We start from the raw sequence: 61788 nt of genomic DNA, 5'->3' as shown, positions 1-61788 counted from the left end.
CTCTGAGTCTACTTCCTCATCTGCAAAACGGGATAGATAATGCTTATTTCACAAGATCTTTTTCAAATTTTAAAATTAAGTAAGATTTCACATATAAAAACCAACTGGCACAGTGCTTGATCCATGGTTAGCATTCAACAAAGGTTATCTATCTGTTTTTTCTCTTTCGCACCCTATATTACTCTGTTTCTGTCCCTTATAACAAAATACTGGAACTGGATACTTTATAGGAAAATGAAATTTATTGCTTATAGCTTCAGACACTGGGAAGTCGAAGGTCCAGGGAATACATCTGGTAAGAGTTTTCTTTGGTAATGAGGTCAGTGATACAGGATATCACATTATGAAATGGTAGAGCAGAGGCTCTCACGTGCTCTCCTTTTAAAACCCTCAGAACCATGCCCCTGACCACTATGATTAATCCATTCACTATGGCACGGTCCTAGAATCTAATTACCTCTTCAAGGCTCCATCTTTCAATTACCATGATAGGATTTCTCACCCTCAACAGTTACAGTGGGGATTTAAGCTTCAATGAGGTCAGGGGGTGGGGATCCAATCTACAGCACACCCTATGGAGGGTACAAGGATTATCGGTTCCTTATTTAGCAAACCTAGCTGGACCTCAGGCATACAGACATTATTAATTTATTGTTCACTTCCTGCACAGGACTGCGTTTGTTTGATTTAGGAGAAACAATTTCTTGTAATGTATTTCCTGGAAGTTTCTTCAGGTCAGATTTTGACTATTTTGGAAATAGTGTTCAATATCTTTACATCGGTCTGTAACCAGATATTACTAGTTATAGTTCTAAGTAGTTCTTAAAAAGCTCGTGCTGATCTCCATTTACTTGGGAGCTATAAAATAACAGCCCATCGTTATAATACAGTGATCTTACCAAAAAGGGAAAGAGAGAAAATTACTTTAAGGCCTGTGTTTCTTTAGGATAGCTGTAAAACAGACAGATGGACTGTTCATCTGTCCATCCATTCATTCACTCACCCACTCAAACCACCCACCCTGTTCCAGGTTTTGGGGTTTTTTTTTTTTTTTGGTCTTATTTTCCCAACAGTATTACAAAACTCTTTGGGGAAGAAGCTTAACATATCCTACAGGTGCCTACAAAAGCCATTTACACTGTAGATGCAACCTGTAAAATAAAAACTGGAAAGCAAATAAAAATTGGCACAGACACCAGAAACTAAACTTGTAAAATGTAAACACACCTATGAAATGCAAGTGTAGTTTTCTTTACTAATTATCTCCAATGACCTTTAAACAAAACGTTAGTCAAATACCTGTTGCAAAGAAACAATGACCTGTTCATTTGAAATATCAAAGGAGTTATTTCAAGACTTTTCGAATTATGCTTCTTTATTATGAAAGTGCTTTTCAGCTCTGCTGCCCCTTAGCCAAAACACAACCGAACACCTTATGTTACACGGCAATATCTCATAGTTATTGGGAATTTTTATTTTACATGGAATGTCTCATTTAACCCCAACAGTTTTACAGGATAAATATTATTATCCCTTCACTTTAAAAGGAGGAAACTGAAATTTAGAGAGATTAAATAACTTGCTAAAGGTCATGCAGCTAGTATACGATGGACAGAAATTAAACTCTGGTCTGTGTTGACTCCGAAGTCGGAATGTGATCTTTGTACCCTATGCTATGTGAGTCCTGGGCTGGGATCAGTTTTCCTGGGCCCTTGGCCTGCTCTGCTACTTACTGACTGTAATATTGCATAGGTTGCCAGATCTCTGGGCCCCGTAATCTCATTTCTGTCCCTTCTTCAAAGAACTCTAAGCACCCATTCGGCTCTGATTATGATTTTGCCTTTGAATCAAAGCCAAGGATGTATCAATGTGCAGGCTGTCTCACTGCATATTGCATGCTCAAGGTCCATGTGGATAGTGCATGTGTCCTTGCCGATGCCACCATTGAAGGAGTGACATCAATCACATCACTTCAGAGCATCCTTGCTGTACTTCTTCTTTGGAACAAGGAATTTGAGAAAAATGAGGAGAATGATGTACACAGAAAAAAAAAAATAACAAGAGTGCCATTTAGATTGTGTTAAAATGATACCAGACCTTTTTGATGGTGGTCTGAATCATCTTAAGTCTGTAAAGAGAAAGGAACTGATAATATAAAGCATTTTATATGATTTTATATAATTCTCTTATATGGCCGAATTTGGAAATTGTTATTTAGTTAGGATTGCTTTCAGCTGCAAGTAAAAAATAGACACGTAACAATAGCAGCTTATAATCTATTTATCATACGGGACGCAAGATATCTGAAGTGAAGCAGTTCCAGGGTTCATCTCATGACTCAGTGATGTTAGAACACTGAGTTTATGTCTCTGAATTTCTTGACCTTTTCCGTGTGGTTATAAGTTGGCTGCCATAACCAACATGTTTTCACAAGCAGCATCTTCAGCAGCAGGAAGGGGGCGGGTGGGTGGGAAATGAGCATTCTCTTTGTTACCTTCCACTTCAGGGAGGAAAATTTTTCCTCTTGCATCTAATTGGGTTGGTCATATGTCACCTCAAGATCAGTCATTGGACAAGAAGAAATGAGATTATCATTGGCTTGTACTAATCATGATTCTTTTCCCTGTCATCTGGACAAAATTGGGGTTCTGTTAGCCTGGGAGGGGAAGAACGGCTGTTGTAGCTGTCATTATCAGGCCCTTGCCTCCCTCTCCAAGATCATCTCTGAGAACTCCCACTCTTGGTCTCTGCACTCTAGGCACCTCGACCTTCATATGTGCCGTTCCCTCTCTCTGGCTCACTCTTCCCCCATCTCTTCATCTGGCTGTTACTCATCCTTCGGATCTCATGCAAACATCGCTTCTCAGTCACCTCATCTCTCCCCCAGACAAGGCTAGATTCTCTTATGACACATTCAGAACACATTTTGCCACCTGTAATTTTATATGCATCTGTCCGATTATTTGATTAATGTCTGTCTCTTCCTCTACAAGACTGTATAGTTTATTAGGATTAGTACTATGTCTGTTTCTGCTGATCATTGTGTCTCCAGTAGCTAGCTTAAATGCCTACCCCAGTCTTTATTTATTTATGGTGTGCCTACTACGTGCCAGGTGTTATATTATGAATAAATAGATAAATGAAAAGATGAATGTCTTTTGAGAGCTCATCATTTGGCCAGGGAGACCCAGAGACAAATAAGTCTACTACTCCAGCAGCAATCACTACTTCACTTTCATACCCCACTCCACAGCCACAGTCACTGTTGGCTTGTACTTACCCACCCCTTTGTGAACTTTGGTAACTTTAATTCTGATTTCCCACCTCCCAACTGCAACCTCCCTTCCCTCTACCCTTTCCATTTCCTCACGTCAGCCTCTCTAAGACCTCAAGATTCTTGACTCTTTCTCATTCTGTTAACAAGCCTGCTGTGCTCAGTGATCTTTTTCTAGCCCAAACTGCCACTCCCTCAACCCCCTGCAAAAGGAGATGAGCTGGGCTGGCCTTTGCACAAGGATAACCACTGATGGGACCAGCATGAGCACCTGACACTAGGACTGCCCCTCCATTGGCTACTGACCTTAGGGTTCCAGACACAAAGAACTTTGCTCAAAAGAGGCAATGACAATTAGCCAAGCCCTGCTGAAATACTCTCCTCCCTTGTCTTCCAAGTTACTCTTCTCATTTGGCTCTCTTCTGCACTGTCTCCTTTCTTTGTCATTTGCTTGCTGCTCTGCCCGCATGCAGTCCTTACATTTCTGAATCCCCAGAGTCCCTTCTTTAGATATCACCTTACTCTGCAAGTATTTCTCAATGCTGGAAATATTGTGGGTCCATGGAGGTTGGTGACCATGAATCTGGCAAGGTTCCTATCTGCCTGGTGTGTGATTCTCTCTAGTGGCATTCAGCTGTTCAGGAGCAGACATGGGGGAGCCAGGTGGTAGAGTTCATTTTGGGTCAGCATTTTTGCTAGGGAGACACTACAGAAGATCAAAGGAGCAAGGGAGTTTAAGATACTTGCAAAAGAGAGCTCAAAATGATGAACCATGGAACCAGAAGGGCAGAGGAGGGAACAGACAAGCAGGAGATAAAGAGATAAAGGTGATAGGAGGGGGTTCCTGGGGAGGGTGTCCTGGTGAGATCAAAGAAGGATGGTACAAGCTGGCTGGAAGGGTAGGAGGTTGTGCCTGGAGAGAACATGTTTGGATGATCTTAGAAGTAGAGCAAGTGCAGGGAGCAGGGGGCTGAGCTATGCAGTGTGGAGGAAGGTTGATAAGGAGGTCAAGGAACTGAGAGGCAAAGGTGTTTGGTCATCCATGTGGATGTCCAGTTTACAAAACAAAATTCTTTTGAAGTTCTCAAAATGTTTTTGAAACATGAGAAACAGGGTAAATGTAACCATCTCTGCCTGCCTCCCCCAATACACATACACCACAGTGTCCATTTCTGCACTTGGATTTGTTTGTAAAAGCAAAAGCAGACATAGATCCCAAAGGAAGACCCTAAGATCCACAGAAGATTGAAGTCAGAATCCTCTTTACTTCAAAAGAACAGTTGGGTCCGGTTTCTGAGGATCAGGCAATGTGTGTAGGTGATAGAAAATGGTCCAAAGGTGTGGGCTGGGGAGACGGGGGACAAGACCACCACTGGGCCGGGGAGGGATGACGGGGCCTTCTTCTTTATTCCCTTCCTTTCTCTTGTTGCCTGAGTCTTGACATTGCCAGCCTGGATGGCACTGGGCCAGTGGGGTCAGGGTTGGTAGGGAAGGTGTGACAGTGCAGTTGACAGTAGTGAAGAGAGAAGGAAAAGGGGAGCAGGAAGGAGACCCCCAAGTCAGGGACCCCATAGGGTAGCCTCTTTCCCACAAGCCCATTGCATCTGTAGGGCAGCTATTGGCACCTTGTGTTTTCCAGATTCCCTGTTGATCAGTGATGGGGCTTTCCTGATGCTCTGGATCTCAGAGAGGCTCAACTGATTTGTACGGCAACTTCTATCACAACAGAAGTAACCATCTTTCATTTCTGGGGTGTGGAGAAGAAACCTTCCATATACATTTTGTATGAATCGTGAATTTGAGGAATCAGGCAAAGCCCATAACATCAGATTACCTATGGCATTTATTATCATTTTTTATTCTTCTGCTTTTTTGCCTGGGAGATGTATATGTTTTTTTAAAATGTTTTCATCCCTTTCACCTCCTATTTAAGTTGAAGACAGTTAAAAAGAAAGAATATTTTGTTTTAGCATTTATTGGTACCAATCGCATAACAAACACTGTTGGGATTAAAAAAAGCAAAACAAATGAAACACAGACCTTGCTCTTACTGACCTTAGAAGCTAGTATGGGAGATAAATCATACACAGAAATAATCAGTGTGTCAGGCAGGGTCTTAGGAGGAAGCAGCGCACTCAAAGGATTTATGGAAGAGAGTTATTACAGAGGTGCAGGCCAGGCTGAAGCCCCCAAGGTCGAGCAGTCGTGGGGAGACTTTACACCTCTAGGCCTCCTGGGACCACAGGCGGGAGAAGCGGTACCAGAGTCTGGTGGGAGCTGCAGCCGTGGGAGAAGCACACACCATGGGGCAGTGGCTGTTGGAAGGGTGCATGGTCACTGTGCAAACCACAGTCCAGCATGGAGAGGGCAGGCGTGGCCGGGGGGGTGAAGGGTGGGGAGACGCCAGCAGAGGAGACAAGAAGAAGCGGTTGGAGGAGCACGTGGAAAACCCAGAGTGTGGAGCAGGGAGAGGCCTGCCAGGGCACGTGCTGCCAAGGGGGTGAGCGAGGTGAGCACTGAGCATGGGGTTTGGCAGGACGGAGGTCATCATGGCTTTGGCAGCAACTGTGCTGCTGGAGTGGTGTGGAGAGGAAAGTCTGAGTGTACTGTACTGTGTTTCCAAGAAAAAGCTTCCACCTGTGGAGGACCCTCTGGGCAGAGAAGGGTAGAGGACGGGGGAAGGGCAAAAGGAGGTGACCCGGGAGGAGTGTCGTATGGGAAACGGCTGGTGTAAGTGCAGTCAGAGCAATGCAGAGCACGAGGAGGGGAATTCAGAGGACAGAGCTGCTCTCCTGAATGGGGCAGGGGAGGAGTCCGAGGAGGTCCCATGCAGGAGGATGGCGGGGACCACCGTGTCCATTTACCTCCCCCCACCACACTTTCCACTTCCCAGTTGTCCCTGGGACCCACGTGGCTCTTGAAGAGGAACACCCTTAACTCGTGCGTCAGCCACAGCCACCAGGTCCGAGGCAGAGGTAATTTCAGGACTTGTGCCTGGGGTGCTGGGGCAAAGGTTCCCTCTTCCTCAGGCAGTGTCGTGTATGGATGGGACAGTATTTTGCTCCCGTGCAGGAAGCCAGCCTGATAACGAAGATGACACATGGACAGGGTAAAGCTGAAAGAATCACAGAGATACAGAGTAGCAGTCTTGATAGCCTGGCTAACTTTGGACCAAACTGTGTTTCAATTCCATCCTTCCTCTGGACTGGCCCTTTATGAGAAATGAAATTCTCTTGACTGTCTAAGTCAGTTTTCACTAAATCGTTTGTTTTGTGCAATGGAAAGCATCTTGATTCCATGCTGTTGTGATTTGAACATTAGGAAATTGGCCCAGGGGTGGGAATGAGCCAAGGAAGTTTGGAAGGAGAGAAAGGACGAAAGAAGGAAGGCAACTCACGATAGCAGAGTATTCACTAGACTGGAGTCAGACTTCCTGGGTTCATTGTGATGCTGTGTGATCCTGAGGATGTCACTTAACCTCTCTATGCCTCAGTTTCTTCATCTTTAAAATGGGAATGATGACAGTACCCACCTGATACAGTTGTTATGAGCATTAAATGAGCTGATATTTGTAAGGAACTTAGAACAGTGCTTGGTGTGCAGTAAAGCACATTGTGTTGATCTAATAAATAAAGGGCATTATGTCTGTGATTTACAACAGACACGGTGCATGAGCCCCACCTCTAAAGAGAGAAGCCAGGCTCCCCTCAGAGTCTGAAGATGCTCCAAAATACTTTATGTGGTGACAATGTGGCTGTCAGGTCATACTTTCCATGATTGACATGAATAAATAGAGATCCAGGAGGACCAAACTTGTCTAAGAGAGAATCTGATAATAATGATGGAGTTGAAACCCAGCAGACCAAGATTCAGGGCACTGAGTTTATGCTTCTGCTCCGCTTCAACTCGAGGAGACCTCAGGCCTGTCCCCTCTCTCCCTCTTGGGGGCTGGAGTGGTGGTGACCAGACGACCTTCAGATACCTGACAGTCCTAATAGTCTACGAGTCTCATAATAACACCACCTTAACTGATTCTGAAGTTTACCATTTACAAAGCATTTGCACAGAATCTCCTTCTTGCACAAAAACCTTGTTAGGAAGGCAGTTTGGCTCTTTTCCCTGTTTTACAACTAAGAGGGAAGCCAGCCAATAAAAGGATTGATATCAGGTAAGTTACCACTGAGGATAACAGGAGCTGAATCCCACTGGGAAACTCTGGGAGCTGGTGTAAAACACCTGCCTCAGGTTTACTCCATCCAGGAGATGAGGGAGCTAAGGTCTTTATACACCAACTCCTGCCAATCAGCTGGGGGATATTAATTTATTGCCACTTCTAGCCTCTCATACAGGTAGCAAAATTTGCTCAGGCAAACACACATGGGTGCTGGCAGTTGAGAGTAGTCCAGGGCCCTGATGTAATTAGCACGAGGGGATATAGGTGGCCATCACCAGCGTCTGCTACAGTTTCCTTGGGCAAGGCGATCTTGTTACCTTTACCTACAAATAGGCCTGTGAAAAGTAGTTTTTCAGTCGTGCACATTACCATTCTGAATTCAATCAGGATTTTGAGAGTAAGGATATAGGGATATGTGGTAAGCTAAATAAAATAATGACTACCCCTCTCTCCCAGACGTCTAAATCCTAATCTCTGGAACTTGTGAATGTGTTTCCTCACATGGCAAAAGGGACTTTGCCGATGTGGGTAAGTCAAGGATCTTGAGATGGGGAGATGATCCTGGTGTATCCAGGTGGGCCTGATAGAACCACAGAGGTCCTTATATGGGGGACATAGGAAGTCGGAGAAGAGACAAGATGCTAGCCTGATGGCTCTGAAGATGAAGGAAGGAGCCAGGAGCCAAGGAATGCGGGCAGCCCCTAGAAACTGGAAAAAAAAGGAAATGCATTTTTCTTTAGCGCCTACAGAAGAACCCAGCCCTGCTGACGCCTTGAGTTTAAACTTCTGACTTCCATAAGTTAAAGAGAATAAATGTGTGTTGTTTTAAGCCGCTAAATTTGTAATATTTTTATTTGTTATAATTGCAACTGGAAACTAATACAGGGAGAGTGAAGAGTGGGTGGGTTAACAGAAGAGTGTACTACAGATACCGAATAGGTATCTCAAACAACTTGCGTAAAACAGAAATCTTGATTTTCACCATTCTTAGCCCTCCCACCAAACCTCTTCCCAATCTCAGGAAACAGTACCATTTCATCCACCTGCTTAGGCCATAAACCTAGGAATCATTCAGGAATTCTAATTTTTTTTTACATTCCCACTTCCATTCTGTCAGGAAATCCTGCAGGCCCTACCTTCAAGATAAAGCCCAAATCTTGATGGTGGTTGTAGGGAAAATATAGGAAAATGGTCAGGGCCCCTGAGATGTTCAGAATCTTGCCGAGCATTTGATGTAAATATGCACGTGCACCCAGGTGTTCCTTGGCTATTGTCTGATGTAGATGCGCATGTGCTCCCAGGTGTCCTGGGTTATGGACTTAAGTATAAAGGATGAGTGGCTCTGATCCACACAGCCCCCCACCCCGAGGATGCCCCCAGGGGGGCAGTGGGGAGGCTACTACTGCTGCTAGAGGCTGTTCCTACAAGCTGTTGCTGCCAGGCCCCCCCGGGACCCTCCAGGAGGCCACCCCACTGCTGCTGGAGGATGCTGGAGGCCGCTACTGCTGCTACTGTTGCTGCTGAGGACTGAGCTTGTGTCATCTGCCAATGGCTCTGGGTATCTTTCCCAATTACTTAGCATGGACCTGCATGTGAGGGGTCTGGTGACCCAGCCTGGCATGTGAAGGGTCTGGTGACCTAGTCTGTACAATGGGTTTGAAGGGTCTGAGCCCTAGCTCTGACAATACAAATGGAAACTTAGTATAACTAAGGTAATGAAACATTTTGGCTTTAATTATGAATTGCCTAGCCCTAGTTTCATGTGTAGCAGGGTAGCTTTATAACTGGTGGAGCTTTACAGTGGTGATGGTTTCACAGATGGTGTAAACTTATCCCCAGACTTATTGAGTTGTATACATTAAAAATGTACAGGTTTTAACATGTCAATCATAACTCAAAAACATAGTTTTAAAAAATATATAAAGCCCAAATCTGATGACTTCTCACAACCCCCCTTCACAACCCCCCAAAGTGGGCCACTTCAACTTGCCATCATCTCTTAACTAGGCCACTCCTGGAACAACCTCCCACCTGAGTGTCCTGCTTCCATTCTTTTGTTAATCCATTCTCCAGAGCATCTTTTACAATGGTACATTGGATTCCTTTCACTCCCCTGCTCAAATCCCTCCAGCAGTTTCCCGTGTCATTAGGGTGAAATCCAATGTGCTCAACATGGTTGAAAGCCTTGCATGATCTGGCCCTGCCTGTTTCACCCTTGTTTCCAGCACCCCACTGTGCAGTGCTGGCTTTCTGGATGTTTCTCAAACAGGCCCAAGTGGTAGCTGCTTCAGGGCCTTTGCACTTGCTGCTTGCTCTGCCTAGAATCCTCCTCTTTCCATATCCATGCAGCCCGCTCCCTCGCTCACTCAGGTTTCAGCTCAAATGTAGTCTTCTCAGAGAGGCCTTTCCCAGCCATTCTACCTTACTTAGCTGCCTCTCTCACACCTCAGTTTCTGAGCTCCTTATCCTACGTTATTGTAGTGGGTTGATTTACATCCCCCAAAACTCACTGAAGCTTGAATTGTGTCCTCCAAGTTTCATGTGTTAGAATCTTGGCCTCCACTGTGACTGTTAAGAGGGTGGGAAATCCTACTGTGGTCATTGAAAGGTGGGGCCTTGAGAGGTGATTGGATTGCAGGACCATGCAGTAGTGAATGGATTAAAAATGGTGGTCAGGGGTATGGTTCTGAGGGCTTTAAATGGAGAGTGAATGAGGAGGTTCATCTCTCTCTCTCTGCTCCACCATCTTCTGCCATGTGAGCCTCTTGTGGTACTGTCACCACAAAGGCCTTCACCATCTGTGTTCCCTGGACTTTGGACTTCCCAGCCTCTGGAACTGTAAGCAATACATTTTGTTTTCTTTATAAAATAACCAGTTCCATGTATTTTGTTATAAGCAACAGAAACAGACTAATAGTTATTTTTCTTCATAACACTTCTCACTATATGAAATTACACTAATTATCCATCTTCCTCACTAGAATATAAATTCTACGAGGACTAAGACTATCCCCAATGCCAGGAACAGTGCTTGGGGCTTAGATCAATAAATACTTGTTGATTGAAAAAATATATATAAAAAAGGCTATTTCCTTTTAGGTATCATGGGTAGTTAAGGACAAGTGGTGACTTCCCTGTAGCTATGGTTTACTCAGAACAAGCATTAGCGCATTTTCATATAACCACCTACACTTACCATGTAGTGCATTACATGGATTAGTGCATTTCACATGACCACCTACACTTTCCATGTCTTCATATCTGAAAGAGAAGTTGGTCCTCAGCTCCCACAAGTCCTGTCAAGCTAGAAGAGAAATTGTGAGCTGTGATTTCATTGCAAGTACAAATCCTCCAACACAGCCCCTTTCAATCACAAATGGATCTCTTTGTGCTCTCAAATAAGAGGGACCACTGATCCCATTGGGTGTGTGGCTGTTAGGTGCCAGGTGATTAATTTTAACAAATTCTTACCTGGTATTCTAACCTAGCCCACTATTTCTAGCTCATACCCAAATCTCTTGGTTTTTAAAATGGCCATGCTCTTTGACCTTTGTCCTTATGTTTTTTTAAAGTGTTTTAAAATGTGAGCTTTTAAAAAGCTAATCAAATGTAGCTATTATTACAAATGAACTTCTCCCTTGCCTTCTTTCCCTTTCTTCTTCTTACACCCAGTCTCACTAAAGGGTACAGCTACCCCTTAGGACCCTCCTCAGACTCCAGAGTTTCTAAACTGCTCAACTCACCCTTTCCCAGATATTCTAACACTTGTTTATAAGCTTGGCTGCAAATTGAAGTCACCAAGAGAGGTTTAACAACACTGCCTGACTTGGTTGGTTTGGAGTGCTGCCTGGGCACTGGGATTGGAAAAGCTCTCCAGCTGCTTCTCAGGTGTCACTATGGTTGAGAGTCATCACATGTAGTCCTTCTGTCACTAGGGTCTTTAGAATCCCTCTGACAAAGAACTCCCCAGATACCTTGAAATTTTCTATATAGCTCCTTAAATTCACAAAGATTCTGCTTCTGCTTTGATGACTCAAAGTTCTCATAATGTTACCCACCGATGGAAACATCTCCTTAATTTTACGGTCCTTTGGACTTTGCAAGCCTGTTGTATGTGTCATTTCTCTGTTCCCAACATCCCTGTGAGGGGCATTCAGGGCTAAGATGAGGCAGTGGAGCTAGAGCAATGGCCTACGGAGTGAAGGCTAGGGCCACCAGGTTTAGCAGTACACACACACACACACACACACACACACACACACACACACACACACCCAAAATAACCCTACCACAAGAGGTTACCCAGTTAAATTGGAATTTCAGATAAACAATGAATAATTCTTAGTATAAGTATGTTCCATGCAATATCTGGGCACCTTATACGAAAAAAAAAAAGTTTTATCTAAAATCCAAGTTTAACTGGGCATTTTGGATTTTATGTGGCAATTCCACACTCAGTGCCAATTCCTCTTCTGAAGGTCACCATTCTCTCACCTTCCCGTGATCTCCCAACAACTTGACCTCAGCTCTCAGCCCACATTTTTCCTGTCCTCTACATGGCTAGCCATTATCCTCAGCAAGAGCCTCTTTTGTATATTAGAATCTATTTGCGTCTCCTTTCTTTTTCACTCCTAATTGCCTTTCTGAGGCCTAAATTATTTATAAGGTCGGGTTGGTTTAAAAAGCACAGCCCAGCATTTCCTGTGTACTCTCTGTGTGCCAGGCACTGCATTCAGCTCGTCGTGCTCGCTATTCCAATTATGCTTCTTATGATCCCTGGAGGTAGGTACCATTTCCTAGGTACCTACATAGAACCATTTCTTTTTTAAGATAGAAAAACAGAGGTTTGGAGAGATTAAAGGACTCCTCAAGGTCATGCAACTTGAAAGTGCCAAAGTTGAGATTTGAACCTGGGGCTGATCCTTTCTTCATAACTAGCATTCTAGAAAAACAAGAAGATGATACTAAGAGCCTTGTGGCTTTGCTGTTCATGTTTTCTGGCTTGTTCGATTTAACTTTCTGAAGCTCCTGGGATTTGGAATAACCACTGAATAAACCATTTTTATTCCATGTGGGTGGCTCGGGAGGTTTAAAATGTTGACTCACATAGCAATCCATAAGATACATACATATTCTTAGAAACCTTATTTTTAACCCTGAAAAAAAAAAAGAAGTGTCACCTCAAGGCTCTTAAGACTTCACCAGCCATTGCTAGCAAAGTAAACACTAAATCAACCCAGGCACAATGTTCTTTAAACACATTTGCTGAGGATAAGGGGCAAATAGTTTATGCTGATTCTGGGTAGCTGGCCACAAATTTGTGTCAAAGAGGCTTTTCTTCAAAGTGTTCCATCTTTTTTGGTACAAGCTGCTCCTGTGCTTTGGCATAAATATTTGTGCAATTAATGTATGCTGGCAAACATCTCAAGAGGAAAGCAGGCTTCTTCATGCCAAGCAAAATTGTAATTAGCAGCACAAAAGAAAAAGAATTTGTCCCTTTCATCTCAGTGCTTGAAAAACTGTCAGCACCTAAGACAGCTGGAAAGACACCTAAGAAAGCTGGAAGCTTCAGAAAAGATAATTTGCAAAAGCTGATTTTCCTGAGCTTTTAAGATTGGTCCTATAACCCTAATATAAAAAACATTCACTTGAGAAATAGTATTTGTTCTCTTCTCTACTTTATATTGATCTAGTTAATATTAATTATGCAAGGTATTTAATACAATCTAGTTAATATTAATAATGAAAAGTTGATTGAAAAATGGCAGTAATGTTGTGGAAGGTAACATTTTGCTTCGTGGTATGGACAAGGTACTGCAGGAGCGGGAAAACATGAGTGGCCCATCTTGTCTAGAAATGATTTCCTAAGTGCATCATGCAAGAGGAAGAGGAAAGAGGTGGCTTGCCAACACCAGCTGGAGGAAAAGCCAGGCACCTGGCCCCATTCACCGAAAGCTGCTGCTAGTCTGCTCCTCCTCACCTTCCTTAAAAAGTTGCTCTGGGCTTGAAGTTCCTAGGCAACCTCTGGAAGTTCCTGGGCAAGCATGCTCCAGCTCTGAGCACAGTTATGCCCCGAACCCTTTGCCTTTCAATCTGGGGATAGGATGGCTAGCCGATTCTGTGAACCACCAATGCACTGCTGGCCCTTTGGTCGCTTTTCCAGCTGAATTTAATTCAACTGTTTAATTTGCTGTCACTCATGCAAGTCTGTAAGGGAGGCTTTTGGTATAAAGCATGTTGTCCTAGGACTACCTGTACCAGAATCTCCAGGCAGATTGGTTAAACATGCAAATTCCTGGTCTCCACCCCAGACCTATTGAATAGCAATGGGAGTGGGTAGGGTGTAGGAATCTGTTTCATAAGCAGATCCTCCAGAGATCTGCATATTTGCAGGCACCCTAAAGCTTGAGAATCAGTAAAGTAACCATCTTCTACCCACTAATCGTAATTTCCTCTCCTCTGCCTTATACAACTGAAGCTGGAACTAGCAACATAGATCAAACCTAATCAGCCATTTATATTTCCCTGTCGGTCCCAAATCCTTCCTGAATTCATGCTATTTGCTTGGGTCAGACCATCAAAGCTCAAGAAATGCTAAGCATTGTACAACTGCAGCCATAACCCCATGTGCCTTTCAAATTTAAATCCTTGGACACGGTTTGGCTTTAAATGCTTAAAACAAATGTGTTAGAAAACTGCAGTACCATAAATATTTATAGTGCCATATAAACCAAAACTCACACTAAAGCCAACTCATCATATTTGGCATTTGTGTTTTCATATGTTGGTCATGAACTTTTAGAGGGCTATTCATGACTGAGTGTATATGCTAATGGAGTTTTCATGTCAACCATCAGTACTGCAGTGGTGGCTGGGCTTTCCAAGTATGTCCTTGGTATATTTGTATTAATGATTTATGAATCAAAAAGAATTATTTGCTGCCCCATCCAAAACAAAGCCCTGAGGTCTATCAAAAAAGTGATCTATGGCCTGAGGGTGCACTGGCAGGGAGAGGGAATAATTCTCCAGGTGTTCAATGGCCTCTGAAGACAGACCAAGATCCGAGGATCCAACACACAACAGCTCCTGCCACCAACAAAGACACACCAAGAATGGCTCCCTTCCTTAATCCCAATCTGTTTATGAAGACATTTTAAAGGCTGCAATTCACATTTGCAGACACTTTGAGAACATATAAACAATCCTATGATATCACTCAGCAAAGACTTATTTAAAATGCTGACAGGTGTAGAAAGTAAAAAGTACATGTATATTAAGGGTATCATGTAGGAAAGGGTTTGGCTGAAGGTTAAGAGATGCGTGAAACCATGTCTTTCATGGAAGTTCTAAAATATGTGTTTTTTAAATTCTTTTTAGCACATACCATGCTATCAGCTCTGTGTGCAGTGCAGAAGGGAAACAAAAATGTATAAAAATGTGTCTCTTGCTCTCAAAAGAAAGCTTCTCAAACGGTATTGAGCATATGGATCACCTGGGATCTGGTTAAAATGCAGATTCTAGTTTAGCAGATCCGGGGTGGGGCCTGAGAGTCTGCATTTCTGACCCGCTCCCAGGGGATGCTGATGCTGCCAGTCCATGCACAGATACTTGGGGTGAAAGATACTAAAACGTTGAGAAGGTGAATAGCATAAAAGAACCTTTTCATCTGAATATATCTGAAGAACGCATAAGGATCACATTCCTCCCGAAATGACTGATCCCTAGGCTACCGCTATCTGTCCCCTGGCCTACTAACACAGATGAACTGCTGCTATCAACTGGTGACCACCACAGCTTCTCATCAGGCCAGATGTTTTCTGGAAAAGGGCCTGGAAGATGAAAAGCTAGAAAGGTGTGCTCCCAGGAAGTCAAAAGGCAATCCTTGGTCACCGGAGTAGCTGGTAACAAAAGATTCCAGGTGATGCACTGCAAGACTGGACAAAATAAAGGATTTGTCAACTAGTGTCTATGACCTTTCTGGGAATGTCATTTTCTTTCTCCCAAACATGGTTTGGTTTCCTGGAGGTTTTAAATCATGTGCATACAATAAACCCCAGCACTTTGAGGCCTATTCTGAGCAATTCATAAACATAATGAGGCTTAGGATGGGTTATGGAAATTTGCTCAGAGAAAAAGCTCAGGGCAGAGCCTAAAGCTGTCTGTGAATGTGTTAATATCTAACACTTTTTTTATTAAAATGTAATTGATTGTACATATTTGTGGGGTACCGTTGAATATCAATACCTGTATACAATGTATGATGATCAAATCAGGATAATTAATAGCTAACATTTTAAGTAGGCTAGTAGCACCTTGAGGAAAAAAACAAACAGAAACCCAGATTAGAGCCCATAATGCCAGTGAGGAAGCCACAGGCAGCACTGTCTCCCTTATGACAGAGCAGTGCTCTGTTCCCTTCTGCAGGGGAACTCGGGTTCAGCTAACATTGAGAATGAGGAATGTACATTCACCAGGATTGAGTTCTCCTTTAGAGTAACTTGTCATCAGAATTTTGGAATATGAAAAGATCAGAAAGTTTAAGAATGGAGGTGTGGCTGAACACATATCCAACTTAGAACAAGATTTCTGATCTTGATAAAAAAAGTGTCTGCCCATGGAAATATTCAAGAATGAAGACTCTTTCTTAACAGCAATTTATATCTCTGGACTGAGGGACACAAGACAATATTCATTGTTTGTAACTTATAACTGCTCAGAGAATTAAAAAAAAATAAAAGTTTAACCCTGACATTTGAGATCATTTCTTTCCCTTTAATGAAGCTCACAGTGCAAATAACTGGAGTAGGATATGATTTTTATTTCAAATTGCAATGCACTTAGGCACACTTATTTCCTTGACACTTTCCAAAGAACAGACTGTGAATTCTGGGAACAGTAGGTAGATGCTTGTTGATTCTTGATCTCCACTTAAATTTTCAACATTTGGTGTATTTTAGATGGCAGGAAACCAGGGACAAGTCTAATAAACTAGCCCTAAGTTAGGTTTTTATTTGAAAGAAGATACTTTTACACCATCTGATTTTGTTGTCAAATTAATACATGGCAGCTCATTACAAACAGCTTTATATGATGATTAACCCTTTATGTGAAGAGTCTCAGCTTCACAAGTGATTATTTAGTTATTTTATTAGTGTTCCGGATTCAAAAGAAATTATGCATTATATTTTGTGTGGAGACCAAGTCAGTAGGGTTAGTTCTTATCCTGTTTTATCATTTCCCCAGTGCCACAAATAACTTCAAAAGAAAAGTACACCAAAAAATAAAAAAATAAAAAATAAAAAATAAAAAAATAAAAAATAAAAGAAAAGTACACCAAGCTAGTTAGGAATTAAGCACCACATTTTCATCAATAAAGAAGAACATTTGTTTGTTAACCAGTTACTAGGCAGAAAAAAAATAATAATTAATTAAGAATTCGAAAGGTAACACTACCTTGAAAACGAAGTGCCAAAAATCTTTCCCATAAACTCTTCCCCTCTTACAGAATTAGAGGTAACAAAAAATTGGAATAATCTAAACACTTCCAGATACATTTTAAAGGTATAACAGATTATTTTACACGTAAAGCTAAAACAGATTGTTTTATATATCTGTAGATTATCTGACAGCTCAATGAATAAATGAATGAATGGGTGAACTGTTGAACATCAGGGAATGTGATTACTTATGTTCGCATTATGGGCCAGGCTTACATCCACTTCTTGCTCATCCCCTACCTCACTATCCCTTGCTCTGCTCTGCGTCTCAGGAAATCACACTTCTTAGGACCCTTGCCATCTGGCTTCCAGGTAGGACTAAAGTGGTAAGGTGATGGAAGACTCTAGAGTAGGAGAGGCAAGGCCTTGTCTCCGTCTCAGGCAGTGGCTTTATCCTTCCCATGGCTCCATTTTCCACAGTTCTTGGGTGGTCTTGGCTCCCACCAAGCAGTGCCCACCATGGTTCCACCTCCTGTGGATGATCCCAGCTTCTGGACTCAGGAAACCACACCTCTTCCCATTATCCTCATAGCCTAAGGTGTGGCTTCCAGCTATCTGGCTTCTCTTTTATCATCTACATAAGTCAATTTCCTGTATTAAATTCCCTCTACTGAAACACCTAGAATGGTTTCTGTTTTTCAGACTGGATCCTGACTGATATATATTAGAATCATTAAACTTTTTTCTCCTCTAACTTATCTGGGAATTTTTGCATGAGAATCTGCCCTAAGCCAATGAAAAAGAATTCAAACCACATGCAATACCCACTTTCTGCAATACAGGCCAACAAATACCCTTGGTTGTTTTCTGTCAAGCACTGGGATTCTCTTTGCCAAGTGCAAATATGACTCTGACTCTACCAACGTCACCATTGATTACAGTAGACACAGACAAGGGTCTTCTGCAGAGGTCATTTTTGTTGCATGTACTAAGTGTGATAACTAGGTGAAAAAAATACAAACAAAATTAATCTTAAGAGGAAATTACAAAGTCATGAATAACAAGGTAAAAAAGGTCTCTGAAAATTCAGAGAACATAAGACAGCACCAGAAAGTTTCTTCCCTGTTGAATCAATACATTTCCCTGAAATCAAAATCCTATAGAATTCCCGGATATTTCAAGAGCGTAAAAAAAAACAACAAAAAAAATCTGATTTATCAGTGAATGATGCATAGCTTCTCAGCTTGAATGCACCCCTGGGATGGTTACTGACAGAAGTAGAGTTCTTTGGTGAGCATGGAGACCACACATGGGATCTGCTTCTTCTTGTTGAAGAGAGGGTCATCGGACTGAGATTCAAAGTGGCTGGCCACCAGGTTGTTCACCCTGGTGAGGATCTGCATGATCTCTAGATCTTTCCCGTGCTCATCCAGGACGGCACAGAGGGCCTGCACAAACCAAGAGCCTCTTCCTGGGCTCCTCCATGAGTAATAGCCTTCAACAGGAGAGAAAGAAGAAGATCCAATCAGCTATTCTAGTAGCTGCTCCACTTACTGATGAGAATGGGCTTTCAGTGTCTGGGGCCCTCACACCTGCTTTTTGGAAATTATTTCACTCTGCTTTGCATACAAGGCACACTAATGAGAATTACACAGGTGTGCTCAGAGAGCAAACATGTTAGATTAGGAGGGTTGCATGATGATGCTCCAAAATGTTTTGGGTATTCCAGCACGGAAATCCAATAGCAGACAACATCATTAAGGGCCAGTGTTGGTGAATGTGGCCAGGAAACTCTCCTGCATCAGTGTAGATGGAGGTATCCACACGATACACATCAGATACCTAAGTGAGTGTGAGACAAGACTGCACATGGAGATTTCCAAAGGAAAGACTGAGGGACCCCTCCATCACTCTGGAACTCCTCACCACATTTTTGGGATAAGTGCTACTTTCTAATCCAAGCCTAGAGAAGGGATCTGAAGGAACATCTGAGAATTTTGAGATGTGTTCTTTCTGTTGGGGGCACAGAACTAGAGCTGGACCCTGCTACTAAAATCTAGAGGCAAGAGGTGGCTGAATGACCAACTGTCTTAGGGGCAGAGCCAGAAGAGGTTGCTGCCCTGGAAAGGCTGCCACTGCCAGGGCATGGGATGTGTTTCTCATTGATCAGATATGGTCTTTGGGAGAGAAAGCTGGCTCTTGGGTTGTCCTGGGTCCTTGTGATGGAACTACATAGCAGAAGTTGCTGCCGAGTCATTGGAAGTAAAACACCGTGCCACACAGCCCAAGCTCCCTGCTTTCCTGCCACTTCCTTTGAAGGGACCATTCAGACATTTGCCTGCAAACTTAAAGGGACCCATACCCTATTCCCTTATGTGCACCGTTAGTGGCCCTGCTCTCTCTCTCTGCCTGACTCTTCGTTCCTGCCTTGTGTGACCTGGGGATGGAGGACTGCCCTCCAGACTCATTGCGCCCTCCCTGCCCAGGATCTGTAAGTAAAAGTCTTTCCTGTTGTGGTGGTATACTGAATTTGCACCTTCTACCTGAAGAATGAGGGGCTGCTCCAGGCCAGGTTTTACTCAGGACACTGGGGAAAACACAATGTCGGGCTCTCAGTGCCAGTGCAATGGTCAGGCAGGTATAAACGGGACAAAGGTCAGACAAGAGCCATCAGGATGTCTGTCAATATAAATAAGTTTCCCAGGGGAGGAAGCCCCTGGTCACAGGTCAGACAACTAGGCATTAGGCTGTCTGTCAGGTAAAAGTAGTATCCTGTGAAAGGCATGCTATAAGTTCCCTGTCACTTCCTGTTAGGGCAGGGTTTCCAGCTGCTCTGGTAGTGGAACTCTAGTTTACCTGGGGGCTCTCAGAACAGTCCTGTCCAAAGGTCTTGAAGGGGCAAGGAGACCTCAGCAGAAAGAGGACGCACAAGTACCCTGGAGGATGCCCAGGAGCTGAGGAAGGAATCAAATGCCTCACCAGGAATAGAGACACAAATCCAAGGGCCAAGGAGGAAACCCAGGAGCTCACAAAAGCACTGGCTTTAATCATCTGACCCATCCACAGCATGAGAGGTCAGACGACCAGGACTCATGTCTTGCCCCTTATCGCCTCCCTCCTTCCCTGGATCCTTCCCATCTTGACCCTGGGAGAATCTAAAAAGGGATCTGGCAAGTGGTAGACGAGGTGAGACAGCTGAAGGAGCAAAGTTCTTAGCACCTTGGCCCTATAGCAGGCTGATCTGGAATTGGGAGAAATTTAATGCTAAGACAGGTTAGGAGTTTTTGTTATTATCTCAGACTGGGCATTCTGGTTACGTACTGCGACTGTGTGTGAATTAAAGTAACCACAATCGTGTCTAACATCTTAGCACGAGCAAAGCCATAGACCTGCAGGAGTTTTCACCCAGGAAGTTTTCAAGGGAAGATTCTACCCCTTCCCATCCCCCCATTTAAAAGGACAGCATGAGACAAAATAAAGTTGTATGTGGCTTACTTGACAAGCTGTGCCTCTTCCTCCTACTGCCAACTGGTCACACCAGTTTGGTGAGAACTGGGTCATCATCATGATCATTTGTAACCATCAGTTATGGAACGTGTGTACAATAAACAGAAATAACCTCTTGTGTAAAGTCACTGAGGAGCACTTAGAATTCTTTCCTGCAGCACAAGTATTGACAGCTACCAGCATGAGGCTTGAGCTCAATGGCGTTAGCAGCATGACAATTCATTCACTTGCAGAGGGGGTCACATACATTATCTCATTCAATGAAATAATCTGGTGAGGCTGGGCATAGACTATCATTTCCATTTCATTACTGCCTCTGGGCTCATGTCCTCTAACCCCCGTCCTCCAGGATCTCCAAGGCAACCATTTGAAAATGCAAATCTTAGAGAGTGACATCATCAAGATGGCAAAAGAGAACGATTCCCAGCTTTGCTCCTCCCACGAGTAACCAATTTAAGACTATTAAAAAGCAGACTGCCAACCTGGGACCTCTGGAGCTGGAGGAAGAAGAGGACAGACCTGTAGAGTTTGTGAAGGTATGAGAGGCCACAGCAAGAGGGTGTAGGACAATACCTATTGTTCTGAGCCCTGAGCACTTCTGAGCCACCATGTTGCTTCAGCACCATCCTGGTAGGAGGCGAGGAGTGTTTGCTGCACATGTATAGAAGTCATAAAAAGCCACAGCAGCTCCCTTTGCATAAACCTGCTTGGAGTCTGCAGGGGAGAGGAGGGCTTTGGAGCACACCGTACCAGCCCACAGGCCATGAAGACCACTGGCAGGATTCCCTTGAGCCTGCATAAGAGCAAGCCATGGCCACTGGAGAAAGGGGCTGCTCAGAGGTCAGCAAGTTATTGTGAGGAATGAATACCCAGCCTGCCTCATGGGAAATGGTTGCAGTGCAGGAGAAAGGCTGGCCTGCTAGGGGAACACTGGGCACAGCGAGGCTGGCTGGTCTCAGTGGAAATCAGTTAGAGTGATAGAGCTGCAGGGGACACAATCTACAGGAAAGACTCAGCCCCAGGAGCTGAGTCTAGAGAAAGACTCGGCTGTCTGGAATTTCCACACAGCCCAGACCTGAAAGTGATTAACGATCCGATCCACAAAAAAACCCTTCTCCAGAAAATCAGCAGCAAAGCAGCAAAGCTCAAAGCACAAAGCTCAAGGTCTGGTCCCCACAGGAAGTTCTCCCCACTCGGGAACTAACCACACCTAGAGTCTACACATTCGTTCCTGTGCAGAGTCTAAGTGGTGGTAGTAGCCACTAACCCACCACAGACCAGAGACGAAGCTCTGATAACCACCTATACAACCTAGAAAAGGTAGCAGTCCCCTCACACTCCCAGACATCAATGTATAGAGAAATATGTCACCGCCAAAGGAAACAAACAAAGCATAAGCAATGGACAGAGAGGAGCAGCAGATCTCTGAAATATCTGACAGAGAATTCAGAATGACCCTCCTAAAGATGTTCATGGAGTCACAAGAAGACACACGTAGAAAATTAAATGATATCTGGAAAAAAATTTAGGAGCAGAATGAGAAACTTGACAAAGGAGTAGAGTCAATTAGAAAAAAAAAAAAAAATTCTAGAAATAAAGAATACATTATCTGAATTGAAAAACTCTATGGAAAGCTCCAACCACAGACTTCATCAGAGGAAAAAATCAGTGAGCTCAAAGATAAAACACACAAAATTGTCCAATCAGAGGAGAAAAAAGAATAAGAAAAGATAAAACAAATGTAGCAAATATGGGATTCCCTCAAGTGAAATAACTTACATATAACTGGCATACCCAAAGAGGAAGGAAAAGAAAGAAATCTAGAAAGCATACTCAAGGAAATAATGACTGAGAATTTCCCAAGTATGGGGAAAGATGACAGCATCCAGATACAGGAAGCTCAGAGGGTGCTAATCAAATTCAATCCAAAGAGGAACACCCCAAGACACATCATAATCAAATTATTAAAAACTAAGACAAAGAGAGAATATTGAAAGCCGCAATAGAGAAGAAACACATAACATTCAACAGAGCCCCAATATGTCTCTCAATGGATCTCTCAGTAGAAACCCTATAGTCCAGAAGAGAAAGGGATGATATATTCAGAGTACTGAAGGAAAAAGAAACAAAGGCTAAGGGGATTCATCAACACTAGACCTGTCCTACAAGAAATGTTAAAGGGAGCTCTTCAACCTGAAGAAAAACTACACTAAAGAGTGTAGCAAGGAAACATGTGATGGTACATAACTCATTAGTAAATACACAGATAACCTTAGAATACTCCAATGTTGTAAGAGTGGTGAATAAACCACTTATATCCTTAGCATAAAGACTAAAGGATAAACCTAATAAGACAATAACATATACAACAACTATGTAAGAGACATGCAATATTAAAAGATGTACCTTGAAACAACAAAAAGTCGAGGGGGGGGGGTTGATGCTAAAGCATAGAGTTGGCTTTGTTTTTTTTTCTTTTTTCTTAGATATCAAAGTTAAGTTGTGATTAGTCTAAAATAATTTGTTAAAACTATAACATTTTTTGTAAGCCTCATGGTAACCATAACACAAAGACTTACAGGAGATATACTAAAAAGAAATAGTGAGAAGTCAAGTAAAGCTAGAGAAAACCACTCAAGCACAAAGGAAGACAGTAAGAGTGGAAAAAAGTAAAAAGGATCTACAAAATAACCAGAAAAAAAAAATTGGCCAAATGGCAGTAATGAGTCCCTATATATCAATAATAACCCTAAATGTAAAGGGATTAAATGACCCAATTAAAAGACAAAGAGTGGCTGAATGGATTATAAAACAAGAACCAGCAATATGCTGCCTACAAGAAACTCACTTAACTGCTAAAGAAACATATCAACTGAAATTGAAGGGTTGGAAAAAGATATTTCATACAAATGGAAACTCAAAAAAGAGTAGGAGTAGCTATAATTATATCAAATAAAATAGACTCCAAGCCAAGGACAGTAAAAAAAGATAAGAAGGTCATTATATAATAATAAAGGGATCAATTCAACAAGAGGATGTAACAATTCTAAATATATATGCACCCAGCTCCAAAGCACCCAATTATATAAAGCAATTACTATTAAACCTAATGGGAGAAATAGCCTCCAACTCAATAATAGTTGGGGACTTTAACACCCCACTTTCAACAAAGGACAGATCATCCAGACAGAAAATTAACTGGGAAACATCAGGATTAATCTCTACTATAGGCTGACCTGACCTAACAGACATTTATAGAACATTTCACCCAACAGCTACAGAATACACATTATTCTCAGCAGCACATGGAACATTTTCTAGAAAATACCATATGTTGGGACATAAAACAAGTCTCAACAAATCTTAAAAAATCAAAATCATATCAACTACCTTGTCTGACCACAATGGAATAAATCTAGAAATCAACAACAAAAGGGACACTAGAAACCATACAAATACATGGAAATTAAATAATATGCTCCTAAACAACAAATGGGTCAAAGAAGAAATCAAAAAGGAAAGTAAAAAATTACTGGAGACAAATGAAGGTGAAAACACAACTTAACAGAGCCTGTGGGATACTGCAAAAACAGTCCTAACAGGGAAGTTTATAGCACTAAATGCCTACCTCAGAAAAAGAAGAAAGACTCTAAATAAACAACGTAATGTTACAGCTCAAGGAGCTGGAAAAACAAGAACAAACCCAAAATCAGTAGAAGGAGAGTAATAACAAAGATCAGAGCAGAAATATATGAATTAGAGTATAAATAAAAAGATCAATGAAACAGAGTTGGTTTTTCAAAAACAGAAACAAAATTGATAAATCTTTAGCTAGATCAATGAAGAGTAAAAGAGTGAAGACTCAAAGAATAAAATTGGAAATGAAAAAGGAGACACTCTAACTGATATCACAGAAATACAAAGACCATCAGACTACTATGAACAACTACATGCAAATAAACTGGAAAACCTGGAAGAACTGGAAAAATTCCTGGACATATACAACTTACCAAAGTTGAATCATGAAGAACTAGAAAACCTAAACAGATCAATAACAAGTAATGAGATAGAAGCAGTAATAAAAAGTCTTCCAACAAAGTAATCCCCAGGACCAGATGGCTTTAAGAAGAACTAATGCCAAATACTTCCAAACTCATTCTATGAGGCCAGCATTACCCTCATACCAAAACCAGAAAAGACACAACAAAAAAAGAAAACTACAGACCAATATCCCTAGTGAACACAGATGCAAATATCCTCAACAAAATGCTAGCAAACAGAATCAAACAACACATTAAAAAGATCATTCATCATGATCAAGTGGGATTCATCCCAGGGATGCAAGGATGGTTCAACACATGCAAATCAATAAACATGATGCATCACATCAACAGAATGAAGGGAAAAAAACCCATATGATCATTTCAATAGATACAGAAAAAGCATTTAATAAAATCCAATACCCATTCATGATAAAACATTCAAGAATTTAGGTATAGAAGGAATGTACCTCAATACAGTAAAGCCCACATACAACAAACCCACAGCTAACATCATACTAAATGGACAAAAATTGGAGGCTTTTCCTCTAAGATCTGGAACAAGACAAAGATGCACACTTTCCCCACTCTTATTCAACATAGTACTACAAGTTCTAGCCTCCCAATAAGGCAAGAGGAAGCAATAAAGGGCATTCAAATTGGAAAGGAGGAAGTCAAACTATCCCTATTTGCAGATGACATAATCCTATATATAAAAAACCCTGAAGACTCCACCAAGAAATTACTAGAACTAATAAATGAATTCAGTATAATGGCAGGATACAAAATCAACAAAAATCAATAGTCTTTATATGTGCCAATAACACAATAGCTAAAGAAGAAATCAAGAAAGAAATCCCATTTATAATACCTATCAAAAAAAATCAAAAACCTGGGAGTAAATTTAACCAAGAATGTGAAAGACCTCTACAATGAAACTATAAAACATTGGTGGAAAAAACTGAAGAGGACACAAATAAATGGAAAGATATCCCATGTTCATGGGTTAGAAGAGTTAACATCATCAAAATGTCCACATTACACAAAGCAATCTACACATTCAATGCAATCTCTATGAAAACACTAATAAATTTTTTTCACAGAAATAGAAAAAAACAATTTTAAAATTTGTATGGAACTACAAAAGAACCCGTATACCTGAAGCAATCTTGAGCAAAATGAACAAAGTTGGAGGCATCACACTCCTTGACTTCAAAATATACTGTAAAGCTATAGTAACTAAAACAGCACAGTACTGGCATATAAACAGACAAATTGACCAATGGAATAGAATAGAGAGCCCTCAAATAAACCCACTCATTTACAGCCAATCAATTTTTGACAAAGATGACAAAAATATACAATCAGGAATGGGAAAAGGACAACTTCTTTAACAAATGGTGCTGGGAAAACTGGAAATCCACATGCAGAAGATTGAAACTAGACCCCTGTCTCTCACATATACAAAAATCAACTCAAAATGGATCAAAGACCTAAATTTAAGAGCTGAAACTATGAAACTAGTAGAAGAAAACACAGTGGAAACACTATATTAAATGGGAGTGGGCAGTGCTTTTTTGAGTGAGACTACAAAGGCACAGGCAACTAAAGCAAAAATACACAGATGGGACTACATCAAACTAAAAACCTTCTGTACAGCAAGGGACACTGTCAACAAAGTTAAGAGACAACCTACAGAATGAGAGAAAATGTTTGCAAACTACGCTTCTATAGACAAGGGCTAATATCCAGAATATACAAGGAACTTAAACAATTCAACAGCAAAAAACTAAATAACCCAATTAAAAAATGGGCAAAGAACCTGAAAGATATTTCTCAAAAGAAGACATACAAATAACCAACAAGCACATGAAAAAATGCTCAAAGTCACTAATTATCAAGGAAATGCAAATTAAAACCACAATGAAATTTCATCTCACTCCAGTTAGACTGACTGTTATCAGCAAGACGAAAAATAACAAATGCTGGTGAGGATGCAGAGAAAAGGGAACCCTCCTACATTGCTGGTGGGAGTGTAAATTGTACAGCCACTGTGGAAAACACTATGGAGATTCCTCAGTGAACTAAAAATAGATCTACCTTATGACCCAGCTACCCTACTACTGGGTATATACCCAAAGAAAATATATCAATCTATCAAAAAGACACTTGCACTCCCATGTTCATCACAGCCCTATTCACAACAGTCAAGAGATAGAATCAACCTAAATGCCCATCAATGGGTGAATGGATAAAAAAACTGTGGTATATATACACAATGCAATACTCCTCGTGTATCAAAAAAAAAAATCCTATCATTTGTGGCAACATGGATGAACTGGAAACCATCACGTTAAGTGAAGTAAGTAAAAAAAAGACAAATACCTCATGATATCACTCATGTGAGGAATCTAAAAAAAACGTGTCTCTCATAGAAATAGAGAGTAGAATAATAGTTACCAGAGGCCAGGGGTTGGGGGTAGGGGGCAGAAGTGGTGGACAAATGGGTACAAAACTATGCTATCTACCCTAAGTGAATCATTGTGCAGTATATGTATGTATTGAAACAACATACTGTACCCTACAAATATGTACAAGTAAATGTTAAAATATTTCTAATAAATAAATAATTTTAAAAAAGAAAAGAAACTGCAAATCTCATCATATGCTTCTCTGACCTAAAACAGTTCCCTTGCACCCTTTTATCAGTGTAAAGTGAGGGCTGCTTAGCACAGCACACGGGGCCTGTCACAAGAGGGCCCCTTACCTGCCTGCCCTGGTTTGACCCTTGCCATGCCCCATCACAATCTGTGCTATGTACTGACCTGTGTCTGCTCCTAATTCATATGTTGAAGCCCCAACCCCCAGTGTGATTGTACTTGGACACAGGGCCTTTTATGGAGGTAATAAGGTTAAATGAGGTCACGAGGTGGGGCTCTGATTCAATAGGATTGATGTTCTCATACAAATAGACTCCAGAGAGCTCTCTCGCTTGCTCTCTCGCTTGCTCTCTTGCTTGCTCTCTCGCTGTCTTGCTGTCTCTCTCTCTCTCTCTCTCATGCACATTTGAGCACACCAAGAGAAGATGGCCATGTACAACTGGGAAAGGAGCCCTCACCAGAAACCAAATTGGCCAGCACCTTGATCTTGGACTTCCCAGCCTCCATAACTATAAGAAATAAATTTCTGTTGTGTAAGTCATCCAGTCTATGGTATTTTGTTACAGCAGCCCAAGCAGACTGACACACTCTGTGATTCAGCCTTCAGTTTCACCAAATGCACTGGGCTATTTGACCCCTTGCACTCTGTCTGGGAAGCCAGCCTCTTGCCCTGTTGTTTGAATTTTCAGGAGTCAGTTACAGCATCTCCTTTTTAGGACAGCCTCTCTCACCTGCCTCCCTAGATGAGTTCACCCTTTATTTTTTAGTTCCTCCACCCCTTGCTTAGGGCAGCTACAACTCTAGCACCAGGTTTGTTTACACAGACATAGCCCCCATTACACCACCTCCCTCTCAAGAGTGGGAAGACCAAATTATGTTCTATCTTATACCATCCTTAAAACTTGTGAAGTTATCATTCTCACAAAATCCCATCTGTAGCTCCTACTAGAGATGGTTTCCAAACACACCTACTTATTTACTGTAACAAATATTTTTGCACCAAGCACTGGACAAAACTATTATTACTGTGGGGAGAATTCTAATTTAGTGATGGTTTGTACCCCAGACAAAGGAAAGACTTTCACTGAACAGACTCAGTCAAACAAGCAGCTTGGTTAATAATGGGTAGGCTTGCTCACTAGTGGCATTTTCTGGTACCTGTGTACAGGTTGCATGTAAAGGAATCCTGGCCTCAGCCATGGCTCTATTGTCTACTGAAATCTCTACCTGACCTGGGGAACATCACTTAAGCTCACCCAAGCTCAATTTTTTTCTCATCTGTAAAATCAGGACAGCAATTACAAGCTTTCTATTTAAACAATTACTGTGAAATTGATATGAGGAAAAAGACATGAAAAACACTCTAACTTGTAAAGCACTATAGAAATGTTTGTTCTTTTAATTATCAGTAATAATATTAAATAGAAGTCAGTTTTCCTAGAGAATGAATATATCCCCGTGGTAGACAGAATAATGGTCCCTAGTGAGATGCCTTTACCCCAGAACCTTTGAATATATTACCTTATAGGGCAAAAAAGGACTTTGCAGATGTGATTAAGGTTACAGAATTGAGATGGGGAGATGATCCTGGATTACCCAGGAGGGCTCAGTCTAAGCACAGGAGTCCTCTCCCACTGTGGTCAGAAAGAGAGAGATGTGAGGTTGCTGGCTTGGAAGATGAAGGAAGGGGCCACAAACCAAGGAATGCAGGAGGTTCTAACGTGCTGCAAAGAAGAAAGGAAATGGATTTTTTCCCCTGAGCCTCCAGAAGCAGTGGAGCCCTACCAATCCATTTTCTAACAGCGACCTTCAGAACTGCAAGATAATACAGCTGTGTGTTTTAAGCCACTGTGTTAGTAGTAATTTACCATTGAAACTAATATGCCCCCAAGCCTGCATTTTGATGGTGAAATGGACTGGTAAGGTTAGTAGTTAGCAGACAATGAATTTGATACCTGGAACTGTGGAATAAGCGAAGAGAAAGTCGGCTTCAACTGGGATTTTATGTCGGGGATGAGCGTCTCTTTCACTGATGGGCCCCGAATCAACCTCGATCCCATCATCGAGCTCTGTCCCTCGGCAAGCCTAAATATCAAAGCAGAGATCACTCCATGGAGTTGGGAACAGAAATTTGTGTGCTGTTCTCTGCTGCGTTCCAGTGCCTAGAACTGTGCCTGGCACACATTCACTGGGAGTTCAGCCATCATATGATGAATGGATAATAAACGAATGAATGTTGTGTTAAATTACTAAGCAAAGCAAACAAATGTGTGGCACTGTCTTAAAGAAACCTTTATAATTTGTGATCCAAGGCAAATATGACAACCGTTTAGAGACTGAAAAAACCCAAGTTTGCAAACCCCATTGGAAACAGCATGTTGATTTGTAAAAAGGATACCATCCCAGTCACTCTGTAATTCATTCCCACGTTCAATTGTATTGGCTTTGAAAAGCGATTACCTGAATAAAGAAGAGTTTGGGTTTCTCTAAAAGGGTTTTGCATCTGTCCCCCCTAAAATAGGCTGTCAAATCCTTTATTGGTGTCATTCCATCTTTCCCATAAATGACATTTTCTTCTCCATGGCTTAATAAGATGCAGGCAAAGCAGGCTGAGTTTGTATGGTCTTCTTCAGAAGCTACAAGCAAACAATTGTAACAATGAGAAGTCAGAACTTAAGGCCTCAGATGCATTATTCCCAGAGGCTGACACTAAGTGTTAGAGACACAGAAGGGTGGGGGTGGGGAAGAGCAGGGGACCGGGCTCCTCACGAAGGACTGGACTTTGACCACCCGAGATTGACGACAAGCGGAGAGAAACTAGAGAGGGGGAGAATTCTAGAATTCTCAGAGTCTGAAATCAGAATGGGGCTGCCTCATGAGGAAGTAAACTCTGAGTACCAGCCGCTGAAGCCACATACTGGGGAGCCGAGGGGCGTGGCCATGTTGTTTGCTAGTTCTGTGACAATGGGCAAGTTACTTAAACATTTTGTGCCTTGGTTTCCTGTCTGTGAAGTGGTGATAATAGTACTTATTAAATGCATTCATATTTGTAAAAGCGGGCTGCATAATAAGCATCACGCAAGTTATTTGTTAAAGAAAACATGTTAAGTGAAATAAGTCAGTCACAAAAGGACAAATACTGTATGATTCCACTTTTATGAGGTACCCAGAGTAGTCAAGTTCACAGAGAGGAAGTAGAATGGTGGTGGCCAGGGGCTGGGGGAAAGGGGACATAGGGAGTTCGTGTTAGTCTATTAGACACGGAGTTTCAGTTAGGGAAGGTAAAACGCATTTTGGAGATGGGTGGTAGTGATGGTTACATTACAATGCGCATGTACTAATGCCACTGAACTATGCACTTAAAAATGGCTAATAGTATAAATTTATGTGACGCGTATTTTAGTGCAATTTTTAAAAATTAAGGAAAAAATAAATAGAAGGAAATAGAAATGCTGGACTGGCTTTCAACTTAGAACAGGGAGGAGAGGAAGCAAACTCATCTCAGGTTCTGTGATACTACTGACTAATTAACTAACTAGCTAATTAGCTAACAAACAGATCCTTTCCACTTTATGATCCATGACGGGGGGAAGAATGAGATTTAGAGTTTCTTGAGCATCTACCACGTGCCAACACTGATCTAGGTACATTACACGAGTTATTTAATCCCTGCAAGAACCCCTTGCAGTGGGCCTCGTTTATCTTTACGTCACTGATAAAAAGTAAAATATCAAAAAGGTTTCATAACCTCACCCCAAAGTGGCAGAACTTGTTGGAGCCCTAGAGCCCTGCTTCAAACCCTGGTGCTGCAAGGCCCAAGTGTGGCCTCTCCCATCTGAATCACGGAGACACCTGGCATCAATCTGTTCGGTGACTTCTGTTTTAGTTTTGATAACAGAGGTGTAAGATGATGGCAATGGAAGCTGGAATTCTTAGCTTACTTGAAGATCAGATGAATTAGGCTAGAGTTGGACAATGGGAGTTTTGTCCTCACTGGAATCGATTGCATAGACAGTCATTTAGAAAAAGAACTACTTTACTGTTTTGGTAGGATAATAAACATGTTCTGGGCTTGGGTGCAGTGACTCACTTTTCATGAGAACAGAAACCATGATTGGGACAAGCCCTTGTGCCTGTACACTTTTCGAAGCACGCTCACAAACTTTCTCTTGGCTAATCCTCACTCCAACCCCGGGAAGCAGCAGGATCTGGCACCATGATCTCCATTTCAGAAAAGCAAAAAAAAATCAGGAAGATATGGTTGCTTTGCCTACATCATCCCGCTGCTTGAACTTGGGCTGCACCCAGAATGTGGACTCCTGATTTCTAGTCTGCTCCATCACATGACCTACTAGGGTACAAAAGGTCAGTTTGTAAGATTCAAGTTTGAAGAAATCAGGAAGACAACTAGTTTTTAAAAAAAAAACAAGAGAAAGTGGGTCTTTTTATTTTTCTGCATAGCTAAGAAAAGCAGCAGTGATTTGAACTGTGTTGCTATCTACTGGCTGTGGGTCCCTGTCTAATCAATTAGTAGGATATTGCTTTCATATACTTGCCCTAAATGCCAGAGTAGCCTACGTGGCATCCATCCATTAGATAGTGTGGTGTCATAGAAAATGCATGTGTCCTGGAGTCAGAAGACCAGAGCTTGGTTTCAGTTCTGCCCCTCCTAATTGTAACCTTCACTATGCCTCATCCTCTCTAAAAAGGGGATGTAAATTGATTTATAAAACAGGCATGATACTTTCTGTTGGCCAACACTGCAGGGGTTCTGCTAATGATTTAATAAAATAATTGTGTGAACTTGCTATATAAAAAATAAAGTAGTTCTGAAGTAAATGGAAATTATTTTCTCTATCTGCCATCAGGGTAAAGTTTACACTTAAACTCCACTCTGGACAGTATGACATAGATTACTTGCTACCTCTCTAGGAATTATCGTCTTGAAATTGCGATCGTTCTGTGTATACAGGACCTGTTTCTCTTGCTGGAATTTAAGCTGATTTCATCATTTTATGGAGAGATTAAAGTTTCCTGGAAGAGACCTGCCCACCCCAGGACAGGTACAGACTGGCCAGGAGGGAGGAAGCCTTCTCAGGTTTCTCCGTCCTGGAAAGGCATCCTCTTGACACCAGCCTGGGCCCTGCTCCTCTCGGGCACAGGAGGAAGACAGACAGAGGCTCTGTAAGTGCTCACCCTTTTTAAGCAGGTCTTGCATCTTGGCACAAGAGCAGTCATTATAGACGACCACCTCAAAACCCAGGTTGCGGAAGCACTTCACAAGGGCCTCTGCATCTTTGTCTGTTCCATTTCGGACGCCCATACCTGCAGGAATCAAGCAACAAGTCCACTGATGAGTAATCCCTGGCCGATACCGTGGGTAGGTACCAGCAGGCCAGGCGCTGAATGCAGCCCGCACCAGCCCCAGCGCAAACGCCCTCCATAGTCCCAATTTAAATGAGCAAGTGAAATGAGGAGTGAACTTAAAGGAGAGGGCACTTCAGCCTGCCCGCAATGGCTGAGCCTCCTCATGGTAGCACTCAACTCCAGTCAAGGCTCTCCATGATTCTTAGCCCTTTGGTTAAAGTCCCACCTCAGCTAATACACATGGTGGGAGCTGAGACCAAAAGTTCCTGGTCTGCTGCACCCCCGTCCCCTGGATACACACATACCACCCTCGGAGGGGCTGTCTGCCACAGCAGGTGGGCACAGCACATGTCTGGTGAATGTCTGAGACAAACTGGAGAAAACGGGAGGGAATAGGAAAGACCACCCACGTCCACGACACCCACCTGTCCCTTGATCAAAGTTCTTGTTGTTGATTATGATGCACTTGCCCACCTTCTCAAAGTTCATGTCATACTGATAACTGGGCACTCGGTCTCGGGTGGTCTTGGCTGATTGTGTTGAGCCATTTTTCTTCTTACTGGGGAAATAAAAAGCCCGTCAGGGGTGCAGAAGAAGTGTGGACAGTAATGGCCTCTTGATTTTACCATTAGCATGTGCAAGGAAGGTGCAATCTCCGTGAAGAGAGACCTGGGGTGGACAGATGGCTCTGTTTAATTGTCATGTTTAAAAGGAATGGGGTCCCCTGGTAAATCTCCTTAGATGCCAGAGAAATGCAAATTAAAATTGCAACTACCAAGACACACTCACCAGGATGGCTACGATGAAAAGAAAACAGTGTTCAGCACCTGGAATTACCACACATTGCTGATGGGAACCCACAATGTACATCCACTGTGGGAAACTGGAAGAATCTACTAAAACTGAACTTACACATATCCTGTGACTGAGCAATTCCCCTGGGTAACACAAACATGGTCCCCAAAAGACAGACACCCACGTGTTCACTGCAGTCCTATCTATAATAGTCCCAAACAGGAAATAAGCCACAAATCCATTTATCGTAGAAATCTGGAGATCGTTTTCCCTACAGTGGGAGGGTTACGGACCAGAAGGGACATGAGGACTTTCTTCAGTGTCAGTCATATTTTGTTTCTTGGTATGGGTGCTGGTTACATACATGTGTCAGTTTTTCATGAAAATTCATAAGTATATGCACTTTTCTACGTGGGTGCTATAATTTAATAACATTTACGTGAAAAGGGAAGAAAGGAACAGAGCAATTTAAAAAAGAAAATAGGCCCCTTCCAATCTCCAGACAACTGGAGGCTCGGTGTGCCCAAAGTCTGGCACATGGGCAGTATGGTGGGAGCCTGAGGCGTTGCTGAGAAGGCAGAGGGACAATGTCAGATGAGAATGGGCAGAAGCCTTGCTCGTCACCCACCGCAATGTGGGCTCCAGGAGGGAAGAGACTGTTACCTGCTCTGAAAATCACTGTGTTCCCGATGCTTAGACCAATGCCTGGCACATAACATGCTTGATAAATATTTGTTGCATGCATGAATGAATAGAATCTCATCCTCTCGTGTTACGGATGTGGAAACTGAGGTCTCCAGGGAGGCAGGGGTTGTGCCAGGTCACCCAGCCAGTGATGGGCAAAGTGGGACCATCGCTCAGGCCTCAGACTTGCACGCCAGGACTCCAGACCCCTGTGCCCTAGAGCGTTTGTTAGCACAATCCCCCCACCCTCTTCTGACAGCTCTCAGCCAAAGCTGGAAGAAACAAAGTGAAAGTGAAAACTCAGCTTGCTACCTGACAAATGTGGGCCAGGAATTTCCTGCACTCTTACCTGTTGGAGGTTCTCAGAATCTCTGAAGGACGTGACCTTTCTCCTTGCCCCCTCCTACCTTGTCCAGATTACAGATTACCTCTTATGTCTAACCTTCAGATTGCTTGCTGCTATCTTCCACTTGGACATGACTTTCTCCTCCACTTTTATAAGGTCAAATTTCTTCCATGATGCCCTTTCATTTTTAAAAGAGAAATATTCCGAATCTGCTCTCCTGCCTTCCCTGGGCACCTGCCTCCCTCCCTCTGTGTTCTGTCTTGTTTATGGGGTGATGTCGGTTTTTCTTTCCACTTCTTCCCCTGGAGAGGCAGCACACAAGAGCGCTGGACTTGGGGTGGGACAGAGCTCTGTGTCCCTCCACCTGTGTGACCTGACCAGTGAGTTACTGCCCTTCTCAGAGCGTCCGCTTCCTCTCCTGTCAATTGCACACATTAAGTGTGGTTTTTTTGGGTGTGTGTGGTTGTCACATTAGGTGACAGCTGCGGTGGCAGCAGGCACTCCCCACGGAGTCTTCACCCTGTCAGAGGATAGAGTGTGAGCAAGGTGAGTTTCCGCACTGTTCAAAGACATACCACATGGGCAGGACAAGGATTTATTTCCTTACTGCTGCCCTGTCAATGACCCCGTTTGACAGCATCCTTCGTGCATGTTAAAATACGTGTGCACGGTCTTTCACAGATACACAAAATCTTTGGTCTTCCATAGATGCCTCGGAGGTAGGTAGAGGGAGTATAATCATGTCCATTTTACAGGTAACAATAATAACAATTAACATTTGTCAGTGCTGACTATGGGCCTGGATCTCATTAAAATTCTCCCCTGCAATTTCTCATTGAATCTTGACAGCACCCCAAAGAGGGAGGCAGATGTCACCATAACCCCCTTTGAGGGTGGTTAAGTAACCAGCTAGGGGGTGTGAGTGGACGCAGCAGGTCCAAGTCCAGGCAGTCAGACCTCAGAAACTCCTCTTCCTCACTAGGCAATGGGGACCCCCAGATGGAGACAGCAGGTGCTGGGTTTCTGGGCAAAGCCAAACTGTGACAGGTCACTAGCCTCCAGAGAGGTCATCCCGAATTCCTGGTACCAGGATTGACAGGGCAGTGGCTGGGTGACCCTCTGGGAGAGTCTACTTAGTGATCCAAGTGTCTCTCCACAGGACCCTCCCTGAAAGTGCCAGCCTCCCAGGCTGGGTCGGCAGTTGACTCAAGAAGACTCTAATCTCTTAGAGCTTCAATTTTCTCATTGATAAAAAATAGTCCTCGTTATCACTGTTAGGATCAAATGGGATAAGATGCGTGACTTTCGAAATCTACAAAATTCAAAACAAATATAAGAGCTATTGCTTATTAGTACCTGTCACCTATAAGCAAGGAGCTTTATAAATCACTGTCCATTCTCACAGCCATGATGCACTTGTGCAGATAAGAAAGTTCACGTTCAGGGCTGGGATGTGATTCCTAGTGATCTGGCCCCATGGTGTCTGCTTTCTCTACTACATTGTTTGTTTAAAGAACAAATGCTGTCTTTGATATTAAAATTCAGGACAGGACTTTCCTGTCTTCCAGTTGCTTTTGGGGAAGTCAGAGTATAATCTGTAATCTGTGACCTTTCTTAAACCAGATCCCCTGACTCAGTTTACCCCTTACAAAGGTAGCTTCAGGATGGGCTTCATCCAGCATTCTCTTCAATCCTTCAGAAAATACCAGAATGGGGTAAAAGGGGAGAAAACCGAATTGGTGAAGTAGGATTTTTTCAGCACATCAGGTGTATTTCAGAGCAAGAGTCCTGGATCCTTTAGCGTATTTAAGAACATTGCAAGACCCTAAGAGTAGCATTAGGACTGGTAGGCTGGAGGTCACAGTTTATGCACTAAAACCCTGTATAAGAGATGAAATTCTACTTCTGTTTTCTGCAATACAGATCACTGTGACAATATCCAAGTAATAAACAAGCTGTGACTTTTTTGAACTGCCATTAGCTCATCATCAGTGATGAGCAAAACAAAACCAGCAAGCGCCTTTTATAAGAAAAACAGGCCTGGATATAAGTTACATGAAAAAAAAAAAAAGGACTGTGTTTCTGCAAGAATAGATTTCGGAAAATTAAAGGGTTAAAATAAAAAGAATACAATGGGGGAATAAAGATATACACACTTGAAAGAGAACACTGCACATGGTTGTGAAAAGTACCTTAAAATTAAATGTGAAATATGATTCTTATCCCTGGTAAATATTTCAAAAGGGTAGTACCTAGTCTGCCCCTAAGTTGAACTCTTATTTTTCAAAATGAACTCAATATCTGCTTCCTCTTTCTGAATTTGAATCAGTCAATATTAATTTTTCCTTCTAACCAAAATAGCTTACCTAGCCTGCCCCTAAATTGAACTCTTGTTTTTCAAAATGAACTTAATATCTGCTTCTTCTTTCTGGATATGAGTCAGTCAATATTAAATTTCCCTTCAAACCCAAATAACTTTTTTGTTAAACCAAGCCTTCCCAGTTCAGAGATGTGTATTAAAGAGTTATTATCAATTCAATTCTATTGAATTCATCTTCCTAAGAAGAGCTGACCTTGGGAACACTCCATGCATTGCTTGACCGTGGGGAAGCAAATCCCTGGTGATCAGCTTAAAGCATGTAACTGAAGAGAGACGAATAAAAGGAAATGATTGTTGAGAAGGCATCAGAGAGAAAGCACCAGAAAAAAAGGGGTGGGGGGATTAAAGTTCACTGCATATAGATATATTCTGCCACAATGAGAGTCCAAGAGATTATTCTGCCACCTAATAGCTGTGAGGTTTGGGGGCACCTTTTCTCTCCCGGGGCTACCTTATACCCCGTTCTCCCTTCGAGACTATGGCAAGAGCCACTATATTGGTAGAAAGTGATTTCTTGTCTTGACTCTTGGACCCTGTGGCCATCACTGATGGGTCCTGGGGCACCTGATTCTCTTCCCTGGGAATTTGAGAACAGAAATTGATAAAAACGTAGGTGTCTCTCAAAGTGGCTAAAATGAGAGTTGTTGGTGGCATGTTTCACCATGTGGCCAGAGGAGCCAAGACAACAGGCTGGCAAAAAAGGGGCAGAACAAAACCAATGGATAAAAGAAATGTGGGAACCGAGGAGGAGAAAGGGTAATGTTTGAGTCCCAGATTCCTGCAGCCTGGGTGTTCCTTTGAAAATATCAACCAGATCCCAACTCTGCTACTTACAACCTTGCCAAGGCTCCCCCTGGAATTCCATTCTGGGGTTCCTAAAGACCCTTCAGGATCTCCCCTGCCGGCCTGACCCCGTTCCTGGTGCAGCGTTGTCCTACATGGGCTCAGACCTGCTGGGACTGCTCGTGGAGGCTCACAGGGAACAGCGACACCCAGGAGACTCAGGACGGGCTCACATCCTGCTGCATGGCTGTGCCTGGGTTTCAAGTCTCTCTACATACGTGATCCTAGTTCATTGAGCATCTCATAGCTTGCTCGGGCCAGGACCCCAGGAAACCCAAGCTTTCACTTCCTGACCAGGCATCTATCTAGTCTTGCCCTTGTGGTCCCTTCTCCAAAGGGAGATTTTAAATAAATAAAAACAATAAACCCAATGCCGTTAGTTCTGTGCTCAGAACCGTCAGTGGTTTCTCACATGCCCAGAAGGAACTCCAGGGTCCTGACCACAGCCCACAGGACCCACACGAGTGACACCCTGGGTTTCTCCCCCTGACTCATCCCACTCCAGGAAAGCTCCAACTCATCTGGCTTGTGGCTGCCTCAGGGCCTCTGCTCTCACTCTTCCCTTTGGAAGCCCAGGCTCCCCACGGCCCCGAGAGCCCGACGTCTCCCTGCTTCACTTCACTCGGATCTCTGCTCCCACTTCTACTCCCTGCCCACGCCCCCACCCCCGTCATTCTCTGTGTCCTGTCCCTGCCTTAATTCCTACATCACACCTCGTCACCTGACCAATTGCCAGTCTCCTGCTAGAGCACACACTCTAAGAAGGCAAGACTTGGACTAGCTCACTGATGTTCCCCTAGCTTCTAGAACAACGCCTGGCACTCAATATTTCGTGAATGAACAGAGAGCATTTCATGCTGAAGGAGTATCACAGGCAAAGGCCCTGAGCAACCTCCAGTTTAACCAGGGTGCAGATCGGCCTATAGGAAGCTGCTGTCCCACCTGTAGACCAGCAGGGCACTGCAGAGGCAGGTGAGGAGGGAGCATGTAAATACCAGCACTTCCATTTGCCAATTCTTGCTGCAAGGCCTCTGCAGAGACGCTCACTCCGTGCAGCCTCAGGCTCAAAGACCACATATAGGAAGGAAACTGAGTTCAGCGAGAGAACTATGTCAGGGCAGCCCCTAGCTGCTGATTCTGCAGAAACACAGGACAACTGTATTGCCTGACGATTTCTTTTGTGTGTGAGACCGAACAGTACTTGGCAACATTTTTGGACAGACAAGTTGTCTTCCCTTATTTCCTCTGCCTGTCTCATTTCCACATTTTGCACCTTAATAGCACACACCTCGATTAAAAGAGCTGACTGGCAGATGAAAGTTTATTCAACTAGTCCTTCACTCCCATAATAACCAGCAGGACAGGTTTCAAGGACCCGTTCAGTCTCCACTCCCCAGCTGGACCATAAGGGGAGGGGTTTTAGTCGAAATCACATAGCATTATAAAAAAGAACACAGAAGCTCTCTACATTGTGATGTGGGATGATCTCTAATAAGCAGTTGTAAACATGGAAGAAAGCTGAGGTGCAGACGATAACAGTATGCTACCTTCTGAGAGCAACTGAGACAGAAATACAATATTTTTAGATTTGCTTGTATTTGTAGAAGAAACTCTTGAAGGATGGTACAGGGGATAAATCCATGGATCCTGGGGCTGGACTGCCCGGGTTTGAATCCCAGCTCCACCACATAGCTGTGTGATTATGGGCCAGTTACTTAACCTCTCTGTGCTTCAGTTTCCTCATTTGTAAAAAGGACAAGATAATAGCATCTACCTCAAAGCCTGTAACAAGTTAATAGTCACACAGCACTAAGAACAGTGTGTGGCACGTAGTAAGTAGTAAATAAATGTCATGATTATTTCTAATGTTATTATCGTATAGCATTAAAAATGGTTACTTGTGTTATAGGGTCTGGGAGCAGCACACAGGCAAGAGTGGGGGAAGAATTTTGACTGTATCGCTTTTCTATTACATGCAAATAAGTTAGTTATTCAAAACATTAAACTAAAAATTACTATTTAATAGTTAAAAGTCGCTTGCTTGCTGTAAACAGGCTTCAAGATCTGGCCTATTCTGAAGATTACTAGATTCACTTTTTTGTGTGCTTAATTGTTGAAAGCGTCCCCTAGATACCCCACTTTTCTGTTATGCACTGTGATTTACCCCTCTTCCTAGCCTTTTAAACTTCTTACTCCTCCCTATTGTCAATAATAATGACAATAATAAATATAGTCACTATAATATATACCATTTTTTGATCACTTAATGTTTTCTCTATATTATCTCATTTAATCTTTGTAACAATTCTGTCAGGCATTAACCCTATTTCATAGAGAGAGATTAAGTTAGCTAAATCACAAAACTAGAAAGGGGTAGAACCCAGATCTACTCTGAGTACCAAGTCACCTCTGTTAAATTCAGATTCCCAGGCCAGGTCTTAGAGCTGGACAATGAGAGCCTTGGGCCAGAACTGGGCACTTTCCTGGAGATGCTCAGACCCTCTGAAATCTGAGGGCCATGCACGAGCCTGTCTGCCCCCTGCACAGACCCCTTGGCTCTGATCTTTCATTGCTGTCCGCTCTTGTTTCAAGTCCCACGGCTGTTTCCAGAGCCTGTCAAAGCAGAGACGTTGGCTCCATGTTCCTGCATGGCCTTTCACGCTCCCATGCAAGGCAGAGAATACCAGCTCGCTCTCCCTTCTCAAACACATCTCCACGTGAACACAGTCCTTCCGCCCCTTGGCCCTTGGCTAGAAGATCGAACGTGATGTGCTTCAGGGAGCTAGTCCTTCTAGAAGGCACCCCTAGGCATCAGCATGGGTGTATTTAGGGTCATAGGTGAGAGTTACGACTCTCTGTGAAACCCGCAAGAAGATCTCTCAGCAGTGATGGCTAAGCTGAACACTAAACCGAAATTACTTTAACACCACCATCAAAAGGCTTCCAAGAAATGCCACTGCAGGTGATGTCATCCTTAGAGTCCCCATTGTTTGTAACAACCCACTTGGAGTCCTCAGAGCAGCCTTAGTGTGAGCAACAATTTACTCTCAGCACAGTCAGAGGAGGTATGCTCTGGGACAATCACAGTCCTCGCAGCTCAGAAAGAGTTACTGTCTGTTTGGAAATCTGCTGCAGGAGCCAAGCAGATCATCAGATAAACAACTGCTATTGGACAGAAGAAAGGGCCTCAAGGGCCCCAGGGAGATCATGCTAATTAATTAGCCAACTGCAGAAAGAGGGCACCAGTCCACAGCTCAGCACAGCAGGCCCTCCCAGGGGTGAGAGCAGGGAGGGAATAAGAAGGGAATTAAGCAGCTTTGTAAGATCCAGATTAGAAACTTCTCCAGCTGGTGATCATCCCCAGAGGCAAGATTTTCTAAAAGTGGCTGTTCTTGTTGCCCCAGGTTCATAGCACCTTTCTGCAAAAGATGCTGGGACATAGGAGGACTGCCATGGCAGACCCCAGCAGGGTGAGCAGAAGAAAGAGCACACTGAGATTCTTTCAAGTCCAGATGAGCGGACACGAGCCTTTCTCCCGAATCTGATGCACAGGGCAAACGGTGGTGGAACTACTTCAGACATTTCCTAAGTTGACTCGAACAATTATCATGAATATTTTTATAGTCTTATGCTTTACAACGTGAATTAACAGTCACTGTCCCAATGATCTTGCAAAGTACAGACAAAAGGCAAAGCAAGACAGAGCAACTAAAACTGGCCTGGGTACTGTTAAAGCAAGATTCCATCGCATCATTCTTACCACCACCCACCTCCCCCTTTTTCTCCCTTTGCTGATAAACCTAGTCTTTATCCTGGCCCTTTTTATATTCTGAAGACTTTCACCAAGATTACTTTGCTGAGAAGAAACACAGGATTCTTGTTTTGGAGCCTGCTGCTAAGTGCAAAATCCACGATAAATCAGACCAATGAATTAAAAGTTCTAAATCCTCTTAAAAGCTCTTGTGTTCCACAACTGGCTGCAGATTTTAAAAAATAAATCTGGCCACTAAATCACGGTGCTTAGAACCAGACAAGTAAGATCGCAACAGACTACAACATCCTGGTAGAATGACTTATAGAGAGCACTTAATTGTGCACTAAAATGCAGCAAAGTTACTTTACACTACAGTCTGAATACGGCGCCTCCTTAGCACGTTATTGTTGGTCTTGATGCTGTACTTCCTTGCCAATGTGAGCGAGTACCATTATTTCCACTTCCCGGATGCATTCAGATAAGCACAGATCTTGGCTAGAGACACAGCTGATGCCAGCATCGGTTATCAGAAAGGAACCAGATTATCCTAACTTCTTAGGTAGAGAGCCATTTCTTACAACCTCAAATTTCACAATGCGAGGCCAACTACTGTATTTTCCCTATAACAAAGTCGAGTCAAAAAATTACAACCAAGCTCTGATGGTTATCTACACAAAAAGACCTCCTTATAGAGCTTACCATAACTTGTACCGGAAAACATTATAGAATAATGTTTTATAGAAAATATCCTGCCTACTTTACAAAGAAGTGAAAAACCTCAGAAAGTGCATGATGAATTTTTACAATACCCTCTGAGTGTAATTTTCCCCATCACTGGAGTGGATAAATACAGGTTTTACCCTCTTACAGATGGAAACATGAATTATGCCTTTCTATATTTGGAAGGGAATATAAGCACGCAAACCCACTCCTATTTATTTTCTAAAGAGTCTCCATGAATAGGATTCCCAGTAGCACTATCTGTTTGCAGACATTCATCAGCATGAAAGGAAACACACCTCTGGGCTCCCATCTCCCCAGGGCTGTTCCATTTGGAACTAGAGCTCTGGCTTTCGTAGCTGCTTTGTCTAAATATTTTGGGGATGATTCACGCATGGTTCCAACATTTCAACAGAGGGCATCCCCACAGTCCTAACATACCAAGGCACAGAGCAAGAGAGAGAAGAAACAGTGCAGGCGGTACCTAGTGTCTCCGTCTGGAATCATCTCCCGTTGCATCAGAACTAGGCTCCGCCCTGCGACGACAGGGTGTGAGTTTCCTTCTTCTCTGTAATAATAAAAACTCAACATGCTCAGAGCACAGCAGGGGACAGAAGACTGGCACAGGCCGCCTGGCCCTAAAGGCCTGTGACTGAATCAGCAGTGAGCTGCACGCTGGAGTTTTCCATAGGACCATTCAAACTCGGGCTGGGAAGGTCACACTGGCCTCCCCTTCTCTGCTGACCGGCAGAAATGCCCAGGCTCCCCATTGTGGCATCCCCCCACTCTGGGACTGCTCCCTATGGAAAAAGTGACTTTTTAAAAGCATGGGGTCCAAATAAAAATTTTTTTGGTAAAAGAAGCTAATTTCCACAAACATGCAGTCAGTAGCACAATCTTTAAGAGACTGAGTGTCAGTAGAATAAAATATCACGCAGCTTCTAAAGGTGGTGAGCACGTACACGTGGTCAACCCACCGACATGCCAAATCCACAAAGGCCACAAAACAGCACACGCGTGAATGGCAAAATATGTAAACTTGTATGTAAGTAAAGGAACAAAAATAGGAAGTGAGTTGTGGCGAATTAAACTGTTCAAGTTCACAAGGTTATTTTTCCCCCATAAAGGTACTCAAACTAGTAATACAAATAATAGAATACAAGACTATAGGGGATTACCCAATCCTTTAATTTTCAAGTGGGGCATATAAACATCTCTCAATGGTCTTGCATAACATAAACTGAGTGATCCAAAAGTTACTACGCTTTCCCATCTCAGCTCTCCAAATGCAACGAAAAAATGTGAACACAGAAAAACCAAAACACTTATTAAGCAAACTCCTCAGCAGTGGTTCAAGGTCGTGATCAGTGAAAGGTACAAAGCTGATGAAGTGACACCTGCTATCCTGGGTAAACCTCCTGGTCACTGGCCATTCTCAGGTCTGCAAGCAAGAGGGAAAACTGGCTCTATACATTTTTCTCTGAAACTCAGCTTGCAAAAATACACCGAGACATGGAGAAGCCAACTCAGTTTAAAACAGGCTAAGGAGAAGGATAGATTCCCTTCCCCCAAACTCATCCATCTCCACTGACCCTCTCTCCCCTAAAAAAAGGAACAGTGAGACCTCTGAAAATAAAAATTGACACGAAACTTAAAAACAATCCTCCAGAGGAAAGAAAAGGCTGAATTCTCTTTAAATGTCCTAATAGATTGAGTGGAAGGTACAATCACGTGTGTACTGTGGCTGCAGGGTCCAGGATTTAGAACAGCTAACACGCCTCAGCCCTCATCCTTCCACAACCCCGTCAACCCATCTTCTTCACTTGCAGCTGAGCAGCACACAGACTCACCCTCCCAGATCCGTGCCAGACAGAAACCGGCCAGCTCGGGCTTTAAACATGCCACACCGTGTGACACATGTCTTACTTGTGCTCAATGTTCATTCAAGAAGCAACAGGTTATATTTCCATAGTACTTTTCTATTACTGAACAATTATTCTACTCCAACAGTGTTTTAAATTTCTACTACTATAAAACCCGATTATTTACCTCTCTTCCTTACTTCTTCTTCTCACTTTAGAGTTAATGATTTTCCCATGTAGAAGAACTATCACTTAAAATAATTGGAGGGATCCTACACATGTAGAAGCTACCGCTTCCCAGTTCCCAGGCCCTGGGACCGTGCGGTGGTGGTGCGTGGCTCATCGCTCCTGAAATGTGCGCATTTGCCCTCTTCATGGGAAAGAACACTGCCAACCTTGCTGGAACAGCTGTCCCTATACCATCCCTCAGCTGAAGTGAGGCAGAAAGGGAGCAGTTTGCATGAAGAATTAAATTTGCTGACCCACTTGGGTGGAAGAAAAAACTGCTCTGTTGGTGGATTAACGTGTCTGAACAGCTTGATGGCACCGCAGCTGTGGGTAACACTTGATGCAAGGGAGTGGAACACTGGACCCCAAGTTAGGCTTGTGCCTTGGTCCTGGTCCTGCTGGGTGAAGCTCTTAACCTCTCTGGTCTTATTTCCCTTGACCATAATAGAAGGGAATTAGATACCTTTTGTGGGGTCTTCCAGTTTAACAGTATGAGTCTATGATTTTTTCCTTATCAGGTACATTCAGGTAACTCAGGAAGCTGACAGTTACTTTATTTAATTCTCACAACCATCCAGTGGGCAGGTATTAATATCCCTATTATGCAGATGAAGAAACTGAGGCTCAGAAAGGTCATGCGACTTGATATAGTCCCTCAACTAGCAAGTGGGGACAGAAACAGGATCTGAAACCAAGCTGTCAACTTGACACTACCACTGCTGCTATTTTATGTGGTATCATTGCTGATTCAAATTTGGCATTAAATCTTTATTACTGTACATACAAATTTGGGAGACAGGCACTGAGTATTGTGGAGGCTGAATGCGAAGCCTTCCTTTACGGAAAATAAATGCCCTTAGTATATTTTAAAGTTCATTTTTTTTCAAGGGGGCCCAGACCTAGCCTCTCTCAATCTACGGGTGTCACTGTACAGCTTTTACTTAATTTGAAACATACTGTTTAGAATTAGTTAACGTCTGCCTTTGTTGTTCTTGTCTGTAATTCCAAAGCATCGCTTCTTCTGAAACACTTCTCTCCCTTCCCTCAAATGAAAAGCCACCTGGATCTTTTTAATAATTATGCAAATAACACATTTTTTAATAGGGACCTGTTTACATATAACACTGACTGGCGGGGAAGCCCAAGTACTAGTCCAGGAGAAAGGAGTCTAACTATGTGGCATTTATTAAACACCCTCCAGGGAGACAAAGCCTGGAAAACGAAGGTGATGCCGAGGACAAAGCCCATGTGATCTGAGCCAGTGCCTCGAAAATAGAGAGGGTATCAAAACTTGAGAATGAGCTTTTTTTCCTGCCCTCTTCCCCTGGGGGAATTAAAAGGATCACCAAACCCATCAGCAGGAACACACAAGGCTCCACCAAGGCCCTGGGGGAATGTGAGACTGTGTGAAATCTGTTTGCTATTTTGTTTTTTATTTTCTTAAATTCTGACCTTGACAGAGCTCAGAAAGGAGCCACTGATTTCACAGCTGAAGAGTCCCTAGGAGAGAACATCTTCTGGGCTGCTGGGCAAGGCTTGCTCTCGGGCCTGCAATGGCTCCCAAGGGCCTGTGCTATCAGGAACGAGGCACCCCACCCAGTGGCTTCCACCCACTTTCTCAGACACAGTCTGCCATGGTGGCCTGCCTGACCATCATTTCCACCCTGCCCTGGCCCTTAGGCTCTGCCAGGCTCCTAATACTCCCACCAACTTTTCTTGACACCTTAAGTTCCGACTCCTACTGCAGACCTTCTTTCCCCTTCCCCTCCCTGCCTCTCATAGCTCCTAGTCTGTATCCTGCAATTCAGCAATTAGTTATTATTTTCTGTCGCTGTACTTAGGCATTCAATAGAAACTTGACGTTATATCCAGGGCAGGGACTACATGGTTAACACGCATGGCAGGTAATCTGCGCTAGGTGCTTGACATCAACAGAGACCCCTCTCCAAGTGCACTGATGACCCTAGGCCTTGTTCTATAAACTATGGTCCATAAGAAATGTAGACTGTACCCAGACCGATTTCCTCTAAATGATTTTTTAAAAGCCTAAATACTTTACTAATTTTAAACTGTCTTAAAATATTTTTTTTCCTTTGTACTTTTCAGTGTTTTCTAAATGGTCTTCAATAATGAGAATACTGGAAAAACATTTTAGTATGTATATGTTTTTAAGAAAAGTAAAGAACAGTGGGGCTTCTACAGGGCCTGTGGAATGGAAATAAAATGATGCTGTCCTGCCACCTAGTGGCAGTGAGACAAAAAAGCCAAGACAAGTCTGAGGGCTTGGGACTACCTGGGGCCAATGAGTCCCACTCAGGCTTTTGGGGGAAAAGGGGCTTCTTTCTGTTTCCCAGAATCCTTGAGGTCTCCAGGGGAGGGCGGGGGCAGTCTGGCCCTCAGTTAGAGACAGGTGGGGGCGCTACTGGCTCTTTCACTGCCTCAAGAAAGGAGCTGGGGTGGCATGGGAAGAAAGATGCTGCCATCAGCGACAAGGGTCATTCAGACACTCCTGCATGCTGCCCACGCACTTCTGACTTTGGGATACACGGTGTCCCTGAAACCGCAGAGAGGACCTTGGAGGAGCTGCGACACCTCCTGGATTTGCAAGAAAAAAACAACCTTCTAATGGGGCATTCAGGTCACCCCAACGAGTTAAATTTTAGCAGAATAAACAATCCCAGTTAGAATCACAAAGGCACAGAGTGGTAAGGAACACTCATTCTATGCTTCAAATGACACTACAGTCATGTGTTGCTTAATGATGGGGATATGTTCTGAGAAATGCTTCCTCAGGCGATTTCATCCATATGTGAACATAGATGACTCACACAAACCTAGATGGTGCAGCCTCCTACACACCTAAGCTGTATGGTGTAGCCATTATAATCTCATGGGACCACTATCCTATATGTGGTCCATTGTTGACCAAAAAGATTGTTATATACATGACTATATCCATATTACTAGATACCGTCAACTATTTCCTGTGATTCAGGTGACCCTTCCTCATCTCTCTCTCTTCTTCAGCCTCTCAACCTCCCAGGCACTGCTGGAGTCTGGCTGCTCGGCTCCTCCTGGCCCGGTCCCACTCCCATCCACACCGTCCACTCTGGCCTGGAGACCTGCACGGCCTCCTCACCTGCTTCCCTGCCCACGTGGCCCCCTCCGTGCATTTTCCTCCACGCTGCAGCTCAGATGCTCTTGTACGTATTTTTAAGGTATAACTAATCAAATCACTCTAACACTTAAACCCTCTAATCCAATGACTTCACTGTCCTTAGGATGGAGTCCAAATCACTTCAATGATCTGTTTCACATCTGCCTTCTCGACAAGAATGTCCGAGGCAGGGCGTGTTGATCTTGTTCTGGCTGCAGCCCCAGGGCCTAACACGGAATCTGGGACATAAAGGTGGTGACAGAGCACCCAGGCCAAGAGCTCAGTTTGAGAAGCGGGTAAAAGCAGGTTCAAATCCCGACCTAGCTACTGATCAACTATGGGACTTGGTGCAAGGGACTTAAATGCTCACTGTTGGTCCATAAATATTTTAATAATAAATTAGTGGCCAAAAATGGCATCTGAAGTGGTTAATTTTAAAGGCCAGTGGTATTTTATCAGATGGAAGAATCTTCCATCTTAATAAAGCAAAAAAAAAAAATGGAAGAAGAAAATCTAAATTTTAAGGGGGTATGTCACAAATTTTAATTGAATTTTATTTGAATTGACTTCCTGCTGGTAGGTGGCTAGTGTGTCATTTAACACGTGGATAGAGTCAGATGCCTACAGAAGGCATTCCCCTTTCCCATTCTCTCACCTCCCACTGTATCAAAGAAGGGTAGCCTTTCTCACCCACGCTGAACCTTGCTTACATGGTGACTCAACCTCCAGGTCAGCTAACAAAGGGAAGACTGAAATACCAGTCTCTGTGATTCTCCTTGGATCAGGCAGTGTGGTGGCGCTTCCTGTTATACACAAGTCTAATGAGGGTGGAATATGGCATTAGAAATGAGGGCATTTGGGACCACATTAGGCTGTTCCAAATGGGAGTGGTAGTGCCTCTTGTTTAATGACCTGGCCTTTTTCATCCCCTGATTATTCCCAAAGATTTTATCGCTGTTGAGCTAGAGTCCTGTGAGAACAAAACAAACTGATTCCAGGAGTTGGGTTTTGTGTCCTTTCCTTCCTCCTTTCCTCCTTCCCTCCCCGTCCATCCATCCATTCAAGAATTAGAATTTACAATTCAGAAACAAGATGATTATTCACAGGGAAGCCTAATAGCACATTTATTGAACTAAAAAAAATCATATCAGATCTTTCCTGTGGCTAAGTGGTTTGACAAGAAGGACTGGCTTTGCCAATTAGATTATACAAGCAGACTGTTCCCATAAATAAATGAGCTACATTAGCAGCTCCAAGGTCTTGACAAAAACACATTAAAAAAAGCATATGGTTTAAAGGCATCTTATCAGAAAAGGATATTGACAAATGTTTATTGGTGTTATTTTATCTTTTTTAGAATGTTTTGAGCTAAACAGGTTGCCTCTCAGAAAAAGAGGGAACAGGTTTAATTAACGGTTATTTGAGAAGTTTTGGTAAAACCTGTTTGGTATACTTCCCAGAAACTGAAAAAGTAAATATCTCTAAAGGCTGAATAACAATTCCTCATGAAAGTCAGGTAATTTCCAATTCTTTACTTTCAACACAAATAAAGAAGGACCTAATTGAGTCATCATTTTTGGCACAGAACTCAGAAGAAATTCAAAGAATTAAGTGACATCACTATGACAAAACTCCCACTATTTCATATATTTATTCATGATTTCTCAGTGCTTATATCTCTAAAAATGAAAAACAGGAAAAAGAGGTGATATTAAACTCTTTCTTATTCCAGCAATAAGTATTATTTGTCCACTTATTCTGAAATTAACATTTTTAAAAGCCCACACATTCCATTAAAAGTTGCAATTTCTTTTTTTTTTGTTTTGTCTTTCTGTGACCGGCCGCACCGCGCTCAGCCAGTGAGCACGCCAGCCATCCTTATGTAGGATCCGAACCCGCGGCGGGAGCACTGCTGCGCTCCCAGCGCCGCACTCTCCCGAGTGCGCCACGGGGTCGGCCCAAAAGTTGCAATTTCAATGCAATTTCTATTTAATAGTTATTTTGATGAGTAATGATTTGACAATACTAATGATCTATTAACATCTATTTGTTTAGATCGATAGTGAATTTATAATAGTTAACATGGTAACTTAGTCTAGGAGAAATTTCTCTTAATACTCACAATAACTGGAAAAATATCTTAAAATTTATATAGATATACATATGCATACATGTATATGTTATAGAGATATATGATAGGGTGATCAATAAAAGACTTTTAAGCATCTATGTCTATTATATCAGAATAAAATGTGGAAAGAGAAGAGAATGAAACTAGCACGCTCAGGAGGAAAAAAGAAGCAATGTAAAAATTCTAGATGTTAAAGGAGAGGTTTTCATATATTCTTTTAATGGAGAAAGGTGGTTATAAAATCACTATGGGTTTAGATTCTGCTGGATACATTTAAAGAAGTGATTTTTAAATGTCAGTATTTATAAAACCCATTCATTTTCATAATTTGGGGGAAGTACACCACAGACTTTCTGAGGACTTAAGAGAGGACTGTTAAATGATTTCTGTTTCACTTTCTCTTTCAAGAGGCAACTTACTTAACCCAAACACTCAAAAAGGATTGGGAAAAATGAAATAGTATTATGTCTTTTGCAAATATCCTGACAAAAAAAATGTACATCACCTAAAAATATACAAGGGAGTATGTGGATCTACAACATTATTTGGGGGGTATGTGAGCAAGAGCATTCAAAAACCATTGCTCTAAGGGGCTTTCCCTGGGGAGTGGTTTGAGTCTGGACCAACTGACCTCCCATCTTTTGAAAGTTTCCAGGAGTTGTAGCTGTATATTCTAGTCATTTCAATGGATATTTTTGTCCTTAAATGGCAACCAATGGAATGCATGTCCACTGTGTTGTGGTCTTCCCACTTGCTTTTTTTTTTTCCTGAATGACGTGACCCCAGGCTCTTCCTGGGTTGTTTCAGGGAGCCAGGCTGCCCCCCCACCGCCCCAGCTCTCCCTCTCCTGAGCGCTACCTGGAAGCATTCCCTAACCTCAACCTTCATCTCCCTCGCTTTCCCTCCCAGGTGGAACTTGGCTTAGGAAATACAAAGAAGTCTGATGCTTCTGACCCATGGGAGATTCCTGCCTCTCGTCAGGAAGCTCCACTCACTGCCCATTCATGGTCAAAGTTAAGGGAAGATACAAGGTTTCTCCACGTCCCTGCTGCCCTACTTTTAAATGAAAAGAACTCAGCAGAACCTCTAAGTGAGTGGTGTCTGGATTCTCATCTCAGCTCTACCATTTAAACTGTCAGCAGAAAGGCAAGTATTAAATCTCTCAGTGCCTCAGTTTCCTTGCTTGTTAAATGGTGATAACAACAGAGCCATCTCTTGGGATTATGTGGACTAAATGCAATAATGTTAAGCTGGCACACAAGAGTTTAATAAATAAATAAATGAAATAGAAATTATTATTATTGAAAGTAAAATTTTGAATTTTAAAATTGAATTCAAGGAAAGAAAGGGTGGGAACCAGGGGACAGGACTCGCCCTCCCCTCTGCCAGTGGATTGCCTCTAAAGGCAAAAGGTGGGAGTGAGTCTCCCCCAACACCTCCTGTCCCTTGGCCTGTGGATTCTGCCTTTCAGTCAAGCTTGGTCCTAACTGGATCAACAGCCCAGGTTCTGCTCTGCTGGTGCCTGCAAATGACCTCTGATGGAAACAGGCCCTCATTGCTCGGAACTGCTACCCAGACATACAGCTGCTAAGCAGGAGACCCCCACAGCTTGGTTTCCCCCAGTCCTGGGCCCACTCCAGAGACAAAAGGGTTCACAAGGGGACCCTAGTGTTGTCACATAGCACCTGCAAGATCCCTGCTAACCTCCCATGCACATCATGAGCCTCCTCCCCTGAACATCCCCCTTCACCGTGGGTGGGGGAGGATGGCAGACTTGTGGCCCAGGGTCCCTGACTAACACAGCAATGAAGGAAACTCACCTTAAGATTGATGGGACAAATGAGAACCGTTCTGGCTTGGCATCAGTTGTATCTTTACTTGCCGAATCCCCAGCTCCCCGCTCCCCAACACTGCCCTGATCGTCTGCCATCTGGGAGGAGAAAAAAACAAACCAGAAAATTGGTATTCAGTAGTATCAGTGGCCTTGTGATATTTTAAATGATGTCATTAGGTGACAGTTTTTCATTAAGCCTGGGGGTGAGCAGGTTTGCATATTTAAGCTCCAGGGTTATTGTACCAGGCATCATTCCAGAAACTTGGATATACAGCAGCAAAGAAAACAAAGTCCTTGCCTTCAGGGAGTTTCTAATCCAGCATCCATGATTTTGTTACATGTTCACTGTGTACAAGAAACTATGGAAAGTCTGTCAAGTTTGTAACAATAAACCGCCCCCTAAATTCCTGACAGGTCATTAGGTGATCATCCCTTGGGTGGTATCATGGTATCACTCAAATATGGGTCAAAAACAGCAACAACCTGGGGCATGAGCTCTCTTTCTGTTTCTGATGATTTTACATGGCTCTACTCAAAACAGATTTCCAGCAAATTATTTTCCTATTCAAGACTCTTCAAGAGATCCACATTATCTAAAAGTTCACATCTAGGACTGGCTGGTTAGCTCAGTTGTTAAGAGCATGGTGTTGTAACACCAAGGACAAGCGTTCGAATTCCTCTGTGCCAGCTGCCAAAAAAATAAATAAATAAATAAAGGGAATTTCAATGTTCACATCTAAACCCATTTTCTAGGATTTTAAGGCCCTTCATCCCCTTGTACGGGAGTCAGAATACAACGGCCCAGCACCTGTTTTTGTAAGTAGAGTTCTAGTGGAACACAGCCATGCCCATTCTATTTACATACTGTCTATGGCTGTCTTCTCTGACAAGCTGAGTTGAGTGATTATATCCTACAGAGCCAAAAATATTTACTACCTGGCCCTTTACCTATCCCTCCCCATCTTCATTCCTTGCACAGCCCTGTACTTGTCTTATTTATTTGCACTCTGCTAACTGCTTGGCTCCCGCAGGACAATGGAAATTCATCATGGCAGAAGCGCCTGGCACACAGAAGGTACTTACGAAATAAATATTAACTGAATGGACGGCAGGAAGAAATGAATGCTCCAAGGTAAAGGAATTAGCTAGAAGTGATGCAGCTGGTCTGAGGCAGAGCCAGTACTAGAATCATTTCTCCTAAATCAAGTCCTGTTTCCTTCCCTGTGAAGGGATCAGGGGTCAGCTATCAGCTTTCAGCAACAAAGAGAAACCTCTCCAGATTCCAATTCCAGGTCTCAACCTCTGAGCAACTTTACCAAGTGGACTGCAGTTGTCAAGTGCAGTTCTGTATTCCTGTTAGGGCTCACCCAGGGATGCTTATACTTGGTTGGAAAATGAAAAGGCATCTATTTTATGGAACATCTTGTGTCCCAGGGCACAACAAGTAATGACTTTGGAGGTGGGGAGGAGAAAGAATCCAGCTCAGGGAGAGGCGTCCAAGCAGGCAAAGCAATGACTTAGTGGCTTTGTGCTGCAAGTGGCATCACGGTGTAACCATCCAGCTTCCTTGAGGGTGAGCTGGGCAGAGGAGACAGAACTGAGTGGGAGGGCAGGTGCTATGGCCTGGTCTCTACAGCGACTGTGAGAAGTCAGATGGCCTTGTTTCATCATGAGCCTCCCTACCATCACCACTAATGTGTTTCTGGTTGGGAGGCAGATTTTTCAGATTAGGACCCAAAATTTCTCAAAAATACAGGTAACCCCATCCACAGAGGAGATATGAATAAGGCTGGGCTCACAGAAAACACTGAATAGTTTTAATTTTATCTCCTTCATATAAACTTAGTTACCTTTCAAAGAAGATTGCTATTACCAAAGCACTCACTTAAATATCTTCAAAATTAACAGGTCGAAGTTACACAAAATCCACCAAGAAAAGACACTAACTTCAACATGTGGTATTAAGCCTTGGCCCTTTTGCTAAAGTTTATCTTAAAGGCTGAATCTAGGATGGATGATGTTAAAACAATGTGACCACTATTGAAAAAAAAAAAGAAAGAAAGAAAGAAAGAAGGAAAGAGGAGACCAGCATGACAGCAGAATAGGAGGTTCCAGCCCACATTCTTCCACAGAGACACCAATTTTGGCAACTACCCATAGAAGAGAATACCGTTGTAGAGGTGCAGGAGTCTATTGAGAGGTTCCAGCACCATGGTGGAGCAAAACACCCAAGAGCAGATGCACTGAGGAGTAGATGAAGAGCAGTTTCACTTTACGTACAGCAGCTCTCCCCCAGGCAGCACAGCTCAGCACCAAGAGAGGCTTCCTCTGCTCACAATTCTCCCACAGGGGAAAGAAAGGGTGAAGTGAGTATCCGGCTTTCCCAATCTTATGGGAGCCTGCTCACTTCTATCTCACCCCACTCAGAACACTGAGGAAACCAGATAGCTTAATCATCTGGGAGCAGCTAAGATCAGGGTAAATGGGTTGGAGCACACAGCAATGAGTGTGTAGTTCTCCAAAGATGACTGTGGATCCTTCTAACCAGCTCACAGACTCCACCAAGTGGCCCTCCCATGAACCCCACAGGATTACTGTCCTGTGAACCCCTCAAACCAGCAGACAAGCACCTCAGTGCATGGCACCCTGCATGTACCCACAGATGGTGCTCAGATCTCAAGAGCAGGCATGGATCTTAGCAGCCAGCTTGACTCTGTTGGATTGGGGAAGGCATATAACGTTGATAATGTCAGGGCAGTGCTCTAGGAAAAATAAACAGTAGGCTCTCAGCACAAGGCCGGGCTTTTCAGGATTGAGAAAAGGCACACAATCCTTAAAACTTCCTTTCTAAGGGAGAACAAGAAGCGCGGAGTGGGCACATCCGTAGAAAAGATCTGAGAGATCCCCCAGATCTCTAGCTGAGCTCACTGGGGAAGGTCCTTCTCTCTCAAATCCAGTCAATAAAGATCAAAGAGGTGACTCCTTCTTCAGATGCAAAGAGACAATGTAAGGTTTCAAGGAACACAAACAAGGAAATATGACACCATTGAAGGAACAAAATAAAGTTCCAGAAGCTGATTCCATAGAAATGGAGATCTATGAAATACCTGAAAAAGAACTCAAAATAATCTTTTTAAAGAAGCTCAGTGAGCAACAGAGAACAGAGAGAGAAGGAAATCAGGAAAATGGTACATGAACAAAATTAGAAAGTCAACAAAGAGATAGAAACCATAAAAAAAAGAACCAAACAGAAATTCTGGAGCTGAAGAAACCAATGTCTGAACTGAAAAATTCAACAGACAGCTTCAACAGCAGACTTGATCAGGCAGAAGAAAGAATCATAGAACTTGATGACAGATCATTTGAAATTATCCAGCCAGAGGAAGAAAAAACAAAACAAAAACAAACAAACAAACAAACAAAAAAAACCCCCACAAAAAACCAAGAATGAAAATGAATGAAGAAAGTCTACAGGAGTTATGGAACATGATCAAGTGAACCACTATATGCAGTATAGGTATCCAAGAAAAAAAAAAAAATAGAAAAAAAGAAAGAGGCAGAAAACTTATTTAAAGAAATTATGATGGAAAACTTTCCAAATCTGTAGAGGGAAATAAACATCCAGATTCATGAAACCCAAAGAACCCCAAATAGATTGAGCATAAAGAGGTCTTCACTGAGATATATTATAATCAAACTTAAAAGTTGGGGACAAGGAGAAAACTTTAAAAGTAGCAAGAGAAAAGCAATTTGTCACATAGAAAGGATTGTTCATAAGACCATCTGCAAACTTCTCACCAGAAATCTTGCAGGCCCAAAGAGAGTGTCCTAAAGGAGAAAAACTGCCAACCAAGAATATTACATCTGGCAAAGGTGTTCTTCAAAAACAAAGGAGAGATAATGACTTTCCCAGACAAACAAAAGATGAGGGGCTTCATCACCAGTAGACCTGCCTTACAAGAAATGCTAAAGGGAGTTCTTCAAGTTGAAATAAGGGAAGCTAATTAGTAACATGAAAACATACCAAAGTATAAAACTCACTGATAAAGGTAAGTATATAGTCAAATTCAGAATATTCAAATACTATATTGTTGGTGTGTAAGTCACTTTTAATTCTACTATAAAAGTTAAAACACAAAATTGTTAAAAATATAGCTTCAAAAACTATAGCTACAGTTGTTAATGGATACACAGTATAAAAAGATATAAACTGTGACATTAAATACACAAATGTGGGAGGAGGGAATGAAAGTGTAGAGTTTCTGCATGTGATTGAAGTTGTTGCTATGATCTGAACATTTGTGTCCCCCCCAAATTCACATGTTGAAGCCCAATCGCCCATGTGATAGTATTAGGAGGTGGGGTCTTTGGGAAGTGATTAGGTCCCAAGGGCAAAGCTTTCATGAGTGGGATCAGTGCACTTATAAAAGGAGCCCGACAGCTGTCTTGTGCCTTTCCACCATGTAAGAACACAGTGAGAAGATGTCATTTATAAACCAGGAAATGAGCCTTCAGTAGACACCAAATCTGTTAGTACCTTGATTTTGGACTACTTTCTAGCCTCCAGAACTATGAGAAATAAATTATCTGTTGTTCTTAAGCTACCCAGTCTATAGTATTTTTTTATAGCAGCCCAAATGTACTAAGACAATTGTTATCAACTTAAAACAGACTGTTGTAACTATAAGGTGTTTAATGTAAGCCTGTTGGTAATCATAAAGAAAAAGCTATAGTAGATATACAAAAAATAAAGAGAAAAGGAAAAAAGCATACCACTACAAAAAAAAAAAATCATCAAATCACAAAAGACAGCAAGAGAAGAAACAAAGAAACTACAGAAAAGAATTACAAAATGGCAATAGTCATTCCCTACCTATCAATAATTACCCTAAGTTTAAACAGATTAGCATCTACAATCAAAATACATACAGTGACTGAATGGATAAAAACAAGATCCAAGTATATGTTGCCTAAAAGTAACTCACTTTAGATTTAAGAACATACCTATGCTGAAAGTGAAGGGATAGAAAAATATATTCCACGCAAATGGTAACCAAAAGAGAGAAGTGCCTATACTTACATCAGATAAAAGATACTTTAAATCAAAACTATCTCAAGAGACAAAGAAGGCCACTCCATAATGATAAGTGGTCAATTCATTAAGAGGATATAACAATTGCAAATATATATGCATCCAACATCAGAGCACCTAAATATATAAAGCAAATATTAACAGAACTGCAGAAAGAAATAGACATAATAGTAGGGAATAAATAATAGTAGGGAACTTCAATACCTCACTTTCAGCAATGGATAGAACACCCACACAGAAAATTAATTAGGAAACAGTGGACTTGAACAAAACTGTAGACTCAATGGACCTAACAGACATACACAGAACATTTCGTCCAACAGCAGCAGAATATACACTCTTCTCAGGTGCACATGGAACACTCTCTAGCATGGATCATATATTAGGCAACAAAACAATCTCAACAAATTTAAAAATATTTTAATCATATCATGTATCTTTTCTGACCACAATGCATGAAACTAGAAATCAACAACAGGAGGGAAATTGGAGAGTCCACAAATATATAGAAAATTAAGCAACACACTCCTGAACAACCAATGGGTCTGCGTATTGGTGAGGATGTGGCGACAAGGGAACCCTTGTACATTGTTGGTGAGAATTCAAATTAGTACAGCCATTATGGAAAACAGTATGGAGGTTTCTCAAAAAATTAAAAATAGATCTACCATATGATTCAGCAATCCTAATTCTGGGTGTACATATATCCAAAGTAATTGAAATCAGAATCTCAGATATCTTCTCTCCCTTGTTCAATGCAGCCAAGACATGGAAACAATCAAAATGTCTGATAACAGACAAATGGATAAAGAAAATGTGGTTATATACACACAATGATATATTATTCAGCCTTTAAAAAGAAGGAAATCCTGCCATTTGTGACAAGATGGATGAACCTGTAGGGCATTATGCTAAGCAAAATAAACCAGACACAGGAGGACAAATACTGCATGATCTCACTTATAAGTGAAAAGAATCAAACTCATAGAAGCAGAGAATAGAATGGTTGTCGCCAGGGGCTGGGAGAAGAAAATGAGGAGGTGATGTTCAAAAGGTACAAAGTTTCGGTTATGCAAGATGAATAAGTTCAGGAGATCTACTATACAGCATATGCCTATGGCCAACAATATCATATTATATACTTAAAATTTGCTAAAAGGGTAGATCTTATGTTAAGTGTTCTTACCGCACACACACACACACACAGTGTAGTAATAATAAAGGTGTGGGAGGAAACTTTAGTAGTTGATGGATATGTTGACAATGGTAGTGATTTTATGAGTATATACTTATCTCTAAACTCAAGATGTATACATTATATATGTATAGCTTTTTATGTGTTAATTATACCTCAATAAAGCAGTTTAAAAAAAAAATGTTAGACCCTAACCAAAATGCTCCTGAGAAAGCCAAACATTTGTTTTAATATTGAAAAGAATCTGGGGGACTCCTCTTTATTCATTCAGTGACTATTTACTGGAAGTCCAATGTATAGGCCCCGTGCTAAAAGTCATGGATACAACTGTGAGCAAACTGACTTGGTCCTGCCATGTTGGGGAATGGACACTGATAAAAGGGTGGCACAAATGTTGAACTGCAACCATGATGCGTAGCATGAGGGCAAGCAATTTGTGGCCCTACCAGGGGACCTCAATGAGCCTCAGAGGAGTTAAGGAAAGTTCTCAGGGAAGGAAATGTCTGACCTCAGATTTGCAAAGAGGAAGCAGAGGGAGTGGGGTGACACAACGCAGAGTGAACGGTGCACTCTTTAAACACCAGAAATGTCCCATCAAAGGATGGGTACAGCTTAAACTCCTCCTCCTTGCCGGCTACAGAGATGTAAAATTCAGGCTGATTTCTATCACTCAGTGGTGGGAGGCTCTGCAGAGCTTTCCCTCCAAACACTAAGTCTTCCTTTCAAATATTGGGTCTTCTGTCTGAAACCTCCAGCGTCTCTCTGGGCTCATGTTGGGCGCTGTCTAGAGTGCAGGAAGTGTCCCTTCTAACAACCTAAGTCAGTGGTGGTGGGATGTGACTCTTCTAAATATGTAGGGCTAAGCATTCAGTCGCTTTCTTATTTCTATGAGGCTGGACTTAATTTTTAGAAACATCCAAAGGGCAATTATAGCCCAGGGTTGTGACCAAACGGGGATGCCTGATCTTGGTGACATCATTTCAGGTAAGTCAAGACTTGGTTTGTACCCCTTATTTCCTTTCAGCCTCAGAGCCCACCAAGAAAGTCCAGGTCTATCTCAGTTCTGCCATGCTGTCTGGAGAGGGCACGCCTGGCATTGTTTTCTTGTATCTGTCCCCTTCTTAGGGTCCAGCCTCCAAAGAGCAGTCATTCAAGGGATATCGCTTATCCCATTGTTAAACATGTTCAAATTCTCTTTAAATAAATTAATATATGATGCACACAAAGCACTCACCATGCTAAGCACATAATCAGTCTCAATTCGTTATTGTTATTATTAGCCTTACTATTATCCACAGGACTATAACCATTTGCAGATTGAGGGCTTATTTTAATTATCCCCCCCCCATTCTTTCCCCCCAATCACAGAAGTGTCAGGTACATGGCGGGCACCCAATAAATATTTCTTTATAAACACAACTGAACAGTATTTTTAAATCCTTCAGTGGTTGGAATAAACTGCTGACCAAACCACAGAACCAAAGAGACCCAGGAGGGTGGCTGAGAGTCCAGATGTGGCCAACAGCAGATTTGGGGTTGAATCAGCTCTTCTGATGAGTCATGGGACCTTGAAAAAGTATTCAACCTCTCTGTGCCTCAGTTTCCTCACATGCAAAGTGGGAAAAAGTGCCTAAGTCACAGGTGGTGGTGAGGATGAATGAAACAATGCAGATAAAACGCTAGGCACAGTGTGGTACGCTCTAAATATTCAATAAATATCCACTATTATCACCACTATGTGCAAGACTAAGAGTCATTCAACTGTCAACTTTCCCCCATATTTTAAAACAGCTTTTAAATATGTCCATATTTTAAACAGCTTTTGTGGGGAGTGCAAAAAAATTCCTAGTGATTATTTCTAAACATGCTTAAAAAGTATCCACACGTTGGAGCAACTGGTACCTAGCTGGGTAGGAAATCGCCTCCCAGCTATTGCCTGAACTTTTTTTTTTTTTTTTTAATGAGGGAGGAAATGGACTAATTGCAGCCTCTTCCTCAATAAAAGTGACATCACACAATTTGTGCTCAACTTCTTGCCCAAATAAAGACAATCTTCCTAAAGGGTTCGAAGAGAAACCGCCCTCACGACCTCCGCCTCTCATCTCTGGCAGGGAGGAAAGGTGGCCCTGCTGGGCCCTCAAGTGCTTCACTGTGTCACCCGAGGCTCACAGCACGGCCAGGAGACTGGAGCCTTTATCCCTATCTTGCAGAAGAAACTTCGATTTCTGCAGAGAAGTTAAGTAACTGGTAGCTGAAGATGGATTGTGAATCTAGGCCAGGGTGGTACCCAGAATGATGGTCACAGAAGAAGGAAATAGCCTGTAGGTAAACAGAAGTCACGGCCATGTAAGCCCAGGAGTTCGAAGGAAAAGACCTCGGAATGACACGCCAAGAACCACCCACAAGTAATTTTACTGCCCCATAAACTGCAAAGCTGAGTACAATCATGAAAGGTTGCAAGGTCGCCTGCAGCCCAAGAGTCCACAAACTAAGAGTTTCAATTTTTTTTTCAATTCCTCAAGGTACCTCCAAGAGCCCTGCAACAAGGGTACCCCAACAATGATGACAATAGCTCAAACATACTGAGGCACGGCTATAATCACCTCCATCCGTCCCCGCAGCAACAGCCGGCGATCACCATGATTCCCATTTAACAGACAGGCACATAGAAGGCCAAGGTCCCACCGCTGGCAAGCAAGGGCGCAGGGACCCGGGCCTGTCCGACAAGGGAGCCCTTGTGCTAATCGCTGTGCCAGATAACGAGCCCTCCTTCCCTCTAAAGCCATTCCTTTTTCTCTTCCAAATCCCTAATAGTACGAGGTGTCCCAAGGCCCCTGGCTAGGAGGGAAAGGAGGACAAGCCGAGCAAAGCAAGCGGTGATCGGGGCGCAAAGAGCCCTCTCGCCAAAGTTTCAGCGCCAGCCAGCAGGGCCATTCCACCCCACCCAAACCGGCTCTCCGAGACTGCGCTCGCTGGGGGCGGACGGGATGGGGGAAGCCGGGCAGGAAAGGAAGGAGAGCGGGAAAAGGAGGGAGCAAGCGCTCGGCAGACGTGCGGGAGCGGCGCAGGCGGAGGCGGGGGACCGAAGTTACCTTTCCTACGGCGGCTGGGCGGCCCGAGCTGGCGGCAGCCTCCGTCCCTCTTCAGCGAGGGTCTGGGACTGCTCCAGTGAAAACGAAAGTAAAAGTCCCAGCGCCGGAGGGGGAGGAGCAGCCCAGGGCCACAAGCGGGGTCGCAAAGGGCTGCGTGCACCACCCCTGATTCTGGACAGTGAGCCCCCTAAAGTTGGCCGCGCTCACCACTCCGGGAGAGCGCGCCCTGCAAAGCTGACAGCGCGCAAAGTGGCTCTGGCTGCCGCGCGTCGTCCCCGGAGAGCGCCCCCTGCAAAGTTGGCCGCACGCAAACTGGCCCGGGCCGCCGCGCGTCTGCCCCGTAGAGCGCCCTCTGCAAAGTTGGCCGCGCGTTCTGCAAAGCTGGCCTCACGAAAAGTGTCCCGAGCCGCCGCGCGCGTCGGTCCCGGGAGAGCGCGCCCTGCAAAGTTGGCCGCGCGCACCGGAGGGCATCCTGGGCAAAGTCTGCAGAGATCCAAGGAAGCCCGCCGCCGTGCGCACGAGCCTCGGGAGAGCGCACTCTACGAAACTGGCTGCGGTGAGTGACCCAAAGAGCGTCCCCTGCAGACTTCACGGGGGCGCGCGGTGATGGCGTGCTCGTCAGCACATCCCCGCTTCCTTGGCCCCCAGTCTAGACCTCGACCTGGACTTCAGCACCTACTCGAGGACCCATTTCCCATTGCCAGAAGATTCTTCCCCAGCCCGACCCGCCCACCGCCATCCCCCCTCCCCCCGGTCTGTCCAGTTCGCGTTCCCGGCGGGGTGGGGGATCCGCGCCTGCATCTGAACGCCTGACCTTCTCCCAAGGCCCAGCCCCCTCCGGCCAGCTGTGGGATCCGCTGGGCTCCTCCGGCCTCCCAGATGTCGCTTCCATTCGCAGGGGGGCCCGTCTTCGCGCGTGGGCGTAGGACACTAACTCAGCTTTCTCTTAAGACACGTTATCACTTCCCAACCCAGCCAGCTTGTGGCGATGTCGCCCGGGAATATTTAAGAGCTATTTGTGGAGCGCCCCCATGTGTCAGCATTGGGTATGTGGCCGTGAGTTAGTCTAACCGGAGAGACAGTGAGTGCACTTCCACCCATCCCAGTTCACTCAGACCCTTACATCCCCACAACCCTCCAACAGGGGCTTCCATCAGAGGCCTCCAAAGCCTTTCTCCCCAAAATTCCTCAGGGGAGCACTTAATCAACTCAGTCA

General features: G+C 43.2%; 1 protein-coding gene across 2 annotated transcripts; it reads right to left on the bottom strand.

Annotated features, from left to right (window-relative positions):
* Positions 1 to 16307: 16307 nt before the first annotated feature.
* CASP7 (caspase 7) lies at positions 16308 to 61536 on the bottom strand. Of its 2 annotated transcripts, none has more exons than XM_063102713.1 (7): positions 61387 to 61536; positions 51180 to 51289; positions 32885 to 33018; positions 32289 to 32417; positions 29553 to 29728; positions 29048 to 29177; positions 16308 to 18380 (listed from the first exon to the last, which is right to left on the bottom strand). In XM_063102713.1, the coding sequence occupies exons 1-7, from the start codon at positions 61462 to 61464 to the stop codon at positions 18151 to 18153; spliced, it is 987 nt and encodes a 328-aa protein (XP_062958783.1). In that variant the 5' UTR covers positions 61465 to 61536; the 3' UTR covers positions 16308 to 18150. The 2 variants fall into 2 exon arrangements, with proteins under 2 accessions (XP_062958783.1, XP_062958784.1); XM_063102714.1 differs by lacking the exon at positions 61387 to 61536 and adding an exon at positions 60573 to 60803.
* Positions 61537 to 61788: the final 252 nt, after the last annotated feature.

This window comes from Cynocephalus volans, chromosome 7 (assembly GCF_027409185.1).
Source record: "Cynocephalus volans isolate mCynVol1 chromosome 7, mCynVol1.pri, whole genome shotgun sequence".
Taxonomy (NCBI): Eukaryota; Metazoa; Chordata; class Mammalia; order Dermoptera; family Cynocephalidae; genus Cynocephalus; species Cynocephalus volans.
Note: the sequence above shows the minus strand (reverse complement) of the source record. Positions and strands in the feature narration are given on the sequence as shown.

Bases quoted from the DNA above. Each gene is read 5' to 3' on its own strand.
- CASP7 (XM_063102713.1), bottom strand. From the start codon at position 61,464: ATGGAAGCGACATCTGGGAGGCCGGAGGAGCCCAGCGGATCCCACAGC. The intron at 29,729-32,288 runs GTGAGCACTTAC...GTTTGCTTGTAG, and splicing joins GCAAGACCTGCTTAAAAAGG to CTTCTGAAGAAGACCATACA. The intron at 18,381-29,047 runs GTATCAAATTCA...CTCCTGTTGAAG, and splicing joins CGCTTATTCCACAGTTCCAG to GCTATTACTCATGGAGGAGC.